General features: G+C 46.1%; 1 long non-coding RNA gene across 1 annotated transcript; it reads left to right on the top strand.

Annotated features, from left to right (window-relative positions):
- Nucleotides 1-12,759: 12,759 nt before the first annotated feature.
- On the top strand, nucleotides 12,760-14,450 carry LOC144580127 (uncharacterized). The gene is made up of 2 exons (XR_013529056.1): nucleotides 12,760-12,861; nucleotides 13,292-14,450. It is a non-coding gene; the product is annotated as an uncharacterized LOC144580127 (long non-coding RNA).
- The last annotated feature ends 57,639 nt before the right edge of the window (nucleotides 14,451-72,089 follow it).

Below are 72,089 nucleotides of genomic sequence, written 5' to 3'. Positions count from 1 at the left end.
CGTTCCACGGCAGACATGACACACATGAGAGGGAGAAAGAAAGAGCTCAATAGATGATGCTCGCCCTCATTTGTGGAATTATCAGTCACCTACAGACAGATGGGCGACTAGACAGAGACGCAAATCAGACACCATTTCTAGGTCCTCTTGGTCAGGATGGTCTCTCACTCGCGCTCTCTCTCTCTCTCTCTCTCTCTCTCTCTGTCAGGATGGTCTCTCACGCGCTCTCGTGCTCTCTCTCTCTCTCTCTCTCCCCCCCCAGCCAGCACAGCATGTGTGTGTGCGCGCGTGCACACACACACACACACACACACACACACTCTTTTCACATCCGTGTCACAAATCACACTAATTTACCCCTTTAGCACTATACATATTGAGTGAACCAATCTCACAACCCCATGGCTGAGGAAACACCGTCTCTATGATATATTAAAAAGATTGGCCGAGCCGGATGAGGCGGCCCATGCCTGTAATTCCGACACGTAGCGGGGGCTGAGCCAGGTGGATCACTTGAGGCCAGGAGTGCAAGACCCGGCTGGCCAACATGGCGAAACCCCGTCTCTACGAAAAAACATAAAAATGTGCCAGGTGTGGTGGCGTACGCTTGTTAGATCAGTAACTCGGTAGGCTGGGGCAGGCCAGTCACTTGAACCAGGGAGTCCGACGTGGCGGTGAGCCGAGATCCACGCCATGGCAATCCAGCCTGGGTAACAGAGTGAGACACTCTCTCTTAAAATAATAATAGTAAGGAAGGAAGTTTCGCTGGGCATGGCGGCAGCTACCTGTTAATCCTAGCTGGGCAATCCTGTGACAAAGAAAGGAGAGAGAGAGAGAGAGAGAGAGAGAGAGAGAGAGAGAGAGAGAGAGAGACGGGGGGGGCGGTGGAGAAAAGAGACGAGGGAGGGAGGGAGAGGGAGGGAGGGAGGGAGGAAGGGAGAGAAACAGAGAGACAGAGAGAGGCTTAAATTCTGCAGCGCAGTGGTGTCATCCTAGCTCACTCACTGCAGTCTGGACACTCCTTGGCTCGACATTCTTCCACCTCAGCCTCCAGAGTACACGTGCCATTGTGCCCAGATTAGTTATTGAGAGACAGGGTTGCACCATGTTGGTCAGGCTGCTCTCAAACTCCCGACCTCGGGTGATCTGCCTGCCTCGGCCTCCCGAGTTGTTGGGATTACAGGTGTTCTCCGGAGAAGAAAAGAAAACGGGATTTATTTACCAAATCCTACACACCTACGCATTGTGTTCCCCTTGTTTGGGTTTGTGTAGTTTTAGTCATCAAGCAGACACGCCTCCCAACACTCTCTCTCTCTCTCTCTCTCTCTCTCTCTCTCTCTCCCCCCCCTCTCTCTCTCTCTCTCCCCCCCTCTTTCTCTCTCTCTCTCTCTCCTCTCTCCTCTCTTTCTCCTCTTTCCTCTCTCTCTCTCTCTCTCTCTCTCCCCCTCCCTCTCTTTCTCTCTCTCTCTCTCTCTCTCTCCTCTCTTTCTCCTCTCTCTCTCTCTCTCTCTCTCTCTCTCTCTCTCTCTCTCTCTCTCTCTCTCTCTCTCTCTCTCTCTCTCTCTCTCTCTCTCTCTTTCTTGTTTTTCACCTGGCCTAAAGAGACACCCATTGAAAGTAAGACAGAGAGAGCTCCTTCCAATTGTTTTATTGATCTAGAGACAGTGTCTCACTCGGTCGCCCTGGCTGGAGTGCAGTGGTGCCATCAGAGCTCACTCACTGCAGTCTAGACACTCCTTGGTTCAAGAGATTCCTCCGCCTCAGCCTCCAGAGTACCTGGGACCACAGGCACATGCCACTGTGATCAGATCATTCATTCATTTTTCTGAGACGGGGTTTCACCAGGTTGGTCTGCAACTCCCGACCTCGGGTGATCCGCCCGCCTCGGCTTCCCAAAGTGCTGTGATGACAGGCGTGAGCCACCGGGCCCGGCCCCTCAGATCAGTTTTTCAATGTTTTCTGGGCCGGGCGCTGTGGCTCACGCCTAGAATTCCAGCACTTTGGGAGGCCGAGGTGGGTGGATCACGAGGTCGAGAGATCGAGACCATCCTGGTCAACCGGGTGAAACCCCGTCTCTACTAAAAATACAGAAATTAGCTGGGCATGGTGCTGCGTGCCTGTAGCCCTGGCTACTCGGGAGGTTGACGCGGGAGAATTGCCTGAACCCAGGAGGCGGAGGTTGCGGTGAGCCGAGATCCTGCCATTGCCCTCCAGCCTGGTGGGTAACAAGAGCGAAGCTCCGTCTCAAAACAAACAAACAAACAAACAAACAAACAAACAGATCAATTGCAACGAACAGGCAGGGTCTCATCACTTCGTTGCAATCCTCCCGACCTGGCGTCTCAAAGTTTTGGGATGATGGATGGGCTCGAGCCACACTGTGCCTGGCCTCCGGGGACTGATTCGCGACCACAACTGACGTGCTAATATTTTCTTCTTTTTTCTCCTTCTTCTTTTTGAGACGGAGCCTCGCTCTGTGCCAGGCGAAGGGAGGCGCATCGCTTCGGAAGCGGCAGCCGAGCCGCCTTTCTAGAGCCCCATTCAAAGGCAGACAGCCCTGTTTCCCTTCTGGAGTCGGAGGTGATGGCTCCCATGGCCTCGGGCTCCACTCCATTCGGCAGGCGCCGCCCCACAAGAAGGCTGGCTGTGGCTGTGGCTGGGGGTGGGGGGACGCGGTGGGGCTGGCTGGAAGAGTCTCCTTTTCTGCTTCGTCCTTCGGTAGCTGGAATGACGGGCGCGCACCACCACGCCCCCCGGCTACTTTTCCTATTTTCAGGAGGGATGGGGTTTCGCCATGTTGGTCAGGCTGGCCTCGAACTCCTGACCTCAAGTGATCCGCCCTCTTGGGCCTCCCAAAGTGCTGGGATGACGGGCGTGAGCCGCCAGCACTTCACCCTTGAAGAGCAAGCGCGCGGGCGGGGAGCGGTGGCTCACGCCCGTCATCCTATAGCACTTTGGGAGGCCCAGGAGGGAGGATCACTTGAGGTCAGGAGTTCGAGCGAGACCAGCGTGGCCAACCTGATGAAACCCCGTCTCTACTAAACGTACAAATGATTAGCCGGGTGTGTGGTGGGGGATGCCTGTGATATCAGCAACCCGGGAGGCTGAGGCAAGCAAGCAGGCAGGCAGGCAGGCAGGCAGGCAGGCAGGCAGGCAGGAGAACCCCTTGAACCTGGGGGGCAGAGGTTGCCCTGGGCTGAGATCACGCCGTTGCACTCCAGCCTGGGCGACAGGGGTGAGACTCTGTCCCGGGGGGGGGGCAAGCTCGCACCCTGCCACCTTTCACTGCGGCCGGCCCTTTTTTAGGCTCTGAACCTATGTCATTTCTGACATAGGTTGACTCCCTCGATCCCCTCTCTCCGTTAGTGACTCGGTAAAGTAACTTGGACATTGTGTCGCCCCATCCCGAAGACGGATGGGTGGAATCCCACTGGGAGGGAGGGGAGAAATGGATCGGGATACCTGGTGACCTGGGCCTGCCTGAGGAGACTGTCACCCTTCGCTGCTCACGAAAAGGTCGGGTAGGGGCAGAGGAAGAGCTCTTTGCCTTTGGCCCTTTGAAGGTTCGCCTGAAACGTCAACTCGTCAGAGACAGATGAATCAGAGAATAGGCCAGACACGTTTCGTTTCTGGGTCCCCTGCAGAACGAAGGCCCCCGGGATGACTTGGGTTCCACAGGGTGTATCTTCTCTGACTCTAGGTCCTGAGACCTTCGGTTCTGGGAGAGGGGGAGGGCCCTGCCTCTTCCACGAAAAGGAAAGAGCGCGTGCTTACAGAGGCCGAGAGGAATCTAGACGGACAGAGGGGCCCTGCTGGGTTTCCCCACTCGGTGTGTAGGATTTGGGGAGGTCGAGGCCAGGCTCCCACTTGGATGAAAGGAGCATGTTTCAGACTTTTCTCCCTGTCACTTGTGGCGTCTATCCTTCTCCTATTTCCCTGACAAACTCCTCAACTCAAAAATAAACGGTTAGGGAAAATCTTACCTAGCGAAGCCAATCGTGGAGGCGCTAAGGAAGAAAGCTCATGACCGCGGCATACATTTCTAGACATAGGACCTATCGCGGTGTGTGCGTGGGAGTGATTTCTAAGGCATGGCCACTGTATCGCTACTGGGCTGGGACGGCCCAGTGATGTTCTCGTGAGGAGACGGTGGGTGGATCGCGAGAGGTCGAGAGTTCGAGACCGGCGCCGGGGCAACGTGGAGAAACCCCGTCTCTACTAAGAATACAACATTCACCCGGCACGGTGGGTGGTACGTGCCTGTCATCCCAAGCTACTCGGGAGCCTGAGGGCAGGAGAATCGCTGGAACCCAGGAGGCGGAGGTTGCCGTGAGCCGAGATCGTGCCACTCACTCCGGGAGTGAGTGTGGATTTCACGGACCTTCGCTTCCCTGTAACGGATATTGACACTCTGAGGTGGTGGGTCTGGAGTCCACTCGGAAACGCTAGGGACTGGACTTCCATCTTAGATAGGCCCCATCTCCACCCCTAGCCTCCGTCCACACGCCCCCGCCCCTGGTCTCCTCTTCCTTCTCTCTAGGGGAATGGAAGTTCCAGATGAACCCACGGGCGGGTGCCTAGGCCGTGTCCCCTGGGGGCTCCGGTCGACTAGTTGCAGGCGGGCATCACCCGAGAGGACTCCCTGGGCCCAGAAACGACCTGATCCGAGAGGGATCGGGGAGAGGCCGGCGACGCGGCGTGCCTGAGCCGCCCCCGCCCCCGCCCCCGCCCCCGCCCCCCAACCTCCACCCCGACCCAGAGCGATCCAGCGTTCCCTTCTTTTTCGTGCTGACGCCTGCAAGCATCGGTGGTCTTTGGGCATCACCTAGCGGCCACTGTAATGGAAAATCGAGGTGGCGCGGAGGGAGCTCTGCCAGCCCGAGGACTTCACAGAGCCTGGGGCAACCGGTTTCTCTTCCGCCCATCTGGAGGCCCCTCCCTCTCTCCCTCGTTGCCTGGGGAACCTCCGCCCCGGTGGGGGCCCTATTGTTCCTTTATCGGTACTTTGTGTTCTTTGTTTGTTGGTGTCTTTCATGCGCATAGACTCTTCTACCTGGGCTTTATGAGGAGTTGGTTTATTTTTTAAGCACCCCCCACCCGCCCCTTTACTCCAACTCGATGAGTTTGTGAGGTGGGTTCCCCCCAACGCCGCGCCTCTCACCACCCTGCGTGGAAACGTTCTGGAGCCAGGCGCGTGGGCCTCCATCCTCTCTCCCCTCCCCCCACCCTTTGCCGGTTGACATTTGCATGGGTGATGGCCAGATCTCACCTCACTCAGTGGCCACTGTTTTTGAAGATGGGGGGTGGGGGTGGGGGTGGGGCACGGTCCCACTTCCCCAGAGGCAGCTGGGGGCGATGGCACAGCCTTTGGTCCTCGTGGGCAAGCGGGTGGGCGGGCTGGACAGTAGTGGTGGGGCTTTTTCACCCCTTCACTCCTCAGCCATCCCTCCCTCCCTCCCTGGGAAAGCTTCATCTTGGCTGGGTCTCTCAATCACCTTTTCTCTTGATGTCTTCTTTTCTCCTTCCCCGGGCCAGCATATATGCAAAATGGGAAGGGCATCGTGGCGCCACGCTGGGCCGTAGTAGTTTGTGCCCAAAATAGAAACGCTGTCTAAAAAGAGATACTTTGCTCCCTTAAGATGACCGGAGGTGATGCCTTGGCACGGAATTCTAGGACGGTGTATCTTTTCCCCAGGACGTGTGTGAGCTGCTGTTTTTCTCCTGCTGTTGACTAGCGCTTTTGTGGATTTCTCGATGTCTAGTGACAGCCGGTTCCTGTAAACTGTACTTCATAATGTGATAACCTGCTTTTTGCCAGTTAAAACTAGCTCTCTCTTTCTCAGACTAAAAGCTGTTCAGGCTTTATGTCAGTTAGCTTCCTGAGCTGGGCAGACTCCATCTTACCTTCTACATTTTAGTGATTTTCCCACCATTCACTATGTCACCAGAGTATGTAGCTGGGGCGGGCTGACGCTGGGAACGCATTTGTTGATAAGAGGCCGAGTTCAGTGGTACCAGCAGAGCTTGGGAATGCGGGCAGGTGCTGTCCGATGCCCAGAGCCCCGGTTACCTATATAAGTTGTGTGTCTTTTGTGACAACTTTACCCCTCGCACCTGGCACTGTTTTATTTCTCATGTTCTAGCTTAAGTTTGAACTTTTTGCTTACTCTCCTTTTGTGAAAAATTTCCTTCAGCTAAGTTCCCCCTCCCTTTTAAAACTAGGGTATAAAAGACCGCCTAATATTTCCTTAGGGGCCGAGAGAATTTTGGGCATCAGCCACCTCTCGGTCGCTGGCATAATAAAGGACTCATAATTCAATCTCAGAGTCTGGTGCATTCTTTCACTCGCTCGGGTACAACAATAAGGTCTTTCTTTCTTTCTTTCTTGTTTTTGTTCTTCTTGTTCCTGTTCTTCTTCTTATTATTATTATTATTATCTTCTTCTTCTTCTTCTTCTCCTCCTCCTCTTCCTCTTCTTCTTCTCCTCCTCCTCCTCCTCTTCTTCTTCTTCTCCTCCTCCTCCTCTTCTTCTTCTCCTCCTCCTCCTCCTCTCCTCCTCTTCCTCCTCCTCCTCCTCCTCCTCCTCCTCCTCCTCCTCCTCCTCCTCTTCCCTTCTTCTTCTTCTTCTTCTTCTTCTTCTTCTTCTTCTTCTTCTTCTTTCTTCTTCTTCCCCAGGCTGGAGTGCAATGGCATGATCTCGGCTCACTGCAACCTCCGCCTCCTGGGTTCAGGCAATTCTCCCGCCTCAGCCTCCCGAGTAGCTGGGATTACAGGCACGCGCCACCATGCCCAGCTAATGTTTTGTATTTTTAGTAGAGACGGGGTTTCGCCATGTTGACCAGGATGGTCTCCATCTCTTGACCTCATGATCCACCCTCCTCAGCCTCCCAAAGTCCTGGGATTACCGGCTTGAGCCACTGCGCTTGGCCTGCAGGATGTATTTCAACGTAGTACCTTCCCTTCATTCCATTCCTGGGGAATCAACATGTGAACACGACGTTTAGGTGGTGAAATTAGGGTACGAATATAAGTGTCAAATAATATCATACTTCCGGTTTACTGGAAAACATGACAGTTGTGACAGTCACACCTAACACTTTGGTTACAGAAAGAGAGAAGACGGACAGAAGTATGCAATGATGTGACAGTTGGGATCATCTATCGGCCTTCTGAGAAACTGCAGATGAAAAAGACGTCGTGAAAATGTCTGTAAAATGGTGGTTGTGGTACATGTGTAGTGACCGTCATTGCATTCACGCACTCAAATAACTGCTGCTTCTGATAACTGAAAACTAGATTCAAAGTCATTGTTCAACGAGCTGATACTACCAATCCCCTATAATAAAAGGTATTTTTATTGTATCTCTCTGAGAGAGAGAGAGAGAGAGAGAGAGAGAGAGAGAGAGAGAGAGAGAGAGAGAGAGAGAGAGAGAAGGCAAAGCATACTGGTTAGTCAATTCCTGTTAGATATAATTGAGGCCACACTACTAGACATACTCAGGTGCACGGCATTCGTAACAATGCGCACTGTGGTGCGGAGTTTGTTCCGATTACCATCTTTTATGTCTGTTGGTCATCGACAGCATACATTTTATGCTCCAAAAGAAATACCTCGATCCAACACAACGGTTACATTGAATGTTCTTTGAAAGAAAGATGAACTAAATTTAAGGAAGCATTGGCTTTTCTTAATATCTCATTTTCAAGTTACTGTTACGAATCTGCCAGAAAGAAACAATTGTGCGTTTTACCTAACATCAAGTAATCTGCAAAGTTCCGGAGACAGATGCATCGCTTGTGCAGTTTCCAAAAGTAAATACAGGCTTTCTGACTGAAAACATTCGCATTCCTAGCTCTCTAAAGAAAACGTTCAAAAGAAAATTACAGAAAATGACCTCTGAGCTTCTGAAGAGTCCACTTAGTTACATAAAGTATTTTCTGTCCCAACACTTTCCCTACTTCAAAAGATATTTACTTCCTCAGTACATGACAAAGTCTTCATTTCAAACCATTCACTCAGTTTCCATGGTAACACTGAGGGATTCCCTGGCTACGGTCAGTGCCACTAGTTAGTTGACTGTGGAATTTCTCAGTCTTCTTTCCATCTTGAGCTTCCTCTCTTTTAGACACCAGACAAACTCGATCATCTCTTACTTGTGTGTTTAACACACAAGTTTCCATCAGAATGCCTGTATTTGAGAACCACACGTGCCTTCACAGGGTCAGCGAGGTAAAGCTTCTCTCTCGGTAGGCAGCGTGGCTGAACTCCTCCCAGGTCTGGCACTGTGCATCGTGGCCTGGAGTGCAAAAGTAAACAGAGGCAAGGCCACAGAACCAGGTTCAGCAAACTACCTAGAGTCGCCAACGGATGCAAAAGTCATAAGGTCTTATTTTCTAGAAATTCATGAGGTCTTCTTCTTCTTCTTCTCCTTCTTCTTCTTCTTCTTCTTCTTCTTTCTTCTTCTTCTTCTTCTTCCTCTTCTCTCTCTCTCTCTCCCCCCTCCCTCCCCCACTTTCTTCCACCCCTCCCTCTTCCTCTCCCTCTTTTTTATTTTAATATAAGCTCAGGTAGATCTAATCCAATCCATTCCCAAGGCCTCAATTCTTTACTTTAGGAATCTCAGATTTGATCTCCATACAGAATCCTGTGCAGAAGTGGCGAGTTTATTTCTGGACTTGGAGACCTCAAAGATGTTACACATTGATAAAGATTCAGGCCTGGCACGGTGGCTCCTGCCTGTCACTGCAGCACTTTGGGAGGCCGAGGTGGGCGGATCACCTGCGGTCAGGAGTTTGAGACCATCCTGGCCAACATGGTGAAACCCCGTCTCTACAGAAAGACAAAAATTAGCCAGGCGCGGGAGCTCACGCCTGTAATCCAAGCACTTTGGAGGCCAAGGCGGGCAGATCACCTGGGGTCGTGAGTTCAAGACCGGCCTGAGCAACATGGTGAAACCCCGTCTTTAGAAGGAAAAAAAGGACAAAAATTAGCCGGGCGTGGTGGTGCGTGCCTGCAATCCCAGGTTCTCGGGAGGCTGAGGCAGGAGATTTAATTGAACCCAGGAGTCGGAGGTTGCAGTGAGTGAGCCGAGATCGCACCACTGGACTCTAGCCTGGTGGACAGAGTGAGACTCCCTCTGAAGGGGCGGGGGGGAGAGAGAGAGAGAGAGAGAGAGAGAGAGAGAGAGAGAGAGAGAGAGAGATAAATCCAACCCTAAAATCTGGGTTTGCTTTCTCCGTTGACTCGGTTGTGACCCAGACTTAGTGTCTCGATAAATCGTGCACCTCTCTGTTCAGCTAGGATGCTGGGAGGGTTTTCTCAGTCTGTATCTCCCCATGTCTTAAATGACCCGTGACCGAGCCCTGTCCGTTCTGTCTCAAATATGGAGCTCCAAACATTCCTCTCCATTTCCACAACTACACACGGCCCCTCGTGAAACCACTGGCTCTCGGGAAAACATCCCAGATGGTGGTTTCAGCTTTTTGGCTATGAAGCCTGAGCCTGCTGACAACATTCCTGTTCAGCTAATACGTTTGTATTGTTAGTGAAGGCGGGGTCCCACTATGTTGGCCTGGCCAGGATGATCTCCATCTTTTGACCTCGTTATCCACCCTCCTCTCTCTTTCTCTCTCTCTCTGTCTCCCCCCCCCCCACCCCCGTGTTAGTGAAAACCTGTCTTTAGTAACAATACTGTCTCTGTGACGGTCTTTCTGGCTGGCTGGCTTTTGCTGCCGCTGCTGCTGTTGTTTCTGTTTTAAAAGTGCACCCGGGCCACCGATTATGGTATCAAAAGCATTATAAGATATGTGTAATTCTCTCTCCATTGAGTACCCCTTTCCTCCTCCTCTCTCTGCTCTCTGTCTCTCTCTCTCTCTCTCTCTCTCTCTCTCTCCCCCCCCATTCCTCCTCTCTCTCTTTTTTTTTTTTTTTTTTTTTTTGCTTTTTTCTCTCATTTGAGACAGAGTGTCGCTGCTGCTACCCAGACTGGAGGGCAATGGCACGATCTCGGCTCACTGCAACCTCCGCCTCCTGGGTTTAAGCAATTCTCCTGCTTCAGCCTCCCGAGTAGCTGGGACTACAGGCACGTGCCACCATGCCCAGCTAATTTTCTTTTTCTTTTTTTTTTTCTTTTTGAGTTGAGACGTGGTTTCGCTGTTTAGACCAGGATGGTCTCGATCTCTTCACCTTGTGATCCACCCATCTCGGCCTCCCTAAGTGCTCGGATTATAGGCGTGAGATGCCATGCCCAGCCTGTGCTACTTTATCTTTTAACTTTTTGCTTACTCTGCTTTTGTGAAAAATTTGCTTCAGCTAGGTTTCCCCCCTCCTGTTTCAAACTAAGGTATAAAGAACCTCCTAACTCTTTTTTTCTTTGGGCCTGAGAGAATTTTGGGCATTAGCCACCTCTCCGTCGCTGGCTAACATAAAGGACTCATAATTCAGTTTCAGATTGCGGTGCATTCTTTATCTCACTCGGATATAACATCTCTCTCTCTCTCTCTCTCTCTCTCTCTCTCTCTCTCTCTCTCTCTGTCTCTCTCTCTCTCTCTCTCTCTGTCTCTCTCTCTCTGTTACTCTCTGTGTCTCTCTCATCTCTCTCTGACTCTGTCTCTCTCGATCGAGTGCGACACGTTGAGTTAAACACCTTCATTGGTTTTCTTTGGTGGTGGTGGTGGTGGTGGTGGTGGTGTGTGTGTGTTTGCTGAGACCGAGTCTTGCTCTGTCTCCCTGGCTGGAGTGCAGTGGCACAATCTCAGCTCACTGCACCCTCTGCCTCCCTGGTTTCAAGTGAGTCTCCTGACTCAGCCTCCCGAGTAGCTGGGACTACAGGCACGTGACACCATGCCCAGCTAATTTTTTTTTCTTTTTTCTTTTTTTGAGTTGAGATGGGGTTTCGCTGTTTAGACCAGGATGGTCTCGATCTCTTCACCTTGTGATCCACTCGTCTCGGCCTCCCTAAGTGCTGGGATTATAGGCGTGATCTGCCATGCCCAGCCTGTACTACTTTATCTTTTAACTTTTTGCTTACTCTGCTTTTGTGAAAAATTTGCTTCAGCTAGGTTTCCCCCCTCCTTTTTCAAACTAGTGTATAAAGAACCCCCTAACTCTTTCTTTCTTTGGGCCTGAGAGAGAATTTTGGGCATTAGCCACCTCTCCGTCGCTGGCTAACATAAAGGACTCATAATTCAGTTTCAGAGTGCGGTGCATTCTTTATGTCACTCGGATATAACATCTCTCTCTCTCTCTCTCTCTCTCTCTCTCTCTCTCTCTCTGTCTCTCTCATCTCTCTCTGTCTCTGTCTGTCTCGATCGAGTGTGACACGTTGGTTTTCTTTGGTGGTGGTGGTGGTGGTGGTGGTGGTGGTGTGTGTGTGTGTGTGTGTGTGTTTTCTGAGACCGAGTCTTGCTCTGTCCCCCTGGCTGGAGCGCAGTGGCACGATCTCAGCTCACTGCACCCTCTGCCTCCCTGGTTTCCAGCGAGTCTCCTGACTCAGCCTCCTGAGTAGCTAGGATTACAGGCACGCGCCACCACGCCCAGCTAACATTTTTGTGTTTTCAGTAGAGGCAGGGGTTTCACTATCTTGGCCAGGCTGGTCTCAAACTCCTGACCTCCTGATACTTCCACCTCGGCCTGGCCTCTCAAAGTGCTGGGATGACAGGCACGAGCCACCGCTCCTGGCCATCTTCCTTGGTTTTAACTGGAGAATCTAGATTCGAGCCACACCTCGTTCTATGTCACGGAAGGACTTCGTTATCCTGCCGACTCGGGAAAGCCAGGCCCCTTGTGACCCGTTTCAAACTGAGAGCCACCTCATGTTTGGGAAATGGATCCGCTCCCAAGTTCAGTGAAGGGATGCGGTGTGTAGGACGAGGGACCCTGTTCCTTCTGATTTGGTCTGCATGGTGGGGCCTGGGGCTGGCCGGAGCTCAGTGTGGACCGATGGCTCCCTCTACCATGGGATCCACTGTCCCCACTTTGGAACACAGGCCTTGGCAGATCCTGGCCCTTCCTGGTATTGAGTCAGGCCGGGTGCGGTGGCTCATGCCGGTAACCCCAACACTTTGGGAGGCAGAGGCAGTAAGATCTCTTGAGCACGGGAGCTCCACCACCAACCTGGGGCTACATGGCCAAACCCCGGGGTCCGTGCCTGTAGTCTCAGCTACTTGGAGGCACTTCACCCTGGGCGACAGACAGAGCGAGACCCTGTCACAAACAGACAGACAGACAACAGCTATATTATGTCCTTCTCAGGGTACAAAGCAAAGCTAACAGAATACAGCATTTAATTTTTTTTAACTTTGTTTATTTATTTATTTTGAGACAGAGTTTCGCTCTTGTTACCCAGGCTGGAGTGCAATGGCGCGATCTCGGCTCACCGCAACCTCCGCCTCCTGGGTTCAGGCAATTCTCTTGCCTCAGCCTCCCGAGTAGCTGGGACTACAGGCCCGGGCGGGTGCGGTGGCTGGCTCACGCGTGTAATCAACCCCAACACTTTGGGAGGTGGGCGGATCACGAGGTCAGGAGATCGAGGCCATTCTTGCTAACATGGTGAAACTCCGTCTCTACTAAAAATGCAAAAGTCATCCGGGCGTGGTGGCACATGCCTGTACTCCCAGCCACTCGGGAGGCTGAGGCAGAAAGAATCACTTGAACCCGGGACGGAGAGGTTGCAGTGAGCCTAGATCGTGCCATTGCCTGCCCTCCGCCCTAGGGGACAGAGCGAGACTGTGTCTCAAAGTAAATAAATAAACTCGTTCATTCGTTCATTCATTCTGAGTAGACATGCAGGATGTCAGCTTCTGGCCTCACGGACTCTGAGCTGACGAGTCCCGTGGTCTGCCTATCGCAGGACTGTACAGGTAAGGAGTTAAAAAAAAAAAAATTTTTTTTTTTTTTTCTTTTAAAGCGTCATGTTTAAAACAACTAATTTTGTTATACGGAAATATACGGATGTACCCCAAACACAGAAACTGCTCTTCCATTTTGAAACAACTCTTTTCAAAATTGTCTTGGGCCTGGTGGGTGTGCCAGTGATCCTTTTAGGTTTCGACCTTGATGGAGAGAATTTCCAGTCGGTCTCTTCTCTCTGGAAGGAAGTTTCACATAATCCGATGGGTGGGGACTTAGGCTGTGTCTCCCTAAGGCGCTGGTCGATTGCTTGTGGCAACTGCCTGGGAGGGCACGGCGGCCCCACTGTGCTGTGGTGGGGGGAGGGCTCCATTCTTCCCCTCTCCCGCTCCCGTTCCTGGCGATCCCAGTTCATTCCTGGTTGACACTCTCTGTTGGCAGGCAGACTTCGGGCATCCCCTAGCGGCCACCGTTACTCTGAAAACCGAGGCCTCACGGAGGAAGAAAGAAGGCACTCTGAAAACCGAGGCCTCATGGAGGAAGAACACTCAGGCCGCCTGCGCACAGCCCGGGGCAACTGTGACTTGTCCGCTGCCCCCGCCCCCGCCCCCATCTTCGCGTTCCTCCCTCCCTTGTTGCCTAGGGAATCGCCATTCTGACCCCCGGGTCTCATTGTTCTTTGATCAGATAAAAAGAATATCCTCCTAAATGAACAGAAAGGCTAAACTTTGTCTTGCTGGAGATTGGATTGATTTTGAGCTACTCAACCTGAGAGTTACAGTGTTACCATAGAGATTGACTGTTTTTGGTGAAGCCAGTTTAGTTTTCATCAGTTTTTAGAGTGTGAGAAATCAGATTTTATTCTGTCCATTTTTTTTTTTTTTAATTTTTTATTGGATTTTAGGTTTTGGGGTACATGAGCAGAGCATGCAAGACAGTTGCGTAGGTACACACATGGCAGTGTGCTTTGCTTTTCTTCTCCCCTTCACCCACATTTGGCATTTCTCCCCAGGCTATCCCTCCCCACCTCCCCCTCTGTCAATTTCTCTTAATAGAGTTTTCTAAAATGGTCACTTTTGCAACCTGACTCATAAAGTATTCTTGACCGTGTTGGCTATTTTTGCCATAGAGAACAAAATTAATATTCTGTTTCTATTACTGTGTGGGTTTTGTCCCTTTAAATTAATTTTTACTTCAAAGGACCCTTTCTCGGACTTTTCCCTAACCCTTCAGGTTATAGTATGCAGTTGAAAAATCCATGGGGCAAGCTTCATAACACTTCATATGTTATTGAAAGTACTGAAGAAAATGGACCTGAGGAACCTAGCTAGCCCTACCTGGAGTTCATGTCATTTTTGTCATTTGTTTTGTTTTCCAGTTTTTAATGCACAAAATAGCAGTAACAATACCCGGCAAGAATTAAAGGATAATTGTAAGACTCGTAAATCATTTTGATAAGGATCTTCTGTTCAGTATGCATTTCTGAATTTTTAGTCATAGAAAGATAGTGCTAGGTATAATTTCAGGTGTCTAGCGTGGACATATTATGATCTAAAGTAATTGCTGTCTTGATGTGAAATAAAAGTGCTTTATCATCCAAGGACAGTTCTATACAATTATGTAACTATTGCTATTTTAGGAGTGTTATCAGGGTATTAGTAATATTAATAAAATAATTAGAAAGCTTAAGCAACTAGCCTTCTGGAAAGTTAAGGATAAAAGAATAAATAGGCCAGGCGTGGTGGTGGCTCAAGCCTGCCTGGGAGGTTGTGGCGGGTGGATCAGAGGTCAGGAGGTCGAGACCAGCATGGTCAACATAGTGAAACCCTTGCCTCTACTGGAAATACAGAAAAGTTAGGGGGCCGTGGTGGCACGTGCCTGTAGTGTAGTCCCAGCTGCTCACTCACTCGGGAGGCTGAGGTAGGAGAATTGCTTGAACCCACAGGGGGCGGAGGTTGCACTGAGCCTGGGTGACAGAGAAAGACTGCTTCTCCAAAATATTAGAATAAGGCCGGGCGCGGTGGCTCACGCCTGTCATCCTAGCACTTTGAAAGGCCGAGGTGGGTGGATCACCTGAGGTCAGGAGTTCAAGACCAGCCTGGCCATCTTTAGAAAAAAGAAACCCCATATTTAGAAAACAGAAAAAAGCCACACACACACACACACACACACACACACACACACACACACACACACGCTAGAATAGAATAGAATAGAATGGAACAGAATAAAATAGAATTGAACGAACGAACGAATGAATGAATGAATGAATGAATGAATGAGCAATTTTTCAGGAACAAAGAAAACCCATGGTGACACAAACCTATGCTTCTCGCCTTTTGAGGCAGCAATGACGCTACAAATTATGTGTGATTTCTTGTTTTTCTACATTTAATTTAACGTCGTTATTATTATTATACTTCTTGCTATTGTTCTTATTTGAGACGGAGTCTTCCTCTGTCGCCCAGCCTGGAGTGCGGTGGCGTGATCGCGGCTCTCTTCAACCTCCGACTCCCGAGTCAAAGCGATTCTTCCGCCTCGGCCTCCCGAGTGAGTAGCTGGGACTACAGGTGCGTGCCACCGCACCCGGCTAACTTTTGTGTATGTAGTAGAGACGGGGTTTTGCCCTGGTCAGCAGGCTAGTCTCGAACCCCTGACTTCAAGTGATCCACCCGTCGTCTCAGCCTCCCAAAGTGCTGGGATTATGCTCGGTGCGTTATGAGCGGCTCGGCTAACATGGTTAACTTTATGGCCCCGTGGTTGGGCCTTTGGTTTACAGCCAGAGGCTACCTGACAGAGCCCTGTCCCTCGAAAGAAGGGTGGTTATCTGCAGATAGCAGCAGGGTCTTGCTCTGAAATCCTCAAAGCCTCTGCTGTGATTCAGAATGGTGGTGTCTGTCTCAAACGGATGGTCCTGTTGATCTGCTCTGGTATTTAGAAATGAATGCTCCCCTACTAAAATCTGTCACAGACACCTCCGGGACGGATGAATGTGGTGGGTGCAAGTTTGGAGGTGAGGCAGGTGCTTCGCTAGAGCTGAGGAGTTGAAGACCAGCCCGGGAAACAGGCTGCGGTGCATTTGTCTGGCCAAGGCCCATGGCAGCCTCCACTTCCCGACCTCAAGCAATCCTCCCACCTCCGGCTCCAAAACAGCTAGAACTATACAGGTGCCTGCCATCACGATGCCCGGCTAACTTTTTAATTGTTTTGATTTTTTAGTACAAACGGGGGCTCGCTGTGTTGCCAGGGCTGGTCTCAAACTCCTGGGCTCAAGCGATTCTTCCACCTGAGTCTCCCAAAGTGTTGGGATTATAGGCGTGAGCCATGGTGCGCTGCCCTCTTTTTATTTCTTTTCTCCTCCTCCTCCTCCTCCTCCTCCTCCTCCTCCTCCTCCTCCTCCTCCACCTTTTCCTCTTTCTTCTCCTTCTTCTCCTTCTCTCTCTCTCTCTCTTCCTCCCCTCCCCCCTTTCTTCCTTTGCTTTTATTTATTTATTTATTTATTGAAAAAAAAAAAAAAAAGATGGGGTTTCACCATGTTGGTCAGGCTGGTCTTGAACTCCCGACCTCAGGTGATCTGCACGCCTTGGCCTCCAAAGTACTTGAATTACAGGCATGAGCCACCACACCCGGCCTCATTCTTTTTCTTTTTTCTCTTCCTTCCTCCCTACTTGATGGATGGATGGATGGATGGATGGATGGATGGATGAGTGAGTGAATGAATGGACGGACGAGTCGGTTTCCGGAAATATTTACAGGCGAGGTCGGGTGCCGCAGATGACGGCAGGGCCTTGCTCTGAAATCCTCGAGGCCTCCGCCGTGATTCGGAACGGTGGCTACCTCAAGCGGATGGTCCTGTTTGTGTGCTCTGGTCTTTTTTATTTTTTTGAGACGGAGTTTCGCTCTCGTTACCCAGGCTGGAGTGCGATGGCGCGATCTCGGCTCACCGCAACCTCCGCCTCCTGGGTTCAGGCAATTCTCCTGCCTCAGCCTCCCGAGTAGCTGGGATTATAGGCACGTGCCACCGTGCCCAGCTAATTTATTTATTTGTCTATTTTCCGGTATGTTTAGCAGAGACGGGGTTTCACCCCGTTGACCAGGTTGGTCTCGATCTCTCGAGCTCGTGATCCACCCGCCTCGGCCTCCCAAAGTGCTGGGACGACAGGCTTGAGCCACCGCACCCGGCTGTGCTCTGGTCTTCAGGAACGAGCGGAGCCTTCCCGTGCTCCGCCACCTCCTTGTATGTCTTCTACGACCATCCACGCTTCCATGTACTTTTTTAGAGATGGGGTCTCCCTGTGTCGCCCAGGTCGATCGTAGGTCACTGTGACCTTGAACTGACTGGTGGGCTTAGAGAGATGCTCCCCTGACTCAGCCCCTGAGGAGCTGGGCCTACCGGCCCGGGCGGGTGCCAGGACGCAGCACGACACAAAACGGCTGGCTGATTATCTATCTATCTTCCTTCTTTTTAATTGTTTTCTTCTGCGACAGAGGTTCCGCTCGCTCTGTCGCCCGGGCTGGAGTGCAATTGCTCCCGGACCCAGCGGGAGGGTCGGATCGGGTCGGGCTGCTTATTCTTACGGCCTGATGATGAGCTGAAGACGAATTGGGAAAGGAGGGAGTTTTCATTTCTGTGACTGCTTACGGGGAAACGGAAGGCCTGGAAAATATCGCCAGACCGACTCAAAACCACAGAGGAGGTCAGAGCCTGTGTACCTTCCGAGCTCTCTGTGTACGTGTCACGGTGCGTGGTCACCTAAAGAGGGAAGCGAATCCCCCCCACCACCCCCCCCCCGCCCCCGGAGTCTCGCTCTGTCGCCCAGGCTGAAGTGCGGTCGGTGGTGAGATCTTGGCTCACTGCGACCTCCACCTCCCGAGTTCCAGCGATTCTCCTGCCCCTGCCCGGCCTTTCGAGGGCCTGGAGGCGGGGGTTTCGCCATGTTGACGGGGATGGTTCGAAACTCCTGACCCCGGGTGACCCGCCCGCCTCTGCCTCTGACTACCGGAGTGCTGGGGTGAGGGGCGTGGGCCGCCGGGCCTCGGCCTGCTTTTTCTTTTGTTACTAGAGAAGAAAATGGCGTGGGCCCTCTCGCTATCACGGTATACACTCTGCTATTCTGTGGGATACGCCGTGCGTGTGAGTGCGTGCGTGGGTACGTCCGTGCGTGCGTGCGTGCGTGCGTACGTACGTACCTACGCACGTACGTAGGTGCGTGTGTTTCTGCGCGTATTGCCGAGTCACGGTGCTTCCTTCCCCCTCAGGGTCTCCGCTCCATTAGTTGTGGGGGAAATGCCTGGGAGGGTGCCGGGCTGACACTTGCATATGTTGTCATCGGGCGTCACCTAGCGGTCACCGGTTCTCCGAAGTCTAGGCGGCGTGACGGGACGCTCTGGCCGCCCGCCCACCGTCAGGAGAGATTGTGGCTTCTCTCTGCCACCCGCCCCGCACCCCCCACGCCCCGAGCCTCACCTCCCCCCCACCTCCCCCCACTTAGAGGCCCGCCCTCCCTTAGTCCATTCGTCCCCCACCCCCACCCCCACCCCCGACTCCCTCGTTGCCCAGACGACCCCTGGAGACCCTGGCCGGGCCCGATTGTTCTTCTCTTTGATCCGTTGTTTCCCTTTCTTTCTTGGTGTCTTTCTTAACCCATATGGACCCTTCTGCCTGGGTTTTGTGGATGACAGCTCCACTTTAGGCCTTGTCGTTAGTGGGGACTTTCCCGATTCTCCCCAGATGTAGCGAAAGCAGGTAGATGTCCAGAGTGTGCTCGTAAATGGCGTTTCCCTGAAATCATCGAATGAGTGTGGAGGAAGAAACATGCGGTGCCCCCCTTTCAAGGCAGCGATGCCAGCAATCATGAATTAGGTGTCATTGCTGGAGTCGGCTTGTTTCCTGAGTTGCCCTCCGTGCCCACCCCCACCCCAGTCTTGAATACATTTTAGAATAACCTACTGTGCCTCCGTCCCTTCCCCTTCCTCTTTGTGTCCCCTCCTGCTCCCCTTGGTTTCTCTCCTTCCACTCAGTCATATCCCCCCTTCTTTCTTTCTTTCTTTCTTTCTTTCTTTCTTTCTTTCTTTCTCTCTCTCTCTCTCTCTCTCTCCCCCCCCCCACCCGCCACCCCTCCCTCCCTCCCTTCCTCCCTCCCTAGGTAAACTCACTCAACCACCCTGGCCCAGGCCCTCATAGTCATTTTTCTTCTTTTTTTTGGAAACAGAGTTTCACTCTGTCACCCAGGCTGGAGTTCAAGGGCACGATCTCGGCTCGCGGCGACCTCTGCCTCCGGGGTTAAGGCGATTCTCCTGCCTCAGCCTCCTGAGTGGCTGGGGGTTACAGGCATGCACCGCCACGCCTGGAGAAGTTCTTTCTTTCTTTCTTTTTTTCTTTCTTTCTTAGATTAAAATTAAAGAAGTTTATTTGTATTGTTAGCAGAGATGGGGTTTCACCATGTTGGCCAGCCTGTTGTTGGACTCCTGACCTCAGGTGGCCCACCCCCCTCAGCCCCCCAGAATGCTGGGATGACAGGCCTGAGCCACCGCGCCCGGCTCATAGTCACGTTTAACGGTTACGTTACGCGTGGTATTTTTAATTTCCTGGCCAACCATATTCGTAATGTGGAAGGTGTGTCGCAGTTCCTCCCTGGGCCTTACTATGCTGTTAGAGGATCTTTCGAAAAGAAATTTGTCTATCCTTTCTCCTTTGTTTCTCTCTTCCTAATTGCCTTTTCCGGTTCTTTCTTTCTTGTTTGTTTCTTTTGACGTTTTTGGGTTTCGTTCGTTGTTCATGTGTTTCTTTTGATGTTTCTGTGTTTCTTGTGTGGTCTTTCTTTCTATTTTTTTTCTTTTCTTTTTTCTTTTTTATTTCTTTTTTCTTTTGAGACAGGGTCTCAGTTTGTCACCCAGGCTGGAGTGCGATGGTGGGATCTCAGCTCACGGTGACCTCCGCCTCCGGGGTTCAAGCGATTCTCCTGCCTCAGCCTCCTGAGTGGCTGGGATTTCATACGTACGCACATGTCCATGTCATATAGGCATGTACGTTGTGTACGTGAGTACGTAATAAGCAGAAAACCAATACGTATAAACCATGTAAAGACCTGGGTGAACTCCCCCTTTTGTCACCAAAGTAATGTCTATTTAATATGCAACAAAGTATATCCAAGAATTTATTCATCATATGTACATAAATTGGAATAAGAAGAAATATATAATAAAGGTACAGTCTGTACAATTAGTCTGGTGTACGTATGTTTACAAAATACAAATGTACAATAAATGTGCATAATCTGTTTAATATGTATATTATATTTACATATAGTGTGCAAAACAGTTATGTACATTATGTGTACAACATGTCCATTGATTGTAATATCACAATGATATCATTTAATCACAACAGCTTATGAAATCACATTGCACATATAATAAATAATATTAATATCAGTGTAGACATTAAAAACATTACGTACATTTACATTTGTTGTAATATTACGATATGTACACATGAACAACATGTACACATTATGTTCACATGTACACCATGTACCCAGTACGTCCGCATGTACATCATATATTCATTATGTAAACAGGTACACTTTGTACCCATTATGCACGGATGTACAATATATGCACGTGTATATATGTGTGAAAAGTATGTACGTCGCTACACTATGTATGCATATGTTCATATATGGTAGACATATACTTTCTGTACACATGCTAGTGCATAATATTCACTGTATGTCCATGTATAAAATATGTAGACACATGCGTGTACACCCACATTGGTAATTGAAGGGATTTCTATCTAACAAGCTAAGAGTAATATTCCAGAATGTACTCATAATTTGTACATTTATTGGCATATTTCAATAAAGGTATAACCTTAACCTGAAACCTACCTCTAACCCTACACTAACCCTAAACTTAAACACTAACCCTAACCCTTACCATAATTCTAAATTCTAAACCTACACATAAACCTATACCTAATCGAAAGCCTAACCCTAAATCCCACCCTAACCCCAACCCTAACACTAACCCTAAGATGAATAAAAGGTACATCTATTATCATATCCAGAGGATACCATATCACAACAGCTTATGTAATTACGATAAACCTGTAATGCATAATATCAATATAATATTATGTATTTCCAACATTATGTTCATTTACATATATTGTTAAATGATAATATGCATTAATGTACCTCATGTACCCATTACATACAGATGAGCAATATATGCCCGTGTACATATGTGTGCACATTATGTACATATGTACGCACACGTACATATTATATAGACATGTACATTATGTAAATGAGTACATAATATGCACAATATGTAAACATAGGATCCATGTACACACCCGGGTGAACTCCCACTTTTGTCACCAAAGTAATTTCTATTTAATATGCAAAAAGTGATATCCCAGAATGTACTCATCATATATACATTTATTGGCACATTACAAGAAATGTATAAAAGAGGTAGAGACTACAATTTCTCTGGTGTACATGTGTTTACCAAATACAGATGTACAATAAATGTAAATAATTGTTGCAATATGTATATTATATGTTCATAATGTGTGCACATTAGTTATGTACATAATGTGTACAATATGATTATGTATTGTAATGTCACAATGATGTTATATATTCACAACAGTAGATAAAATCACAATGCATACGTAACACCTTATATCAATATAGATGAACAGACTGCAAACATTATGTACATTTACATTTATTGTAATATTATGATATATACACATGAACATCATGTACACATTATGTTCACATGTACACCACGTAACCAGTATGTCCACATGTACATCGTGTACCCATTGGGCATGGTTTCCCATGTTGGTCGGGCGGGTCAGGAACAGGCATCCTCGAAATTTTTCTTGTGTTGGTCTTCAAAGCGCCTAAATGACAGCTTCCTGTGAGCCACCGTACCTGGCAGGCCGAGTTTCATGTTAGCGCTGAGGCCTTTTCAGGGTCCTATGTAGAGTCCCAATTTCAGTGTACGTGCTGCCGAAGCGAGCACATGCCGTGCCCGGCTCAGCTTTATTATTATTTCTTTTGGTTTTTAATTTGTTTATAGCACGCGGGTAGTGCTGCGTCGGTCGAGGCCAGTCTCGAATTTGGGATCTCACTCTCCGCCCGGCTCGACGTTCCACTTTCATGGGATTACAGGTGTGATGCACCGAGCGTAACCCAAGTTTTGTCTTCGTTCTGAAGACGAACATTTCCCACGTTGTTTGGGCGGGTTACAAACAGGCATTCTCGAAATTTTTTTTGCGTTGGTCTTCAAAGTGCCTAAATGACAGGTTCTTGTGAGCCACCGTACCTGCCAGGCCGAGTTTCATGTTAGCGCTAAGGCTATTTCGGGCTTCTATGTAGAGTCCCAGTTTCAGTGTACGTGCTGCAGAAGCGAGCACATGTTGTGCCCGACTATGCTTTATTATTATTTCTTTCGGTTTTTATGTTGTTTATTGGCAGCGGGTAATGCTGTGTCGGTCGAGGCCAGTCTCGAATTTGGGATCTCACTGTCCGTCCGGCTGAACATTCCGCTGTCATGGGATGACAGGTGTGATGTGCCGAGACTAACCAAAGTTTTATTTCCGTTCTGAAGACAGATATTTCCCACGTTTGTCAGGCGGATCACAAACAGGCATCTTCGAAATTTTTTGTGCGTTGGTCTTCAAAGCGCCTAAATGACAGCTTCCTGTGAGCCACCATACCTGGCAGGCAGAGTTTCATGTTAGCGCTGAGGCCTTTTTGGGCTCCTATGTAGAGTCCGAATTTCAGTATACGTGCTGTCGAAGTGAGCACATGCCATGCTTGGCTCAGCTTTATTATTATTTCTTTCGATTTTTATGTTGTTTATAGCAAGCGGGTAGTGCTGTGTCGGTCGAGGCAAGTCTCGAATTTGGGATCTCACTGTCTGCCAGCTCGATGTTCCACTTTCATGGGATTACAGGTGTGATGCGCTGAGCCTAACCCAAGTTTTGTTTTCGTTCTAAATACGGAAATTTCCCACGTTGGTCAGGCGGGTCACGAATAGGCATCCTTGAAATGTTTCTTGCGTTGGTCATCAAAGCGCCTAAATTACAGGTTCCTGTGAGCCACTGTACATGGCAGGCCAAGTTTTATGTTAGCACTGAGGCCTTTTCAGGCTCCTATGTAGAGTTCGAATTTCAGTGGATGTGCTGCTGAAGTGAGCACATGCCGTGCACGGCTCAGCTTTATTATTATTTCTTTAGGTTTTCATGTTGTTTATACCAAGCGGGTAGTGCTGTGTCGGTCGAGGCAAGTCTCGTATTTTGGATCTTACTGTCCACCCCGCTCGACATTCTGCTGTCATGGCATTACAGGTGTGATGCACCGAGTCTAACCCAAGTTTTGTATTCGTTCTGAAGACGGACATTTCCCAAGTTGGTCGGGCGGGTCACAAACAGGCATACTCGAAATTTTTTTTGGGTTGGTTTTCAAAGCGCCTAAATGGCAGGTTCCTGTGAGCCATCGTACCTGGCAAGGCGAGTTTCATGTTAGCACTGAGGTCTTTTCGAGCTCCTATGTAGAGTCCCAATTTCAGTGTATGTGCTGCCGAAGCGAGCACATGCCGTGCCCGGCTCAGCTTCTTTCTTTCGTTTGGTTATTGCTTTGGTCTTTGAAGCACCTAAATGACAGGTTACTGTTAGCCACCGTACCTGGCAGGCCGAGATTCATGTTAGCGCTGAGGCCTTTGTGGGCTTCTATGTAAAGTCACAATTTTAGTGTATGTGCTGCCGAAGTGAGCACATGCCATGCCTGGCTCAGCTTTTTTTTATCTTTTTGTTATTGCGTTGGTCTTCGGAGAGCCTAAATGACAGGTTCCTGTGAGCCATCGTACCTAGCAGGCCAAGTTTCATGTTAGCGCTGAGGTCTTTTTGAGCTTCTATGTAGAGTCCCAATTTTAGTGTATGTGCTGCCGAAGCGAGCACATGCCATGCCCGGCTCAGCTTTTTAATTTCTCTCTGTCCCGACCCACGGGACAAGCAACGCGGACCCTAGGGAGGAAGTGGGGATTATGGGAGAGACAGGAGACACGAAGAATGGAGACAAGTCAAGGGATCTGATCAAGTCTCGTTTATTAGGTACAAAACAGCAGCTTATAAGCAAGCAAAGGTGGGAAACCTTGGAGTATTTACGTCAGAGGACAACCATGGAGATGAGGCGTAGGTGGGTCTCGTGATTACCTCGTGATTAAGAAGAATGTGGAAAATAGATAAGGGAAGCGGGATCTTGAGTAACAAGGCCACAAGGTTGCTTATCACAGCATTCAAGATAGCCAGATGGACACTGCTTCCTACAGGTCCCCCTTTTTTATTTTATTTAAATGGCTGAATACTTGTGGGGGCCATGCCTGTCTTAGGTCATGAGACACACCTACAGTGATGCCTTTTACCCTTACCCATTATAGGGTGAGCGGGAATCATGTTCCGACCCCCTGTCTTAGGTGGGAGCATCTTACTGTTAGGCTCTCAGGTTGTCCGTCATTGGCTAACTGGCCCATCTCACCAAGCAATATTAGAGGTGGTTGGCACTACCATAACCTAGATCCATCTCTAACTCTCGATCAGCCATTTCCAGCTTATGGTAATGGATCTGTAGGGGCTGCATTTTTAACGCATCAATTTGTTGTTTAACAAAAGCCATGACCTTGTTAAATATGAGGGACCCCACAGCTAGAAGCAGAAGAAACCCAATAAAAGGGCCGAGGAGGGGAAAGAGATAAGGAAGGATCCCATTCAACCCTCCCCACAGTGGATTGTCAAGGAGTGCCTTTCTTCTTGCGGCCAAATCTTCTTGAAGGGTTTTTATTTTATCTCTGTCAGCCATAGGTATGGGTGTTAAGATTATCACTAGTAAGAGCCACATGATTGTCTGAAAAGGAAAGGGGAAAAAGAGATAATCCTCAGGGTCTAGGTTATTCCCTGGGATGGGTTATTTTTCTCCCGTTCTGTCGTTCCTTTACAGTCTATTTGCTTCACTAGTCTTTCAGGTAGCCATGTGGCAGAATCTGCTTCTTTAGCATACACACAAACAGATCTCCTGCCCCAAATTAATACAGGGTCAGGGCCGTGCCAGGAGCCTGTCATAGGGTCCTTCCACATTACGGATGCAAATTTAGTTTGAGTTTCTGATTGCCAATGGCGTTCTGCAGCGGAGTGTCCATCTTTATCTAAAGTTAAAAAATTGAGTATAAATAGTGAATGTGCTATGAGGTTTCTGGGGGACCCCTTGATGGGATACCATTCCCCCTTTTTAATTTTCTGGAGAGTCAGTTTTAAGGTAAGATGAGTTCCTTCAACTATTCCTTGGCCTTGAGGATTATAGGGGATGCCAGTTACATGCTGTATGTTTAATTTAGAACAAAATCGGGCAAAGGCTAAACTAGTATATCCTGGCCCGTTATCGGTCTTGATTTTTTGTGGGCAGCCAAGGGTGGCAAAAGCAGACAGTAAGTGTCCAATGACCTGTTTAGTGGCTTCTCCTTTTGGAGTGTAGCAAACACATATCCACTACAGGTATCAACGCACACATGAACATATTTAAGATTACCAAATTCTGGGATATGGGTTACATCCATCTGCCAGAGTGCATTGGGGATTAGGCCCCTAGGATTGACACCTAAATGGGCCACAGGTAAATGAGTGGCACATTGTGTGCATTCCTTAACTATTTGTCTAGCTTGTTCCCTAGTAATGTGGTGTAGTAGCCTGAGAGTGAGCATTAAGGTGGTGCAGGCTGTGCGTATGTTGAGCTTGAGATAATGGAGTTTCAGTTTCAATGGCATAAGTATGGAGGTTGCGGGTGGCCAGGTCGGCTTGTTGATTGCCTTGTGATAGTGGTCCAGGCAATCCCGAGTGAGCCCGCAAGTGTCCAATAAAGAAAGGATGAGTTCTGCTGATAATGGACTGTTGCAATTGTTTGAATAATTTTGCAGCTGAGGAGGTATGTTTGATAATGGGAGCTGTCTCTAAGTTAGGTATAGACTGAGCAATGTATGCACTGTCAGTATAGATATTTAAAGATTGATTGGGGAAAGCAGAAAACACTGCTGCAACTGCTTGTAGCTCAGTAAGTTGAGCAGAAGATGATTGAGTCTGAAATTGTACAGTGCAGCCTTGAGTGACATAAGCAGTTATACCTGTAGACAAACCGTCAGTAAATACGACGAGTCCATCAGGTATAGGTTCAAGTTTTGTAATTTTAGGGAAGATAAACTCATGTCTATTGGCAAAGGTAATCAATTTGTAAGGAGGATAGTGATTGTCTAATTGTCCTGAAAAAGAAGCTAATGCTATAGGCCAAGCTTCAGTAGTTTGCATGAGCCACTGTACTTGTTCTTTATTATAAGGCTGGACAATTAAGGAAGGTTCAGAACCAAAATATTCCTTGCCCATTGTTCGACCTTGGATAATTAGACTCGCTACCATAAGGTAATATGGTTCAAGGACTCTCTTAGGCGTGTTAGGAAGGCGTACCCACATGAGTGGAGCAGTTTGCCAAAACACAGCGGTGGGAGACAAAGATGTCTGGCAAATGATAAATTGAAGTGGCTTGCTATAGTCTATGAAGGTGATGGTTTGGTGATTAATGGCATGCTCTACAGTTTGAATAGCCTGAATGCCTTCAGAGGTTAACTCACGAGGCGAGGTGGGGTTTGGGTCCCCATTTAGAATATCATAAAGCGGTTTGAGATCTGCTTTGCATAGTTTTAAATGAGGTAGTAGGCAATTGATATCTCCCAATAATTTCTGAAAGTCATTGAGTGTCCTCAGTTTATCTAGCCTAAGCTGCACCTTTTGTGTGGCAATTTGTCTCCCTTTCAGCTGGAAGCCTAAATATGTGTAAGGGTCTGTGAGCTGCACCTTTTCAGGAGCTACTAACAGACTATGTTGAATTAGAGATGTTTGCAAAGCCTTAAAACAGGACAAAACATCCTGTCCAACTTTTCCTGCTGAAAGAATATCATCCATATAATGGATAATATAAATCTCTTTCCAGGTGTCTCTAACAGGTTGAATGGCTAAAGCAACAAAAGATTGGCACAAGGTTGGACTATTAGCCATGCCCTGAGGTAGTACTTTCCAGTGATATCTTTTCATAGGCTCCTTAAAATTGGTAGAGGGCACACTAAAAGCAAAACGCTTTTGATCATCTGGATGTAATGGAATAGTAAAAAAACAGTCTTTTAGGTCAATAACAATTTTATAATAGTCCAGGGGTATGGCAACAGGGGAAGGGAGTCCGGGCTGAAGGGCCCCCATGAGGACCATGGACTTATTGACTTCCCTAAGGTCCTGTAATAATCGCCATTTTCCTGACTTCTTTATGACAAAAATTGGTGTGTTCCAGGAAGAATTGCTAGGTTCTATATGCCCCGCTTGCAACTGTTCCTGTACCAGTTGTTGTGCGGCAGCTAATTTCTCTGAAGAGAGGGGCCATTGGTCAACCCATATGGGGTTATCTGACAACCAAGTAATTTTGTCTGCATGGGCTACAGGACAGACCGCGGCCCCTACTGAAAATACCCTATCCCTTTCCTATCTGTTTTTAATTTGGCCTCTATAGGACTCAAAATTCCAGTTTGGTTTTTTCCCAGCCCAGTACCTGGCACGTATTCATGTTTGAGCATCTGGGCGGTGACAATCTCATTGGGGCTGCCTATGACCATGCCTATTTGTGCTAGCAAGTCTCTTCCCCAAAGGTTAAAAGGCAGGCCTGCAACAATATAGGGCTGGATTTGGCCTTGATTTCCCTTTTTGTCTTCCCATTTAAGCATTTTTGTACTTTTTTCTGGATTTTTACTCTGTCCAATACCAGTGAGATGAGTAATAATAGCGCTCACCGGCCATGTGGCAGGCCATTGTTTTTTACTAATTATAGTCACATCGGCTCCGGTATCCACCAACCCTGTGAACTCCTTTCCATCTAACCACAATGTCATCATGGGCTTTTTTGGAGATATCACTTTTGCCCAGTAGACATCAGAGGAACCAAAGCCTGAGTCACCTCTATTGTTTTTGAAAATATTATTATTAGTTTTACACAGAGGCAACAGTAACAGTTGAGCAAATCTCTGTCCAGGGGAGATAGTACTTATGACTTTAGGAGAAGCTGCCATAACTTTAATTTCTCCCGTGTAATCATTATCTATTATTCCAGGGAGAACTTGCAAACCTTGTAGTGTGAGGCCGCTTCGCCCTAGAATAAGTCCAAAGGAACCTTCAAGCAGAGGTCCAAAGATGCCTGTAGGCAATGCCTGAACCCCCATTTCAGGTGTTAGTACTGTATGGGAGGTGGAACAGAGGTCCAATCCTGCGCTTCCTGCTGTGGCTCGGCATAGGCTTGAAACGGATTGTTGGCTGGAGGAACGGAACTGACTGCCCCAAAGATCTGTCTTTGTTTGGGGGCCTGGGGCTGGCCCCTCACCCCGTTTCCCTGGTGCGGGGAGAGTGGCTGTCCTTGGGCATCCCTTTTTGATTTACATTCATTAGCCCAGTGTTTCCCTCTTTTGCATCGTGGGCACAAGCCAGGAACCTTAGCATTAAGAGAGGGTTTTTTATCAGACTTGCAATCTTTGGCAAAATGGCCATTAGCACCGCATTGAACACATTTGTTCTTTGATTGATTAGATAAAAACTGTTTCACAGTGTATCCCTGTAGGGCTGCAGCCATGGCTAGTCCCTGTTGATAAGCTGAGCCTATGTCTGAGCACAGGCGTATATACCCTGAGAGGCCTGGTTTCTTTTTGTAAGGGCGGATGGCCGCTTGGCAGGCGGCATTGGCGTTTTCAAATGCTAGCTGTCTAACAAAATCTGTTCCCGCGTCTGCACTGCCAAAAATTCTGCCAGCAGCTGTAAGAAGGCGGTGCACAAATTCTGAAAAGGGCTCATCTGGTCCTTGTTTTATGCCGGTGAGGGAAGCACCGACGTCTCCTTTAGTGGGCAACTTCCGCCAGGCTCTTGTACCTGCAGCTTGAATTTGGGCATAAAGACCTGCATCATACTGCATTTTTGCGTCGCTGGTAGCGTAATTGCCTTCACCAGCTAGCATGTCAAAATTCCAATTATTATTAGCCTGCGCGTTACGGTGGGCAGTTTCCTTACAGCATTCATAATACTCAGATTTCCACAATAAATAATCACCTCCCGAGAGGGTGGCTCGGGCTATCGACTGCCAATCCCTGGGGGTCAGCCAATTTTCAGCCACAGACTCTAAGATAGCAGTAGCTCCATATTGTGCTACCGCAGTTTTCAATTCCTTAATTATTTTGAAATCGAGACCAGCATGGTGTCTCCAAGCAACTCCCCTATCATCAGTGGTTTCTGTTACGGGAAATGCTTTCGGATCATCAAGATCTAGCAAAGAATTATTTTGGAAGGGTTGCCTCGGTGCCGCTCCTCGTCGGGGAGGGGCAGTGTTTTGAGCGTTTTGAGGCTTAGCCTCATTTCTGGCTTTACCTATCTTTATTTTCTCAAGCTGTTCAATTAGTTCTTGATGTTCTACTTCAAGCCTTATTTGTTCTTTTAGGGAATTGATTTTTTCTTGTAATTCTTTTTGGGGGTCAACAACAGGACACGCTATTGGAGGTGCCGAGGGTCTCGTTCTGTAAGGTGGAGGCTGCGGCCCATAGGTGGACCAGTCCTGGTTATTATATCGGGTTGCCTCGTCCTCCAAGTCACCCCAGTCTATATTTGACCCAGAAGTCTCCTTATCTATTGTCCAGTCAATTACCTTAGTCTGGTTTGAGGGTTCAATTTTAGACTTATCAGGCTTGCCAGGCCTTTGAGTCTGTTTTCTAGTTCCCTTTTTGATTTTTTCTAAAGGTGGATTCTGGCTCTCGGAGGGGCACTGAGTCCCTCCGGGTGGTCGTTTCTCAGAGTCACTATCAAAGGACATCAAATCCTCATCTTTGTCAACTTGTGGCAATTGTGTTTATTTATAGGCAGCGGCCTAGAGTTGTTAGGGTCGTTTGTACTGCCGGAGTTGCTCTTATCAAGTCCTTCTTTCAGGAGAGACTCTCCCTGAGAAATTACATTAGCAATGAGGGGATCGCGGTGTTTTTGAGTTAAAATCTCGTCTATCAAATTCCAATAAGAAAAGGCTGTAACCGGGACCTTTTTGGGCCCGAAAGTACTGTAATAATCTTTCAAAGCATCTCCTACCCTTTTCCATCGTTTTTGATCTATAGTTCCTTCCTGAGGGAACCAAGGGCAGACATCCTGAATATAATCAAAATATTTACACAATTATTTTATTTTCACCTTTACTCCTCGCGCCTTTATAGCCTTACTTAAACTCTCTATAAACAACTCATGCTGGCTGATTTCCTGTCCCATATTCGCCGTCCACTTACCGGAGCGTGAGTCCATGGCAGGCTCCCACGACGCTCTTTCCTCCAGGTTTCTTAGTTCTCCTGTGCCGGCCGATCCTGACGGCGTCCCTCACAGTATTCCTCGTACTCGAGCTCTCACGTTGGGCGCCAGTTTGTCCCGACCCGCGGGACGAGCAACGCGGACACTAGGGAGGAAGTGGGGATTATGGGAGAGACAGGAGACGCGAAGAATGGAGACAAGTCAAGGGATCTGATCAAGTCTCGTTTATTAGGTACAAAACAACAGCTTATAAGCAAGCAAAGGCGGGAAACCTTGGAGTATTTACGTCAGAGGACAACCATGGAGATGAGGCGTAGGTGGGTCTCGTGATTACCTCGTGATTAAGAAGAATGTGGAAAATAGATAAGGGAAGCGGGATCTTGAGTAACAAGGCCACAAGGTTGCTTATCACAGCATTCAAGATAGCCAGATGGACACTGCTTCCTACATCTCTCGGTTTTATTTTTTTTATAGCAAGCGGGTAGTGCTGTGTCAGTCGAGGCCAGTCTCGAATTTGTGATCTCACTGTTCGCCCAGCTCGACATTCCACTGTCATGAGATGACAGGTATGATGCGTCGAGCCTAACCCATGTTTATTTTTTTCCTGAAGACGGATGATGGTCGGGTGGGTCTTGAACACGAATCCTCAAAATTTTTTGTGCATTGGTCTTCCAAACGCCTAAATGACAGATTACTGTGAGACATCGTACCTGGCAGGCCAAGTTTCATGTTAGCGTGCAGGCCTTTTCGGGCTTCTATGTAGAGTCCCAATTTTAGTGTACATGCTGCCGAAGCAAGCACATGCCGTGCCCGGCTCAGCTTTTTTGTTTTTTTTCGGTTTTTATGCTTTTTATAGCAACCGGGTAGCGCTGTGTCAGTCGAGGCCAGTCTCGAATTTGTGATCTCACTGTTCGCCCAGCTCGACATTTCACTGTCATGGGATGACAGGTGTGATGCGCCGAGCCTAACCCAAGTTTTGTTTACGTTCTAGAGACGGACATGTCCCATGTTGGTTGGGCAAGACTCGAACACACATCCTCAAAATTTTTTGCGTTGGTCTTCAAAGCACCTAAATGACAGGTTCCTGTGAGCCACTGTACCTGGCAGGCCGAGTTTCATGTTAGCGCTGAGGCCTTTTAGGGCTCCATTGTAGACTTCCAATTTCAGTGTATGTGCTGCCGAAGCAAGAACATGCCATGCCCGGTTCAGCTTTATTATTTTATTCGGTATTTATGTGGTTTATAGCAAGCGGGTAGCGCTGTGTCGGTCGAGGCCAGTCTCGAATTTGGGACCTCACTGTACAGCCAGCTCGACATTTTGCTGTCATGGGATTACAGGTATAATTTGCCGAGCCTAACCCAAGTTTTTTTTTAATTCCGAAGAGGGACATTTCCCACGTTGGTCGGGCGGGTCACAAACAGGCATCCTCGAAATATTTTTTGCGTTGGTCTTCCAAGCGCCTAAATGGCAGGTTCCTGTGAGCTACCGTACCTGGCAGGCCGAGTTTCATGTTAGCGCTGAGGCCTTTTCAAGCTCCTATGTAGAGTCCCAATTTCAGTGTACATGCTGCTGAAGTGAGCACATGCCATGTCCGGCTCAGCTTTATTATTTCCTTCGGTTTTCATGTTCTTTATAGCACGTGGGTAGTGCTGTGTCGGTCGACGCCAGTCTCGAATTTGGGATCTCACTGTCCGCCCGGCTCAACATTCTGCTGTCATGGGATTACAGGTGTGATGCACTGAGCCTGACCCAAGTTTTGTTTTCGTTCTGAAGATGGACATTTCCCACGTTGGTCGGGTGGGTCTCGAACAAGCATCCTTGAAGTATTTTTTGTGTCAGTCTTCAAAGCGCCTAAATGACAGCTTTCTGTTAGCCATTGTACCTGGCAGGCCGAGTTTCATGTTAGCGCTCAGGCCTTTTCGGGCTCCTATGTAGAGTCCCAATTCCAGTGTTTGTGCTGCCAAAGCAAGCACATGCCATGCACGGTTCAGCTTTATTATTTCTTTCGGTTTTTATGTTGTTTATAGCAAGCGAGTAGTGCTGTGTCGGTCGAGGCCAGTCTAGAATTTGGGATTTCACTATGCGCCCAGCTCGACATTTTGCTGTCATGGGATTACAGGTGTGATGCGCCAAGCCTAACCGAAGTTTTGTTTTTGTTCTGAAGACGGACATGTCCCACGTTGGTCTGGCGGGTCACGAACAGGCATCCTCGATATATTTTTTGCGTTGGTCTTCCAAGCGCCTAATTGACAGGTTCCTGTGAGCCACTGAACTTTGCTGGCCGAGTTTCATGTTAGCGCTGAGGTTTTTTCGGACTCCTATGTAGAGTCATAATTTCAGTGTACGTGCTGCCGAAGCGAGCACATGCCGTGCACGGCTCAGCTTTATTATTTCTTTCGGTTTTTATGTGGTTTATGGCAAGCAGGTAGCGCTGTGTTGTTCGAGGCCAGTCTCGAATTTGGGATCTCACTGTCTGAACGGCTCGATATTTTACTGTCATGGGATTATAGGTGTGATGCACCGAGCCTAACCCAAGTTTTGTTTCCGTTCTGAAGATGGACATTTTTCACATTGGTCATGCGGGTCAGGAAGAGGAATCCTTGAAATTTTTTTTGCATTGGTGTTCAAAGCGCCTAAATGACAGGTTCCTGTGAGCCACCATACCTGGCAGGCCGAGTTTCATTTTAGTGCTGAGGCCTTTTTGGGCTCCTATTTTGAGTCCCAATTTCAGTGTAGGTGCTGCCGAAGCGAGCACATGCAGTGCCGGCTCAGCTTTATTATTATTTCTTTCGGTTTTTATGTTAGTTATAGCAAGCGGGTAACGCTGTGTTGGTCGAGGCCAGTCTCGAATTTGGGATCTCACTTTCCAAACAGCTCGACATTCCACTGTCATGGGATTACAGGTGTGATGCACCGAGCCAAAACCTAGTTTTGTTTCCGTTTGAAAACGAACATTTTTCACGTTGGTCGGGCGGGTCACGGACAGGCATTTTCGAAATATTTTTTGCATTGGTCTTCAAAGCACCTAAATGACAGGTTTTTGTGAGCCATTCTACCTGGCTTGCCGAGTTTAATGTTAGTGCATAGGCCTTTTCTGGCTCCTATGTAGAGTCCAGATTTCAGTGTACATGCTGCCGAAGCGAGCAGATGCCCTGCCAGGCTCAGCTTTATTATTATTTCTTTCGGTGTTTATGTTGTTTATAGCAAGGAGGTAGCATTGTGTCGGTCGAGGCCAGTCTCGAATTTGGGATCTCACTGTCCACCCGGGTCAACGTTCTGCCATCATGGGATTACAGGTGTGATGCGCCGAGCCTAACCCAAGTTGTTTCCGTTTTGAAGACAGACATTTCCCACGTTGGTCGCACGAGTCATGAACAGGCATCCTCGAAATTTTTTTTGTGTTGGTCTTCAAAGTGCCTTAATGACAGGTTCCTGTGAGCCACTGTGCCTAGTAGGCCAAGTTTTATGTTAGTGCTGAGGCCTTTTCGGGCTCCTATGTAGAGTCCCAATTTTAGTGTACATGCGGCCGAAGCGAGCACATGCCGTGCCTGGCTCAGCTTTATTATTATTTCTTTCGGTTTTTATGTGGTTTATAGCAAGCGGGTAGTGCTGTGTCAGTCGAGGCCTGTCTCGAATTTCCGACCTCACTGGCCGCCCGGCACAACATTCCGCTGTCGTGGGATTTCAGGTGTGATGCGCCGAGCCTAACCCAAGTTTTTTTTTGTTCTTAAGACCAACATTTCCCACGTTGTTCGGGCGGGTCACGAACAGGCATCCTCAAAATTTTTTTGCGTTGGTCTTCAAAGTGCCTAAATTACAGGTTCCTGGGAGCCACCCTACCTGGCAGACCGAGTTTCATGTTAGTGTTGAGGCCTTTTCGGGCTCCTATGTAGAATCCCAATTTCAGTGTACGTGCTGCCGAAACGAGCACATGCCGTGCCCGGCTCCGCTTTATTATAATTTCTTTTGGTTTTGATGTTGTTTATAGCAAGCGGGTAGCACTGTGTCGGTCGAGGCCAGTCTCGAATTTGGGATCTCACTGTTTGCCAGCTCGACATTCCACTGTCGATTACAGGTGTGATGCGCCGAGCCTAACCAAAGTTTTGTTTCCGTTCTGAAGACAAACATTTCCTACGTTGGTCGGGCGGGTCACGAACAGCCATCCTCGAAATATTTTTGCGTTTGTCTTCAAAGCGCCTAAATGACAGGTTCCTGTGAGCCACCGTACCTGGCAGGCCAAGTTTCATGTAAGCGCTGAGGCCTTTTCTGGCTTTTTTATTTTTTTGGGGGGGTTGGAGGAAGGCAGGAAGGGAGGGAAGAAGGACGGTAGGGAGGAAGGAAGGGAAGAAGGAAGGAAGGGAGGAAGCGGGGGGGGGAGGGAGGGAGGGAGGGAGGGAGGGAAGGGAAGGAAGGAAATCAAGCAAAGAGAGAGACATTGCCGACCTGGATCTAGAGGTTTACAAGTTGATTTCTTTTTTTTTTGAGAGAAGGAAAGAAAAAAAAAATAAGTAAAGGAGAGGAAGAAAGAGGAAGAGAAAGAGGGAGAGTAAATGGAAATATTGCTTTATTTTGAAAAAAATTGGGTATTAATAATGGCCAATCAATGTTTCATTTAAACTTATGGGTAGGTGTGATGTGGTATTGACAAGGATGTATATTTTGTGTATTTGAAGTGGAGAGCTCTATAAATATTTATTAAGTTTACTTGTTCCAGATCTGAGTTCGAGTCCTTGATATCCTTATTAATTTTCTGTCTCATTGAATCTAAATCTCGTATCTGGGTGTTAGGATCGTCAGCTCTTGTTGTTGCATTGATCCTTTTACCACTATATCTTTGTTGCTTTAAAATCTATTTTCTCCAATACGAGAATTGCAACTCCTGCTTTTTATTTATTTATTATTTATGTTTGCTCTCCATTTGGTTGGTAAATCTTTCTCCATTCCTTTGTTTTGAGTCTTTGTGTATCCTTGCATGTGAAACAGGTCTGGATGTAACATGCCATTGGGTTTTGGCTGTGTCTTTTGATTGGGGGATTTAGTCAATTTAAATTCAGGGTTACTGCCATTTGATGTTAACTGGCTGTTTTATCCATTCGTTGGTGTAAATTCTTCTTTATGTTGGTGCTCTTTACTTTTTGGTGTATTTTTAGAAAGGCTAATACTGGTTGTTTCTTTCTGTGTGTAATGCTTCTTTCAGAAGCTCTTGTAAAGCAGGCCTGGTGGTAATAAAATCTCTGAGTTCTTGCTTGTTCATAAAAGATTTTATTTTTCCTTCAGTTGTGAAGCTTAGTTTGGCTGGATATGAAATTCTGGGCTGAAGGTTCTGTTATTTGAGAATGTTGAATATTGGCCCCCACTCTCTTCTGGCTTGTAGAGTTTCTGCTGAGAGATCTGCTGTAAGTCTGATAAGCTTGCTTTTGTGGGTAACCTGACCTTTCTCTCTGGCTGCCCTTAGTATTTTCTCCTTCGTTTCAACCCTGGTGAATATAACGATTATGTGCCTTGGGGTTGCTCTTCTTGAGGAATATCTTTGTGGTGTTCTCTGTATTACCTGGGGTTGAATGTTGACCTGCTTTGCTAGTTTAGGAAAATTTTCCTAAATAATATCCTGAAGGGTATTTTCCAGCTTGGATTCATTCTCTCCGTCGCATTCAGGTACACCTATCAAACGTAAATTTGGTCTTTTCACATAGTTCCACATTTCTTGGAGACTTTGCTCATTCCTTTTTATCCTTTTTTCTCTAATCTTTTCTTCACGTTTTATTTCATTAAGTTGGACTTTGACCTCTGATATCCCTTCTTCTGCTTGAACAATTCGAGTGTTTAAACCTGTGCATACTTCTCGGAGTTCCTGTATTGTATTCTTTAGTTCCATTAATTCACTCATACTCCTCTCTAAGTTGTCTATTCTCAATAGGATTTCATCAAACCTTTTTTCAAAGTTCCTAGTTTCTTTACGTTGGGCTACAACATGGTCTTTTAACTCACCGAAGTTTCTTATTATCCATTCCTTGAAGAGTGATTCTGTCATCAGGATGCGCTCGTTCTCCATCAAGCCTTGTTCCATTGTTGATGTGGAACTGTGATCATCTTTAGAGGGAGAGGCGTTCTGACTTTGAGTATTCTCAGCTTTTTTACACTGGTTTCTTCCCGTCATTGTAAATTTATCCTCCTGTCGTCTTTGAAATTACCAACTTTCAGATTAGGTCTATTGAGTGGATGTCAAGGTTGTTAGTTCCCAGGGCCAGAGCAGTGACGTTAAGACTGATGGTGCTTTTCTGCCCAGGATTCTCCTGTCTGGCTTCCTTCTTGTGTCCGTAGTAGGCGACTCTGCCTTCCCGGGGCTCCAAACCTCGGTCAGAAGGGAAACCGGTCCTGTTTACTCTGCGCCGAGTGCTGCTGCGCCGAGGTGCCGTCACAGCGGCTGCGCCGGGCTCTGGTGTCCTGCTGGGGACCCGTGCGGGTCCTCTGAACCTGTTTACTTTGCTCCGAGAGCTGCTGCACCAAGGTGCCGGTGGAACCGCTGCGCTGGCCATGAGAGTCGTGCTGACCACCCGTGTGTTTCCTCCACTGGGGGATCTTCTGCTCCGTGAGCGACCAGAATTTGTCTGAAAGTGTGGTGTCCTCTAGTTCTCCGCACTTTCCCTGAGAGCTGCAATCCTGGGATGTTAGCGATCGGCCATCTTGGATCGTTCCTCCTTTTCTGGCTTTTATGTAGAGTTGCAATTTCAGTGTACATGCTGCCGAAGTGAGCACATTCTGTGCCCGGCTCAGATTTATTATTATTTATTTTGGTTTTTATGTTGTTTAAGGCAAGCGGGTAGCGCTTTGTCAATCGAGGCCAGTCTCGAATTTGAGATCTCAGTGTCTGCCCGGCTCGACATTCTGCTGTCATGGGATTACAGGTGTGATGCGCCGAGCCTAACCCAAGTTATGTTTCCATTCTGAAGACAGATATTTCCCACATTGGTCGGGCGGGTCAGGAACAGGCATCCTCGAAATGTTTTATGCGTTGGTCTCCAAAGCGCCTAAATGACAGGTTCCTGTGAGCCACCGTACCTGACAGGCCGAGTTTCATGTTAGCGCTGAAGTCTCTCCAGGCTCCTATGTAGAGTCCCGATTTCAGTGTATGTGGTGCTGAAGCGAGCACAAGTCATGCCCAGCTCAGCTTTATTATTATTTCTTCTGGTTTTTATGTTGTTTATAGCAAGCGGGTCGCGCTGTGTCAGTCGAGACCAGTCTCGAATTTGAAATCTCACTGTTTGCCCGGCTCTACATTCTGCTGTCATGGGATTACAGGTGTGATGCGCCGAGCCTAACCCAAGTTTTGTTTCCGTTCTGAAGACAGAAATTTCCCACATTGGTCGGGAGGGTCACGAAGAGGAATCCTCAAAATTTTTTGCGTTGGTCTTCAAAGCGCCTAAATGACAGGTTCCTGTGAGCCACCGTACCTGCCAGGCCGAGATTTATGTTAGCACTGAGGCCATTTTAGGCTCCTATTTAGAGTCCGGATTTCAGTGTACATGCTCCCGAAGCGAGCACATGTTGTGCCCAGCTCAGGTTTATTATTATTTCTTTCGGTTTTCATGTTGTTTATACCAAACAGGTAGCGCTGTGTCGGTCGTGGCAAGGCTCGAATTTTGGATTTTACTGTCCGCCCAGCTCGACATTTCACTGTCATGGCATTACAGGTTTGATGCACCGAGCCTAACCCAAGTTTTGTATCCGTTCTGAAGACGAACATTTCTTATGTTGGTCACGCGGGTCACGAACAGGCATATTCGAAATTTCTTTTGGGTTGGTTTTCCAAGTGCTTAAATGACAGGTTCCTGTGAGCCAATGTACCAGGCAAGCCGAGTTTCATGTTAGCACTGAGGCCTTTTCGAGCTCCGATGTAGAGTCCCAATTTCAGTGTACGTGCTGCCAAAGCGAGCACATGCCATGCCCGGTGCAGCTTTATTATTCCTTTCAGTTTTTATGTTGTTAACAGCAAGTGGGTAGCGCTGTGTCGGTCGAGGCCAGTCTCGAATTTGGGATCTCACTGTCTGCCCGGCTCGACATTCTGGTGTCATGGGATTACAGGTATGATGCGCTGAGCCTAACCCAAGTTTGTTTCCGTCCTGAAGACAGACATTTCCCACATTGGTCGGGAGGGTCACCAACAGTCAACCTTGACATTTCTTTTGCGTTGATCTTCAAAGTGCCTAAATGACAGGTTCCTGTGAGCCACCGTACCTGGCAGGCCGAGTTTCATGTTAGCGCTGAGGCCTTTGTGGGGTCCTATGTAGAGTCCCAATTTCAGTGTAAGTGCTGCCGAAGCGAGCACTTGCCGTGCCCGGCTCAGCTTTATTATTTCTTTCGTTTTTTATGTTGCTTAGAGCAATCGGATAGCACTGTGTCAGTCGAGGCCAGTCTCGAATTTGGGAACTCACTGTCCTCCCAGCTCGACATTCCGCTGTTATGGGATTACAGGTGTGATGCGCTGAGCCTAACCCAAGTTTTGTTTGAGTTCTGAAGACGGACACATCCCAGGTTGGTCTGGCGGGTCACAAACAGGCATCCTCGAAATTTTTTTTGCGTTGGTCTTCAAAGCGCCCTAATGGCAGATTCCTGTTAGCCACCACACCTGGCAGGCCGAGTTTCATGTTAGCGCTGAGGCCCTTTATGGCTCCTATGTAGAGTCCCAATTTCAGGGTACGTGCTGCCGAATTGAGCACATGCCATGCCCGGCTCAACTTTATTATTTCTTTTGGTTCTTATGTGGTTTATAGCAAGCGGGTAGCACTGTGTTGGTCGAGGCCAGTATCGAATTTGTGATCTCACTGTCTGCCCGGTTCGACATTCTGCTGACATGGAATTACAGGTGTGATGCGTCGAGCTCAATCCAAGTTTTTTTTCGTTCTGAAGACGGACATTTCCCACGTTGGTCGGGCGAATCACGAACAGGCATCCTCGAAATTTTTCTTGCGTTGGTTTTTAAAGCACGTAAATGGCAGGTTTCTGTGAGCCAGCGTACATAGCAGGCCGAGTTTCATGTTAGCGCTGATGCCTTTTCGGGCTCCTATGTAGAGTCCCAATTTCAGTGTACGTGCTGCTGAAGCAAGCACATGCCGTGCCCGCCTCAGCTTTATTATTTCTCTCGGTTTTTATGTTGATTATAGCAAGCGGGTAGCGCTGTGTCGGTTGAGGCTCTACATTCCACTGTCATGAAATTACAGGTGTGGTGTGCCGAGCCTAACCCAAGTTTTGTTTTCATACTGAAGACGGACATTTCTCTCGTTGGTCGGGCGGGTCACAAACAGGCATCCTCGCAATATTTTTGCATTGGTCTTCTAAGCGCCTAAATGACAGGTTCCTGTGAGCCACCATACCTGGCAGTCCGAGTTTCATGTTAGCGGGTAGCGCTGTGTCGGTCGAGGCCAGTCTCGAATTTGGGATCTCACTGTCCACCCGGCTCGACATTTCACTGTCATGAAATTACAGGTGTCATGCGCCGAGCCTAACCCAAGTTTTGTTTCCGTTCTGAAGACGGAAATTTCCCACGTTGGATGGGCGGGACACGAAAAGGCATCCTTGAAATTCTTTAGTGTTGGTCTTCAAAGCGCCTAAATGACAGGTTCCTGTTAGCCACCGTACATAGCACGCTGAATTTCATGTTAGTGCTGAGGCATTTTCGGGCTGCTATGTAGAGACCCAATTTCAGTGTACGTGCTGCCGAAGCGAGCACATGCCGTGCCCGGCTCAGCTTTATTATTTCTTTCAGTTTTTAGGTTGTTTATAGCAAGTGGGTAGCGCTGGGTCAGGTGAGGCCAGTCTCGAATTTGGTATCTCACTGTCCGCCCAACTCAACATTCCACTGTCATGGGATTACAGGTGTGATGCGCTGGCCTAACCCAAGTGTTATTTCCGTTCTGAAGACGGAAATTTCCCACGTTGGTTGGGCGGGTCATGAACAGAAATCTTCAAAATTTTTTATGCGTTGGTCTTCAAAGCGCCTAAATGACGGGTTCCTGGGAGCCATCGTACCCAACAGGCCGAGTTTCAGGTTAGCGCTGAGGCCTTCTCGGGCTTATATGTAGAGTCCCAATTTCAATGTAGGTGCTGACAAAGTGAGCACATGCCGTGCCCGGCACAGCTTTATTATTTCTTTCGGTTTTTATGTTGTTTATAACAAGTGGGTAGCACTGTGTCGGTCGAGGCCAGTCTCGAATTTGAGATCTCACTGTCCGCCCGGCTTGACATTCCACTGTCATGGGATTACAGGTGTGGTGCACGAGCCTAACCCAAGTTCTGTTTTCATTCTGAAGACGGAAATTTCCCACGTTGGTCGGGCGGGTCATGAACAGGCATCCTTGAAATTTTTCTTGCGTTGGGCGTCAAAGTGCCTAAATGACGTGTTTCTGTGAGCCACCGTACCCAGCAGGCCGAGTTTCATGTTAGCGCTGAGGCCTATTCGGGCTTCTATGTAGAATTCCAATTTCAGTGTACATGCTGCTGAAACAAGCACATACCATGCCTGGCTCAGCTTTATTATTTCTTTCTGTTTCTATGTTGTTTATAGCAAGCGGGTGGCACTGTGTCTGTTGAGAACAGTCTTGAATTTGGAATCTCACTGTCCACCCGGCTTGACATTCCAATGTCATGAGATTACAGGTCTGATGCGCTGAGCCTAATTAAAGTTTTGTTTCTGTTCTGAAGATGGAAATTTCCCACGTTGGTCGGGCAAGTCACAAACAGGCATCCTCGAAATTATTTTGCGATGGTCTTCCAAGCATCTAAATGACAGATTCCTTTGAGCTATTGTACCCGGCAGGCCGAGCTTCATGTTTGCGCTGAGGCCTTTTCGGGCTTCTATGTTGAGTCCCATTTCAATGTGGGAAATGTCCATCTTCAGAATGGAAAGAAAACTTGGGTTAGGCTCAGCGCATCACACCTGTAATCCCATGACAGCGAAATGTCGAGCCGGGCGGACTGTGAGATCCCAAATTCGAGACTGACTGACCGACACAGCACTTCCCGCTTGCTATGAACAACATAAAAACCGAAAGAAATAATAATAAAGCTGAGCCTGGCATGGCATGTGCTCAGTCAGCAGCACGTACACTGAAATTGGGACTCTACATAGGAGTGCGAAAAGGCCTCAGCGCTAACATGAAACTCGGCCTGCCAGGTATGGTGGTTCACAGGAACCTGTCTTAGGTGCTTTGAAGACCAACGCAGAAAAAATTTTGAGGATGCCTGTTCGTGACCAGCTTGACCAATGTGGGAAATATCTGTCTACAGAACAAAAACAAAACTTGTGTTAGGCTCGGCCCATCACACCTGTAATCCCATGACAGCAGAATGTCGAGCTGGGTGGCCAGTGAGATCCCCAATACGAGACTGTCCTCGACCAACACAGCACTACCCGCTTGCTATAAACAGCATAAAAACCAAAAGAAACAATAATAAAGCTGAGCTGGGCATGGCATGTGCTCGCTTTGGCAGCACATACACTGAAATTTGGACTCTACATAGGAGCCCGAAAAGGCCTCAGCGCTAACATGAAACTCGGCCTGCCAGGTACGGTGGCTCACAGCAACCTGTCATCTAGGCGCTTTGAAGAACAACGCAAAAATATTTTGAAAATGCCTGTTCGTGACCAGCCTGACCATCATGGGAAATGTCCGTCTTCAGAACAAAAACAAAACTTGGGTTAGGCTGGGCGCATCACACCTGTAATTCCATGACAGTGGAATGTCCAGCTGGGTGGACAGTGAGATCCCAAATTCGAGACTGGCCTCGACTGACACAGCACTACCCGTTTTCTATAAACAACATAAAAACCGAAAGAAATAATAAAACTGAGCTGGGCATGGCCTATGCTTGCTTCGGCAGCACATACACTGAAATTGGGACTCTACATATGAGCCCGAAAAGGCCTCAGCGCTGACATGAAACTCGGCCTGCCAGGTACGGTGTCTCACAGAAACCTGCCATTTAGGCGCTTTGAAGAACGACGCAAGAAAAATTTCGAAAATGCCTGTTCGTGTCCCTCCCGAACAACGTGGGAAATGTTCATCTTCAGAACGGAAACTAAACCGGGTTTTATCTCGGCGCATCACACCTCTAATTTCATGACAGCAGAATGTTGAGCCGGGCGGACAGTGAGATTTCAAATTCGAGACTGGCCTCGTCCAACACAGCACTATTCGCTTGCTATAAACCACATGAAAACCAAAAGAAATAATAAAGCTGAGCCGGGCATGGCATGTGCTTGTTCGGCAGCACATACACTAAAATTGGGACTCTACATAGGAGCCCGAATGGGCCTAAGTGCTAACATGAACCTCGGCCTGCCATGTACGGTGGCTTACAGGAATCTTTCATTTAGGCCCTTTGAAGACCAATGCAAAAAATATTTCGAGGATGACTGTTCGTGACCCGCCCGACCAACGTGAGAAATGTCCGTCTTCAGAACAAAAACAAAACTTGGGTTAGGCTGGGCGCATCACACCTGTAATTCCATGACAGCGGAATGTCCAGCTGGGTGGACAGTGAGATCCCAAATTCGAAAATTGCCTTTACTGACACAGCGCTACCCGTTTGCTATAAACCACAGAAAAACCGAAAGTAATAATGAAGCTGAGCCAGGCACGGCATGTGCTTGCTTCGGCAGCACGTACACTTAAATTGGGTACACTTTACATAGGAGCATGAAAAAACCTCAGCGCTAACATGAATGTCGGCCTGCCAGGTATGGTGGCTCACAGGAACCTGCCATTTTGGGGCTTGGAAGATCAATGCAAAAAATGTTGAGGATTACTTTTCGTGACCCGCTTGACCAACGTGGGCAATGTCTGTCATCAGAACAAATACAAAACTTGGGTTAGGCTCGGCGCATCACATCTGTAATTTCATGACAGTGGAGTGTCGCACCGGGCGTAGAGTGAGATCCCAAATTCAAGACTGGCCTCGACCGACACAGCGCTACCTGCTTGCTATAAATCACATAAAAACCGAAAGAAATAATAAAGCTGAGTTGGGCACGGCATGTGCTCGCTTCGTCAGCATGTACACTCAGGGACTCTACATAGGAGCCCGAAAAGGCCTTAGCGCTAATCTGAAACTCGGCCTGCCAGGTACGTACAGTGGCTCACAGAAAGCTGTCATTTAGGCGCTTAGAAGACCAACGCAAAAAAAATTTCGAGGATGGCTCTTTGTGACCTGCTTGACCAACATGAGAAATGTCCGTCTTCAGAACGGAAACAAAACTTGGGTTAGACTCGGTGCATCACACCTGTAATCCCATGACAGCAAAATGTCGAGAAGAACAGACAGTGATATCCCAAATTCGAGACTGGCCTTGACCCACATGGCGCTACCCGCTTGCAATAAACAACATAAAAACCGAAAAAAATAATAAAGCTGAGCCGTACACAGCATGTGCTCGCTTTGGCAGTGCATACACTGAAATCGAAACTCTACATAGGAGCCCGAAAACATCTCAGTGCTAACATGAAACTCGACCTGCCAGGTACGGTGGCTCACAGAAACCTGCCATTTAGGCGCTTTGAAGACCAACGCAGAAAAAATTTCGAGGATGCCTGTTCATGACCTGCCCGACCAACGTGGGACATGTCCGTCTTCAGAACAAAAACAAAACTTCGGTTAGGCTCAGCGCATCACACCTGTAATCCCATGACAGCAAAATGTCGAGCTGGGCGCATAGTGAGATTCCAAATTCTAGACTGGCCTCGACCGACACAGCACTACTCGCTTGCTATAAACAACATAAAAATCAAAAGAAATAATAAAGCTGAACCGGGCATGGCATGTGCTTGCTTTGGCAGCACAAACACTGGAATTGGGACTCTACATAGGAGCCTGAAAAGGCCTGAGCGCTAACATGAAACTCGGCCTGCCAGGTACAATGGCTAACAGAAAGCTGTCATTTAGACGCTTTGAAGACCGACGCAAAAAATACTTCGAGGATGCTTGTTCGAGACCTGCCCGACCAACGTGGGAAATGTCCATCTTCAGAACGAAAACAAAACTTGGGTCAGGCTCAGTGCATCACACCTGTAATCCCATGACAGCAGAATGTCGAGCCGGGCGGACAGTGGGATCCCAGATTCGAGACTGGCCTCGATTGACACAGCACTATCCGCTTGCTATAAACAACATAAAAACCGAAAGAAATAATAATAAAACTTAGCCGGTCACGGCATGTGCTCGCTTCGGCAGCATGTACACTGAAATCAGGACTCTACATAGGAGCTCGAAAAGGCCTCAGCGCTAACATGAAACTCGGCCTGCCAGGTACGGTGGCTCACAGGAACCTGCCATTTAGGCGCTTTGAAGACCAACGCAAAAAATATTTCGAGGATGCCTGTTTGTGACCCACCCGACCAATGTGAAAATTGTCCGTCTTCAGAACGGAAACAAAACTTGGGTTAGGCTCAGCACATCACAACTGTAATCCCATGACAGCGGAATGTCAAGCCAGGAGGAAATTTAGATCCCAAATTCGAGTCTGGCCTCGACTGACAAAGCGCTACCTGCTTGCTATAGACAAGATAAAAACCGAAAGAAATAATAAAGCTGAGCCAGGCATGCCATGTGCTAGCTTCGGCAGCACGTATACTGAAATTGGGACTCTAGATAGGAGCCTGAAAAAGCCTCAGCACTAAGATGAAACTCGGCCTTCTAGGTACGGTGGCTCACAGGAACCTGTCATTTAGGCGCTTTGAAGACCAACCCAAAAAATATTTCGAGGATGCTTGTTCGTTACTCGCCCCACCAACGTGGGAAATGTTCGTATTCAGAACGAAAACAAAGCTTCTGTTAGGCTCGTCACATCACACCTGTAGTCCCATGACAACAAAATGTCGAGCCGGGCAAAGAGTGAGATCCCAAATTCGAGACAGGCCTCGACTGACACAGCGCTAACCGCTTGCAATGAACAACATAAAAACCGAAAGAAATAATAAAGGTGAGCCAGGCACGGCATGTGCTCGCTTTGGCACTATGTACACTGAAATTGAGACTCGACAGAGGAGCCCAGAAAAACCTCAGCAGTAACATGAAACTCAGCCTGCAAGGTACGGTGGCTCACAGAAACCTGTCATTTAGGCGCTTTGAAGACGAATGCAAAGAAAATTTCGAGAATGCCTTTTCGAGACCTGCCCGACAAACGTGGGAAATGTCCGACTTCAGAACTAAAACAGAACTTGGTTTAGGCTCGGCGCATCACACCTGTAATTCCATGACAGCAGAATGTCGAGCCGGGTGGACAGTGAGATCTCAAATTCGAGACAGGCCTCGACTGATACAGTGCTAATCCGCTTGCAATGAACAACATAAAAACCAAAAGAAATAATAAAGCTGAGCCAGGCACGGCATGTGCCCGCTTCGTCAGCATGTACACTGAAATTGGGACTCTGCATAAGAGCCCGAAAAGGCCTCAGCGCTAACAGGAAACTCGGCCTGCCAGGTATGGTGGCTCATCGGAACCTGTCATTTAGGCCTTTGAAGACAACCGTAAAAAAATTTTGAGGATGCCTGTTCGTGACCCGCCCTACCAACGTGAGAAATGTCTGTCTTCAGAACGGAAACAAAACATGGGTTAGGCTCGGTGCATCACACCTGTAGTCCCATGACAGCGGAATGTTGAGACGGGCAGACAGTGAGATCCCAAATTCGAGACTGGCCTCTACCGACACAGCGCTACCCGCTTGCTATAAACAACATAAATACCGATAGAAATAATGAAGCTGAGCCGGACACGACATGTGCTCACTTCGGCAACACGTACACTGAAATTGGGATGCTACGTAGGACCCGAAAAGGCCTCAGCGCCAACAGGAAACTCGGCCTGCCAGGTACGGTGGCTCACAGGAACCTGCCATTTAGGTGCTTTAAGACCAACGCAGAAAAAATTTCAAGGATGCCTGTTCGTGACCCACCCCACCAACGTGGGAAATGTCCATCTTCAGAGCAAAAACTAAACTTGGGTTAGGCTCGGCGCATGAAACTTGTAGTCCCATGAAAGAGGATTGTCGAGCTGGGCGGACATTGAGATCCCACATTCGAGACCAGCCTCGACCGACACAGCGCTACCCGCTTGCTATAAACCACATAGAAACTGAAAGAAATAATAAAGCTGAGCTGGGCACGGCATGTGCTTGCTTTGGCACCACGTACACTGAAATTGGGACTCAACATAGGAGCCTGAAAATCCTCAGTGCTTACATGAAACTCGGCCTGCCAGGTACAGTGTCTCACAGAAACCTATCATTATGCGCTTTGAAGACAAACGCAAAAAATATTTCGAGGATGCCTGTTCATAACCCGCCCGACCACCGTGGGATATGTCCGTCTTCAGAACGGAAACAAAACTTGGGTTAAGCTCAGCGCATCAAACCTGTAATCCCATAACAGTGGAATGTCGAGCCGAGCGGACAGTGAGATCCCAAATTCGAGACAGGCCTCGATTGACTGAGCGCTACCCGCTTGCTATAAACAACATAAAAACTGAAAGAAATCATAAAGCTGAGCCGGGCATGGCATGTGCTCGCTGTGGCAACACGTACACTGAAATTGGGACTCTACATAGGAGCACGAAAAGGCATCAGCGCTAACAGGAAACTCGGCTTGCCAGGTATGGTGGCTCACAGGAACCTGTCATTTAGGCGCTTTGAAGACCAATGCAACAAAAATTTTGAGGATGCGTGTTCATGACCTGCCCGACTAATGTGGAAAATATCCGTCTTCAGAACAAAAACAAAACTTGGGTTAGGCACGGTGCACCACACCCGTAATCCCATGACAGCAAAATGTCGAGCCGGGCAGACAGTGAGATCCCAAATTCGAGACTGGCCTTGACCGACACGGCACTACCCGCTTGCTATAAAAAACATAAAAACCGAAAGAAATAATAAAGCTGAGCCGGGCATGGCATGTACTCGCTTCGGCAGCACTTACACTGAATTTGGGACTCTACATGAAAGCTTGAAAAGGCCTCTGCGTTAACATGAAACTTGGCCTACCAGGTACGATGAATAACAGGAACCTGTCATTTAGGCCCTTTGAAGATCAATGCAATAAAAATTTGGAAAATACCTGTTCGCGACCCGCCTGACCAACGTGGAAAATGTCCGTCTTCAGAACGGAAACAAAACTTGGGTTAGGCTCGGGGCATCACACCTGTAATCCCATGACAGCAGAATGTCAAGCCGGGCAGACAGTGAAATCCCAAATTCGAGACTGGCCTCAACCGACACAGCACTACCCGCTTGCTATAAACAACATGAAAACCGAAAGAAATAAAGCTGAGCCGGGCACGGCATGTGCTCGCTTCGGCAGCACGTACACTGAAATTGGGACTCTACATAGAAGCCCGAATAGGCCTCAGTGCTAACATGAAACTCGGCCTGCCAAGTACGGTGTCTCACAGGAATCTGTCACTTAGGCACTTTGAAGACCAACGCAAAAAAATTTTTGAGGATGACTCTTCATGACCCGCCTGACCAACGTGGGAAATGTCCGTCTTCAGAACGGAAGCAAAACTGGGGTGAGGCTCCGCACATCACACCTGTAATCCCATGACGGCAGAATGTCGAGCTGGGCGGACAGTGAGATCCCAAATTCGAGACTGGCCTCAACCGGCACAGAGCTTCCCACTTGCTATAAACAAAATAAAAACCGAAAATAATAATAAAGCTGAGCCAAGCAAGGCATGTGCTAGCTTCGGCAGCATGTGCACTGAAATTGGGACTCTACATAGAAGCCCGAATTGGCCCAAGCGCTAACATGAAACTCAGCCTGCCAGGCGCGATGGCTCACAGAAACCTGTCCTTTAGGCACTTCGAAGACCAATGCAAAAATAACTTTGAGGATGCCTGTTGGTGACCCGCCGACCAACTTGGAACATGTCCGTTTTCAGAACAAAAACGAAACTTGGGTTAGGCTCGGCGCATCATACCTGTAATCCCATGACAGCGGAATGTCAAGCCGGCCGGACAGTGAGATCCCAAATTCGAGACTGGCCTCTACCGACACAATGCAACCCGCTTGCTATAAACAACATCAAAACCGAAAAACATAATAAAGCTTAGCTGGGCACAGCATGTGCTTGCTTCAACAGCACATACACTGAAATTGGAACCCTACATAGGAGCCTGAAAAGGCCTCAGCGCTAACATAAAACTCGGCCTGCCACGTACGGTGGCTCACAGGAACCTGTCATTTAGGCACTTTGAAGACCAACACAACAAAAATTTTGAGAATGCCTGTTTGTGACCTGCCCGACCAACGTGGGAAATGTCCATCTTTAGAACGAAAACAAAACTTGGGTTAGGCTTGGCGCATCACACCTGTAATCCCATGACAGTGGAATGTCGAGCAAGGCAGACAGTGAGATTCCAAATTCTAGACTGGCCTCAACCGACACAGCCCTACCTGCTTGCTATAAACAACATAAAAACCGAAAGAAATAATAAACCTGAGCCGCACATGGCATGTGCTCATTTCGGCAGCATGTACACTGAAATTGGGACTCCACATAGAAGCCAGAACACGCCTCAGTGCTAGCAGGAAACTTGTCCTGCCTGGTACGGTGGCTCACAAGAACCTGTTATTTAGGCACTTCGAAGAACAATGCAAAAAAGTTTCAAGGATGCATGTTTGAGACCCGCCCGACCAACATGGAAAATTTCCATCTTCAGAACGGAAACAAAACTTGGGTTAGGCTCGGCTCATCACACCTGCAATCCCATGACAGTGGAAGGTCGAGCCGGGCGGACAGTGAGATCACAAATTCGAGACTGGCCTCGACCGACACAGCGCTACCCGCTTGCTATTAACAATATAAAAACCAAAAGAAATAATAAAGCTGAGCCGGGCATGGCATGTGCTCGCTTCTGCAGCACGTACACTGAAATTGGGTCTCTACATAGAAGCTTAAAAAGGCCTCAGCCCTAACATGAAACTCGGCATGTTAGGTACGGTGGCTCACAGAAACCTGTCATTTAGGCGTTTCAAAGACAAACGCAAAAAAGTTTCGAGGATGCGTGTTCGAGACTTGCCCGACCAACATAAGAAATTTCCGTCTTCAGAACGGAAACAAAACTTGGGTTAGGCTTGGCACATCACACCTGTAATCCCATGACAGTGGAATGTCGAGCCGGGCGGACAGTGAGATCACAAATTCGAGACTGGCGTCGACTGACACAGTGCTACCCGCTTGCTATAAACAACACAAAAACGGAAAAAAATACAAGAGCTGAGCCGGGCATGGCATGTGCTCAATTCAGCAGCATGTAGACTGAAATTGGGACTCTACATAGAAGCCTGAAAAGGCCTCAGTGCTAGCATAAATCTCGGCCTGCCAGGTATGGTGGCTCACAGGAACCTTTCATTTAGGCGCTTCGAAGAGGAACGCAAAAAATTTCGAGGATGCGTGTTCAAGACTCGCCCGACCAACATGGGAAATTTTTGTCTCCAGAACCAAAACAAAACTTGGATTAGGCTCGGGGCATCACACCTGTCATCCCATGACAGTGGAATGTTGAGCTGGGCGGACAGTGAGATCACCAATTTGAGACTGGCCTCGACCAACACACCGCTACCCGCTTGCTACAAACAACATAAATCGAGAGAAATATAAAAGCTGAGCCGGGCACGGCATGTGCTCGTTTCGGCAGCACATACACTGAAATCGGGACTCTACATAGAAGCCCGAGAATGCCTCAGCGTTAGCATGAAACTCTGCCTGCCAGGTATGGTGGCTCACAGAAGCCTGTCATTTAGGCGCTTTGAAGACCAACGCAAAAAATATTTTGATAATGCGTGTTCGAGATCCGCCCGACCAACATGGAAAATTTCCGTCTTCAGAACGGAAACAAAGCTGCGGTCAGGCTCGGTGCATCACACCTGTCATCCCATGACATTGGAATGTTGAGCAGAACGCACAGTTAGGTCAGAAATTGGAGACTGGCCTCGACCGACACAGCGCTACTCGCTTGCTATAAACAACATAAGAACAGAAAGAAATAAAAAAGCTGAGCCAGCCACGGCATGTGCTCGCTTAGGCAGCACGTACACTGAAATTGGGACTCTACATAGAAGCTTCAAAAGGCCTCAGTGCTAACATGAAACTCGGCCTGCAAGATATGGTTGCTCACAGGAAACTTTCATTTAGATGCTTCCAAGACCAACGCAAGAAATATTTCGAGAATGCGTGTTTGAGACCCGCCCCACCAACATAAGCAATTTCCGTCTTCAGAACGGAAAAAAAACTTGGGTTAGGTTCGGGGCATCAAACCTATAATCCCATGACATTGGAATGTCGAGCCGGGCGGAAAGTGAGATCACAAATTCGAAACTGTCCTTGACCGAAAGAGCACTACCCACTTGCTATAACAACATAAAAACCGACAGTAATATATAAGCTGAGCCGGGCACGGCATGTGCTCGCTTCAGCAGCACATACACTGAAATTGAAACTCTACATAGAAGCCCGACAAAACCTCAGTGCTTACATGAAACTCGTTCTGCCAGGTACGGTGGATCACAGGAACCTGTCATTTAGGCGCTTCGAAGACCAACGCAGAAAAATTTCGAGGATGCGTGTTCGAGACCCGCCTGACCAACATGGGAAATTTACATCTTCAGAACGGAAACAAAACTTGGGTTAGGCTCGGCGCATCACACCTGTCATCCCATGACAGTGGAATGTCGAGCCGGGCCGACAGTAAGATCCCAAATTCGAGACTGGCCTTGACCGACAAAGCGCTACCCGCTTGCTATAAACAACATTAAAACCAAAAGAAATAAAAAAGCTGAGCCAGGCATGACATGTGCTTGCTTCGGCAGCATGTACACTGAAATTGGGAATCTACATAGAAGCCCGAAAAGGCCTCAGTGCGAGCATGAAACTCGGCCTGCCAGGTACGGTGGCTCACAGGAACATTTCATTTAGGCGCTTCAAAAACCAACGTAATAAAAATTTCGAGAACGCGTGTTTGAGACCCGCCCGACCAACATGGGAAATTTCCGTCTTCAGAGCAAAAACAAAACTTGGGTTAGGCTCGGCGCATCACACCTGAAATCCCATGACAGTGGAATGTCGAGCTACGTGGACAGTGAGATCAGAAATTCGAGACTGGCCTCGACCAACACAGCGTTACCCGCTTGCTATAAACGACATAAATCGAGAGAAATAATAAAGCTGAGCTGGGCACGGCATGTGCTCGCTTCTGCCGCACGTACATTGAAATTTGGACTGTACATGGAAGCCCTATAAGGCCTCAGCACAAGCATGAATCTCAGCCAGCCAGGAACGTTGGCTCACAGGAACCTGTCATTTAGGCGCTTCAAAGACCAACGCAGATAAATTTCGAGGATGCGTGTTCGAGACAGGCTTGACCAACATGGGAAATTTTTGTCTTCAGAACAAAAACAAAACTTGGGTAAGTCTCAGCGCATCGCACCAGTTCCCATTGTGTGTAACCATTATGAAGTGTACAGTTCCCATTGTGTGGTAACCGCTGTGAAGTGTACAGTTCCCATTGTGTGTAACCATTGTAAAATGCACCATTCCCATTGTGTGGTAACAATTGTGAAGGGTATAGTTCCCATTGTGTGGTAACTATTGTGAAGTGTACAGTTCTCCTTGTGTGGTAACAATTTTGAAGTGTACAGTTCCCATTGTGTGTAACCATTGTGAAGTGTATGGTTCCCATTGTGTGGTAACCATGGTGAAGTGTACAGTTCCCATTGTGTTTAATCATTTTGAAGTGTACAGTTTTTATAGTGTTGTAACCATTCTGAAGTGTACAGAACCCCTCGTGTGTAACCACTGTGATGTGTACAGTTACCATTGTGTGGTAACCGCTGTGAAGTGTACAGTTTCCATTGAGTGGTAACCATTGTGAAGTGTAAAGTTCTCATACTGTGTGTGTAATCATTGTGAAGGGTACAGTAACCATTGTGTAGCAACCAGGGCAAAGTGTACAGATCCCATTGTGTGGTAACCATTGTAAAGTGTACAGTTACCATTGTGTTTAACCATTGTGAAGTGTACAGTTTCCATTGGTTTGTAACCAACCTGAAATGTAAAGTTTCCCTTGTGTAAAACCACTGTAATGTGTACAGTTACCATTGTGTGGTAACCGCTGTGAATTGTACAGTTACCATTTTGTGTTAACCATTGTGAAGTGTTCAGTTTTTCTAGTGTGTAACCATTATGAAGTGTACAGTTACCATTGTGTGGTAACCGCTGCAAAGTGTACAGATCCCATTGTGTAATAGACATTGTGAAGTGTACAGTTACCTTTGTGTGCTAACCGTGGCAAAGTGTACAGTTCCCAATGTGTGGTAAATGTTGTGAAGTGTACAGTTATCATTGTGTGGTAACCATTGTGAAGTGTACAGTTCCCATTGTGTGGTAACAATTGTGAAGTGTACAGTTTTCATTTTGTGGTAAAAATTTTGAAGTGTACAGTTCTTATTGTGTGGTAATCGCTGTGAAGTGCAGAGTTTCCATTGTGTGGGAACCATTGCAAAGTGTACAGTTCCCATTCTGTGGGAACCACTGCGAAGTGTACAGTTATCATTGGGTGGTAACCATTGTGAAGGGTATGCTTATTATTGTTTGATAACGATTGTGAAGTGTACAGTTTCCATTGTGTAGTAACCATTGTGAAGTGTACAGTTTCCATTGTGTAGTAAGCATTGTGAAGTGTAGAGTTTCCATTGTGTGGTAAACGCTGTGAAGTGTACAGTTTTCATTGTGTGGTAATCGATATGAAGTGTGCAGTTCCCATTGTGTGGTAACCTTTGCAAACAGTACAGTTTCCATTCCGTGGTAAGTATTGAGAAATGTACAGTTTCCATTGTGTGTAACCATTGTGAAATGTACAGTTCTCTTAGTGTTTAACTATTGTGAAGTGTGTGGTTCCTATTGTGTGGTAACTGCTGTGGAGTGTACAGTTACAATTGTGTGTAACCATTGTGAAGTGTACAGTTACCATTGTGTGGTACCCAATGTGAAGTGTACAGTTCCCATTGTGTGTAACCATTGTGAAGTGTACAGTTATCATTGTGTGTAACCATTGTGAAGTGGAGAGTTCCCATTGTGTGGTAACTGCTGTGAAGTGTACAGTTCCCATTGTGTTTAACCATTGGAAAGTGTACAGGTCCCATTGTGTGGTAACAATTGTGAAGTGCACAGTTCCCATTGTGTGTAACCATTGTGTGGTACAGTTTCCATTGGGTGCTAACCATTGTGAAGTGTACAGTTACCATTGTGTAATAACCGCTGTGAAGCTTACAGTAACCCTTGTGTGTAACCACTGTGAAGTGTACAGTTCTGATTGTGTGGGAACCATTGTGAAGTGTCCAGTCCTCATTGTTTAGGAACCATTGTGAAGGGTACAGTTTTCATTTTGTGGTAAAAATTTTGAAGTGTACAATTCTTACTGTGTGGTAACGATTGTGAAATGTACAGTTACCACTGTGTGACAACCATTGTGAAGTGTACAGTTCCAATTGTGTGGTAACCATTGTAAGGTGCACAGGTTAAATTGTGTGGTAACTACTGTGAAGTGTACAGTTATTACTGTGTGGTAACCATTGTGAAATGCCCAGTTTCTATGGTGTGGTAACTGCTGTAAAGTGTACAGTTCCCACTGTGTGGTAACCATAGTGAAGTGTACAGTTCCGATTATGTGGGAACTATTGTGAAGTGTAGAGCTCTTATTGTGTGTAACCATTGTGAAGTGTACAGTTACGACTGTGTGGTAACTGCTGTGGTGTGCACAGTTCCCATTATGTGGGAACAATTGTGAAGTGTAGAGCTGTCATTGTGTGTAACCATTGTGACGTGCACAGTTCCCATTGTGTGGTAACCATTGTGAAGTGTAGAGTTACCATTGTGTGGTAACCACTGTGAAGTGTACAGTTCCCATTGTGTGGTAACCATTGTGAGGTGTAGAGTTTCCATTGAGAGGTAACCACTGTGAAGTGTACAGTTACCATTGTGTGGTAACCATTTTTAAGTGTACAATCAGCATCGTGTGTAACCATTGTAAAGTTTACGGTTCTCATTGTGTGGTAACAACTGTAAAGTGTACGGTTTCCATTGTGTGGTAAATGCTGCGAAGTGTAGAGTTCTTATTGTGTGGTATCCATTGCGAAGTGTACAGTTTCCATTGTGTGGTAACCATTGTGAAGTGTAGAGTTTACATTGTGTGTAACCATTGTGAAGTGTACAGTTACCATTGTGTTGTAACCACTGTGAAGTGTACAGTTACCATTGTGTGGGAAGCATTGCGAAGTGTACAGTTCCCATTGTGTGGTATCCATTGCGAAGTGTACAGTTCCCATTCTGTGGTAACCATTGTGAAGTGTACAGTTCCCATTGTGAGGTAACAGTTTAGAAGTGTACAGTTCCCATTGTGTGGTAACCGCTGCAAAGTGTGCAGTTACCATAGTGTGGTAACCATTGTGAAGCGTACAGTTCCCATTGTGTGGGAACCATTGCGAAGTGCACAGTTCTCATTCTGTGGTGACCATTGCGAAGGGTAAAGTTGCGATTGTGTGGTAATCATAGTGAAGTGTACAGTTACCATTGTGTGGTCAACGTTGTGAAGTGTACAGTTCCCATTGTGTGGTAACATTATGAAGGGTACAGTTACCATTGTGTGCTAACCATTGAGAAGTGTAAAGTTTCCATTGTGTTGTAACACCTGTGAAGTGTGCAGTTCCCATTGTGCGATAACCATTGCGAAGTGGACAGTTCCCATTGTGTGGTGACCATTTTGAAATGCACAGTTACTATTGTGTGGTAACCATTGTGACGTGTAAAGTTCTCATTGTGTGGTAACCACTGCATAGTGTACACGTACAATTGTGTCATAACCATTATGAAGTGTACAGTTCCCATTGTGTGGTAACCAATGAGAAGTGTAAAGTTCCCATTGTGTGGTGACCATTTTGAAGTGTACAGTTACCATTGTGTGGTAACCATTGTGAAGTGTACAATTCCCATTGTGTGGTAGTAACCGTTGTAAAGTGTACAGTTACCATTGAGTTGGAACCATTGTGAAGTGTACAGTTCCCATTGTGTGGTAACCATGATGAAGTGTACAGTTATCATTGTATGGGAACCATTGTGAAGGGTACAGTTCCCATTGTGTGGTAACCATTGGAAAGTGTACAGTTCCCATTATGTGTAACCATTGTGAAGTGTTCAGTTTTTATTGTGTGGTAACCATTGTGAAGTGTAGAGTTACCATTGTGTGGTAAAGACTCCGAAGTGTACAGTTTCCGTTGTATGGTTACCATTGTAGAGTGTACAGTTACCATTGTGTGGTAACCACTGTGAAGAGTGCAGTTACCATTGTGTGGTAACCATTGTGAAGTGTACAGTTATTATTGTGTGGTAACCATTGTGAAGGGTACAGTTACCATTGTGTGGTAACCATTGTCAATTTTAGAGTTTCCATTTTTAGTAACCATTGTCAAGTGTACAGTTACCATCGTCAAGTAACCATTGTGATGTGTACAGTTCCCATTGTGTGGTAAGCATTGTGAAGTGTACATTTACCATTTTGTGGAAACCATTGTAAAGTGTACAGTTCCCATTGCGTGGTAACCATTGTGAAGTGTACAGTTATTATTGTTTGGAAACCATTGTAAGGTTTACAGTTCCGATTGTGTGGTAACGATGGTGAAGTGTACAGTTTCCATTGTGTGTAAGCATTGTGAAGCGTACAGTTTTTATTGTGTGGTAACTATTGTGACGTGTACAGTTACCATTGTGTGGTAACCGCTGTGAAGTGTACAGTTCCCATTGTGTGGTAACCGCTGTGAAGTGTAGAGTTCCAACTGTGTGGTAACCATTGTGAAGTGTACCATTCCCATTGTGTGGTAACCATTGTCAAGTGTACAGTTCCCATGATGTGGTAAAAATTGTGAATTGTACATTTCCCATTGTGTGGTAACAATTGTGAAGTGTACAGTTCCATTTGTGTGTAATCATTGTGAAGTGTACAGTTCCTGTTTTGTGGTAACCATTCTGAAGTGTGCAGTTTCGTTTTCAGGGTGACCGCGGAGAAATGTAGATTTAACATTGTGTGTAACCATTGTGAAGTGTACAGTTCCCATTGTGTTTAACCATAGTGAAGTGTCCAGATTTCATTGTGTTGTAACCATTCTGAAGTGTAGAGCTCCCCTTGTGTGTAACCATTGTGATGTGTACAGTCACCATTGTGTGGTACCCATTGTAAAGTGTACAGTTCCCATAGTGTGTAACCATTGTGAAAAGTAAAGTTACCATTGTGTGGTGACTGCTGCAAAGTGTACAGATCCCTTTGTGTGGTAACCATTGTGAAGTGTAGAGTTTCCATTGTGAGCTAACCACTGCACAGTGTACAGTTTCCATTGTGTGGTAACCGTTGTGAAGTGTACAGTTATCATTGTGTTTTAACCATTGTGAAGTGTACAGTTTCCTTTGTTTGTAACCATTGTGAAGTGTAAAGTTCCAATTGTGTGGTAACCATCGTGAAGTGCACTTTTGCCATTGTCCGTAACCATTGTAAACTGTACATTTACCATTGTGTGGGAACCATTGTGAAGTGTAAAGTTTCCATTGTGTCATAAGCATTGTGAAGTGTAAAGTTTTCATTGTGTGGTAACCATTGTGAAGCCTACAGTTCTCATAGTGTGTAACCATTGTGAAGTGTACAGTTTTCATTGTGTGGTAACTATTGTGAAGGGTACAGTTTCCATTGTCTGATAACCATTGTGAAGTGTACAGTTATTACTGTGTGGTAACCATTGTGAAATGCCCAGTTTCTATGGTGTGGTAACTGCTGTAAAGTGTACAGTTCCCACTGTGTGGTAACCATAGTGAAGTGTACAGTTCCGATTATGTGGGAACTATTGTGAAGTGTAGAGCTCTTATTGTGTGTAACCATTGTGAAGTGTACAGTTACGACTGTGTGGTAACTGCTGTGGTGTGCACAGTTCCCATTATGTGGGAACAATTGTGAAGTGTAGAGCTGTCATTGTGTGTAACCATTGTGACGTGCACAGTTCCCATTGTGTGGTAACCATTGTGAAGTGTAGAGTTACCATTGTGTGGTAACCACTGTGAAGTGTACAGTTCCCATTGTGTGGTAACCATTGTGAGGTGTAGAGTTTCCATTGAGAGGTAACCACTGTGAAGTGTACAGTTACCATTGTGTGGTAACCATTTTTAAGTGTACAATCAGCATCGTGTGTAACCATTGTAAAGTTTACGGTTCTCATTGTGTGGTAACAACTGTAAAGTGTACGGTTTCCATTGTGTGGTAAATGCTGCGAAGTGTAGAGTTCTTATTGTGTGGTATCCATTGCGAAGTGTACAGTTTCCATTGTGTGGTAACCATTGTGAAGTGTAGAGTTTACATTGTGTGTAACCATTGTGAAGTGTACAGTTACCATTGTGTTGTAACCACTGTGAAGTGTACAGTTACCATTGTGTGGGAAGCATTGCGAAGTGTACAGTTCCCATTGTGTGGTATCCATTGCGAAGTGTACAGTTCCCATTCTGTGGTAACCATTGTGAAGTGTACAGTTCCCATTGTGAGGTAACAGTTTAGAAGTGTACAGTTCCCATTGTGTGGTAACCGCTGCAAAGTGTGCAGTTACCATAGTGTGGTAACCATTGTGAAGCGTACAGTTCCCATTGTGTGGGAACCATTGCGAAGTGCACAGTTCTCATTCTGTGGTGACCATTGCGAAGGGTAAAGTTGCGATTGTGTGGTAATCATAGTGAAGTGTACAGTTACCATTGTGTGGTCAACGTTGTGAAGTGTACAGTTCCCATTGTGTGGTAACATTATGAAGGGTACAGTTACCATTGTGTGCTAACCATTGAGAAGTGTAAAGTTTCCATTGTGTTGTAACACCTGTGAAGTGTGCAGTTCCCATTGTGCGATAACCATTGCGAAGTGGACAGTTCCCATTGTGTGGTGACCATTTTGAAATGCACAGTTACTATTGTGTGGTAACCATTGTGACGTGTAAAGTTCTCATTGTGTGGTAACCACTGCATAGTGTACACGTACAATTGTGTCATAACCATTATGAAGTGTACAGTTCCCATTGTGTGGTAACCAATGAGAAGTGTAAAGTTCCCATTGTGTGGTGACCATTTTGAAGTGTACAGTTACCATTGTGTGGTAACCATTGTGAAGTGTACAATTCCCATTGTGTGGTAGTAACCGTTGTAAAGTGTACAGTTACCATTGTGTGGTAACCATTGTGAAGTGTACAATTCCCATTGTGTGATAGTAACCGTTGTAAAGTGTACAGTTACCATTGAGTTGGAACCATTGTGAGGTGTACAGTTCCCATTGTGTGGTAACCATGATGAAGTGTACAGCTATCATTGTATGGGAACCATTGTGAAGGGTACAGTTCCCATTGTGTGGTAACCATTGGAAAGTGTACAGTTCCCATTATGTGTAACCATTGTGAAGTGTTCAGTTTTTATTGTGTGGTAACCATTGTGAAGTGTAGAGTTACCATTGTGTGGTAAAGACTCCGAAGTGTACAGTTTCCGTTGTATGGTTACCATTGTAAAGTGTACAGTTACCATTGTGTGGTAACCACTGTGAAGAGTGCAGTTACCATTGTGTGGTAACCATTGTGAAGTGTACAGTTATTATTGTGTGGTAACCATTGTGAAGGGTACAGTTACCATTGTGTGGTAACCATTGTCAATTTTAGAGTTTCCATTTTTAGTAACCATTGTCAAGTGTACAGTTACCATCGTCAAGTAACCATTGTGATGTGTGCAGTTCCCATTGTGTGGTAAGCATTGTGAAGTGTACATTTACCATTTTGTGGAAACCATTGTAAAGTGTACAGTTCCCATTGCGTGGTAACCATTGTGAAGTGTACAGTTATTATTGTTTGGAAACCATTGTAAGGTTTACAGTTCCGATTGTGTGGTAACGATGGTGAAGTGTACAGTTTCCATTGTGTGTAAGCATTGTGAAGCGTACAACTTTTATTGTGTGGTAACTATTGTGATGTGTACAGTTCCCATTGTGTGGTAACCGCTGTGAAGTGTACAGTTCCCATTGTGTGGTAACCGCTGTGAAGTGTAGAGTTCCAACGGTGTGGTAACCATTGTGAAGTGTACCATTCCCATTGTGTGGTAACCATTGTCAAGTGTACAGTTCCCATGATGTGGTAAAAATTGTGAATTGTACATTTCCCATTGTGTGGTAACAATTGTGAAGTGTACAGTTCCATTTGTGTGTAATCATTGTGAAGTGTACAGTTCCTGTTTTGTGGTAACCACGGTGAAGTGTGCAGTTTCGTTTTTGGGGTGACCGCGGAGAAATGTAGATTTACCATTGTGTGTAACCATTGTGAAGTGTACAGTTCCCATTGTGTTTAACCATAGTGAAGTGTCCAGATTTCATTGTGTTGTAACCATTCTGAAGTGTAGAGCTCCCCTTGTGTGTAACCATTGTGATGTGTACAGTCACCATTGTGTGGTACCCATTGTAAAGTGTACAGTTCCCATAGTGTGTAACCATTGTGAAAAGTAAAGTTACCATTGTGTGGTGACCGCTGCAAAGTGTACAGATCCCATTGTGTGGTAACCATTGTGAAGTGTAGAGTTTCCATTGTGAGCTAACCACTGCAAAGTGTACAGTTTCCATTGTGTGGTAACCGTTGTGAAGTGTACAGTTATCATTGTGTTTTAACCATTGTGAAGTGTACAGTTTCCTTTGTTTGTAACCATTGTGAAGTGTAAAGTTCCAATTGTGTGGTAACCATCGTGAAGTGCACTTTTGCCATTGTCTGTAACCATTGTAAACTGTACATTTACCATTGTGTGGGAACCATTGTGAAGTGTAAAGTTTCCATTGTGTCATAAGCATTGTGAAGTGTAAAGTTCCCATTGTGTGGTAACCATTGTGAAGCCTACAGTTCTCATAGTGTGTAACCATTGTGAAGTGTACAGTTTTCATTGTGTGGTAACTATGGTGAAGGGTACAGTTTCCATTGTCTGATAACCATTGTGAAGTGTACAGTTATTACTGTGTGGTAACCATTGTGAAATGCCCAGTTTCTATGGTGTGGTAACTGCTGTAAAGTGTACAGTTCCCACCGTGTGGTAACCATAGTGAAGTGTACAGTTCCGATTATGTGGGAACTATTGTGAAGTTTAGAGCTCTTATTGTGTGTAACCATTGTGAAGTGTACAGTTACGACTGTGTGGTAACTGCTGTGGTGTGCACAGTTCCCATTATGTGGGAACAATTGTGAAGTGTAGAGCTGTCATTGTGTGTAACCATTGTGACGTGCACAGTTCCCATTGTGTGGTAACCATTGTGAAGTGTAGAGTTACCATTGTGTGGTAACCACTGTGAAGTGTACAGTTCCCATTGTGTGGTAACCATTGTGAGGTGTAGAGTTTCCATTGAGAGGTAACCACTGTGAAGTGTACAGTTACCATTGTGTGGTAACCATTTTTAAGTGTACAATCAGCATCGTGTGTAACCATTGTAAAGTTTACGGTTCTCATTGTGTGGTAACAACTGTAAAGTGTACGGTTTCCATTGTGTGGTAAATGCTGCGAAGTGTAGAGTTCTTATTGTGTGGTATCCATTGCGAAGTGTACAGTTTCCATTGTGTGGTAACCATTGTGAAGTGTAGAGTTTACATTGTGTGTAACCATTGTGAAGTGTACAGTTACCATTGTGTTGTAACCACTGTGAAGTGTACAGTTACCATTGTGTGGGAAGCATTGCGAAGTGTACAGTTCCCATTGTGTGGTATCCATTGCGAAGTGTACAGTTCCCATTCTGTGGTAACCATTGTGAAGTGTACAGTTCCCATTGTGAGGTAACAGTTTAGAAGTGTACAGTTCCCATTGTGTGGTAACCGCTGCAAAGTGTGCAGTTACCATAGTGTGGTAACCATTGTGAAGCGTACAGTTCCCATTGTGTGGGAACCATTGCGAAGTGCACAGTTCTCATTCTGTGGTGACCATTGCGAAGGGTAAAGTTGCGATTGTGTGGTAATCATAGTGAAGTGTACAGTTACCATTGTGTGGTCAACGTTGTGAAGTGTACAGTTCCCATTGTGTGGTAACATTATGAAGGGTACAGTTACCATTGTGTGCTAACCATTGAGAAGTGTAAAGTTTCCATTGTGTTGTAACACCTGTGAAGTGTGCAGTTCCCATTGTGCGATAACCATTGCGAAGTGGACAGTTCCCATTGTGTGGTGACCATTTTGAAATGCACAGTTACTATTGTGTGGTAACCATTGTGACGTGTAAAGTTCTCATTGTGTGGTAACCACTGCATAGTGTACACGTACAATTGTGTCATAACCATTATGAAGTGTACAGTTCCCATTGTGTGGTAACCAATGAGAAGTGTAAAGTTCCCATTGTGTGGTGACCATTTTGAAGTGTACAGTTACCATTGTGTGGTAACCATTGTGAAGTGTACAATTCCCATTGTGTGGTAGTAACCGTTGTAAAGTGTACAGTTACCATTGAGTTGGAACCATTGTGAGGTGTACAGTTCCCATTGTGTGGTAACCATGATGAAGTGTACAGTTATCATTGTATGGGAACCATTGTGAAGGGTACAGTTCCCATTGTGTGGTAACCATTGGAAAGTGTACAGTTCCCATTATGTGTAACCATTGTGAAGTGTTCAGTTTTTATTGTGTGGTAACCATTGTGAAGTGTAGAGTTACCATTGTGTGGTAAAGACTCCGAAGTGTACAGTTTTCCTTGTATGGTTACCATTGTAGAGTGTACAGTTACCATTGTGTGGTAACCACTGTGAAGAGTGCAGTTACCATTGTGTGGTAACCATTGTGAAGTGTACAGTTATTATTGTGTGGTAACCATTGTGAAGGGTACAGTTACCATTGTGTGGTAACCATTGTCAATTTTAGAGTTTCCATTTTTAGTAACCATTGTCAAGTGTACAGTTACCATCGTCAAGTAACCATTGTGATGTGTACAGTTCCCATTGTGTGGTAAGCATTGTGAAGTGTACATTTACCATTTTGTGGAAACCATTGTAAAGTGTACAGTTCCCATTGCGTGGTAACCATTGTGAAGTGTACAGTTATTATTGTTTGGAAACCATTGTAAGGTTTACAGTTCCGATTGTGTGGTAACGATGGTGAAGTGTACAGTTTCCATTGTGTGTAAGCATTGTGAAGCGTACAATTTTTATTGTGTGGTAACTATTGTGACGTGTACAGTTCCCATTGTGTGGTAACCGCTGTGAAGTGTACAGTTCCCATTGTGTGGTAACCGCTGTGAAGTGTAGAGTTCCAACGGTGTGGTAACCATTGTGAAGTGTACCATTCCCATCGTGTGGTAACCATTGTCAAGTTTACAGTTCCCATGATGTGGTAAAAATTGTGAATTGTACATTTCCCATTGTGTGGTAACAATTGTGAAGTGTACAGTTCCATTTGTGTGTAATCATTGTGAAGTGTACAGTTCCTGTTTTGTGGTAACCACGGTGAAGTGTGCAGTTTCGTTTTTGGGGTGACCGCTGAGAAATGTAGATTTACCATTGTGTGTAACCATTGTGAAGTGTACAGTTCCCATTGTGTTTAACCATAGTGAAGTGTCCAGATTTCATTGTGTTGTAACCATTCTGAAGTGTAGAGCTCCCCTTGTGTGTAACCATTGTGATGTGTACAGTCACCATTGTGTGGTACCCATTGTAAAGTGTACAGTTCCCATAGTGTGTAACCATTGTGAAAAGTAAAGTTACCATTGTGTGGTGACCGCTGCAAAGTGTACAGATCTCATTGTGTGGTAACCATTGTGAAGTGTAGAGTTTCCATTGTGAGCTAACCACTGCAAAGTGTACAGTTTCCATTGTGTGGTAACCGTTGTGAAGTGTACAGTTATCATTGTGTTTTAACCATTGTGAAGTGTACAGTTTCCTTTGTTTGTAACCATTGTGAAGTGTAAAGTTCCAATTGTGTGGTAACCATCGTGAAGTGCACCTTTGCCATTGTCTGTAACCATTGTAAACTGTACATTTACCATTGTGTGGGAACCATTGTGAAGTGTAAAGTTTCCATTGTGTCATAAGCATTGTGAAGTGTAAAGTTCCCATTGTGTGGTAACCATTGTGAAGCCTACAGTTCTCATAGTGTGTAACCATTGTGAAGTGTACAGTTTTCATTGTGTGGTAACTATTGTGAAGGGTACAGTTTCCATTGTCTGATAACCATTGTGAAGTGTACAGTTATTACTGTGTGGTAACCATTGTGAAATGCCCAGTTTCTATGGTGTGGTAACTGCTGTAAAGTGTACAGTTCCCACTGTGTGGTAACCATAGTGAAGTGTACAGTTCCGATTATATGGGAACTATTGTGAAGTGTAGAGCTCTTATTGTGTGTAACCATTGTGAAGTGTACAGTTACGACTGTGTGGTAACTGCTGTGGTGTGCACAGTTCCCATTATGCGGGAACAATTGTGAAGTGTAGAGCTCTCATTGTGTGTAACCATTGTGACGTGCACAGTTCCCATTGTGTGGTAACCATTGTGAAGTGTAGAGTTACCATTGTGTGGTAACCACTGTGAAGTGTACAGTTCCCATTGTGTGGTAACCATTGTGAGGTGTAGAGTTTCCATTGAGAGGTAACCACTGTGAAGTGTACAGTTACCATTGTGTGGTAACCATTTTTAAGTGTACAATCACCATTGTGTGTAACCATTGTAAAGTTTACGGTTCTCATTGTGTGGTAACAACTGTAAAGTGTACGGTTTCCATTGTGTGGTAAATGCTGCGAAGTGTAGAATTTTTATTGTGTGGTATCCATTGCGAAGTGTACAGTTTCCATTGTGTGGTAACCATTGTGAAGTGTAGAGTTTACATTGTGTGTAACCATTGTGAAGTGTACAGTTACCATTGTGTTGTCAACACTGTGAAGTGTACAGTTACCATTGTGTGGGAAGCATTGCGAAGTGTACAGTTCCCATTGTGTGGTATCCATTGCGAAGTGTACAGTTCCCATTGTGTGGTAACCATTGTGAAGTGTAGAGTTTCTATTGTGAGCCAACCACTGCAAAGTGTACAGTTTCCATTGTGTGGTAACCGTTGTGAAGTGTACAGTTATCATTGTGTTTTAACCATTGTGAAGTGTACAGTTTCCTTTGTTTGTAACCATTGTGAAGTGTAAAGATCCAATTGTGTGGTAACCATCGTGAAGTGCACTTTTCCCATTGTCTGTAACCATTGTAAACTGTACATTTACCATTGTGTGGGAACCATTGTGAAGTGTAAAGTTTCCATTGTGTCATAAGCATTGTGAAGTGTAAATTTCCCATTGTGTGGTAACCAGTGTGAAGCCTACAGTTCTCATAGTGTGTAACCATTGTGAAGTGTACAGTTTTCATTGTGTGGTAACTATTGTGAAGGGTACAGTTTCCATTGTCTGATAACCATTGTGAAGTGTACAGTTATTACTGTGTGGTAACCATTGTGAAATGCCCAGTTTCTATGGTGTGGTAACTGCTGTAAAGTGTACAATTCCCACAGTGGGGTAACCATAGTGAAGTGTACAGTTCCGATTATGTGGGAACTATTGTGAAGTGTGGAGCTCTTATTGTGTGTATTCATTGTGAAGTGTACAGTTCCCATTGTCTGGTCACCATGGTGAAGTGTACAGTTTTTATTGTGTGGTAATCATTGCGAAGTGTACAATTTTTATTGTGTGGTAAACATTTTAAAGTGTACAGTTACCGTTTTTTGGTAACCACTGTGAAGTGTACAGTTCCCATTATGTGGTAATCATTTTTAAATGTACTATTCCCATTGTGTGTAACAATTGTGAAGTGTACAGTTTCCATTGTGTAGTAACTGCTGTGAAGTGTACAGTTACAATTGTGTGTAACCATTGTGAAGTGTAAAGTTTTCTTTTTATGTAACCATTGTGAACTGTAGTTTCCATTGTGTGGTAACAATTTTGAAGTGTACAGTTCCCATTGTGTGGTAACCGCTGTTAAGTTTACAGTCTCCATTGTGTGGTAATTATGGTAAAGTACCAAAAAACGGGTACTGTACAATTCACAATGGTTACCACACAATAGTAACTGTACATTTCACAATGGTTACCACACAATGGTACTTGTACAGTGCGCAATTCTTACCACAAAGGGAAACTGTACACTTGACAGCAATTACCACACAATGGAAACTGTACACTTCACCATGGTTACCACACAATTGAAACTGTACAATTCACAATTGTTACCACACAATGGGAACTCTATATTTCACAATGGTTAGACCCAGTGGGAACTCTGCACTTCACAGTGGTTCCAACACAATGGAAACTGAACACTTCACAATGGTAACCACAGAATGGGAACTGTACACTTCACAATCATTGCACACAATAAAAACTGTACACTTCACAATTGTTTTCACACAATGGGAATTGAACCCTTCACAATGGTTTCCACACAATGAAAACTGTACACTTCGAAGATGGCACTGAGAACAACCCAGGATTGGAGCTTGCGTTTTGCCCGCGGAGAGGTGAGTCTGAGCTGCATTTCCAGACTGATCTTTGTTGCCCATGGAACGGGGAAATTCCCAAGTGAAGTGGAGACGCGGGATACCAGGCAGAACCTCCGCCTGGCGAAGCCGGCAGCCGGGGTGGTGGTGGCCGGCCCTGCCCAGTGCTCCCTACAGGGCGCGCTTGTCCGGGTGCCCTGTTGTACTGGCAACCTTAGACGTGAGAGGGCTGGACTTGAGACTGAGCTAGACTTGGACAGTGGGCCAGCCCAGGGGATTGCCGAGACAGAGCGTTAGGGGTGGCCTAGTGGGACGAACAAAACCGCGATCTCAAACAAGCCCCATGCAGACGGCCCGAGACTCTCTGTGGGGGAGGGGCGGCCACCATTACCGAGGCAACCCGCCCTAACTGAAATACACGCCCACTGCTGACACAGCCTGCCGTTGCTGAGGCAACCCGCTACAACAGAGAGTCTCCGCCGGAGAACGTGGCAGAGAACACAGCAGAACAGCGGAGCCAGGGCGAGTCTCACGACAGAAGGGCGGAACCTCGGCAGGCAAACAGTGGCTAGTCTGTGTCCTAGCCGGGCAGGACCTCAACGGACATCCAAAAATAAAGCCCAAACCCCTCAACACAGAGAAAAAAAAAGGGTTTTTTTAATGAACTCTGTTGCAGCAGAATCAAACATAGCATCCTAACAGCCCTGAATGAACAACAGAGCTCACAGCTCAGCAATTAAGCCCCTATAAAGTACAAACTGTCTCCTCAAGCAGCTCCCTGACCCCTCTATATCCAAAAGACTGACATTAGGCAGGCATCATCCTGGGACAAAGATAGCAGAAAAAGAAACTGGTAGCATCCCTCGCTGTGCCACAGCAGCTAGAGGTGCACCGCAGACAAGCAGGGTCTGGAGTGAACCTCAGCAGTCGTACAGCGAAGGGGCTAGATTGGTAGAAGGAAAACCAAGCAACAGAAATACTTCATCATCAACATTCTGGGTGTCCACTCAGAGACTCAATCGAAAAGTCAGCAACTACGCAGACGACCAGCGGACAAATCCACAAAGATGGGAAGAAACCAGCGCAAAAAGGAGGAAAACACCCGAAACCAGAACACCTCACCTCCTAGAAAGGACCAAAACTCCTCCCCAACAAGGGAACAAAACTGGACAGAGAATGACTGTGACGAAATGACGGAATTAGACTTCAGAAGATGGATAATGAGAAACTTTTGTGAGCTAAAAGATCATGTATTAAATCAATGCAAAGAAACTAAGAACCTTGAAAAAAGATTCGAGGAAATGATAACAAGAATGGATAACTTAGAGAGGAATATGAATGAATTAAAGGAGCTGAAAAACACAATACGAGAACTTCGCGAAGCATGCACAAGTTTCAATAGCCGAATCGACCAAGCAGAAGAAAGAATATCTGAAGTCGAAGACCAACTCAATGAAATAAAACGAGAAACCAAGATTAGAGAAAAAATCGCAAAAAGGAATGAACAAAGTCTCCAAGAAATGTGGGACTATGTGAAGAGACCTAACCTACGTTTGATAGGTGTACCAGAAGGGGATGAAGAGAATGAATCCAAGCTGGAAAATACTCTTCAGGACATCATCCAGGAAAACTTCCCCCACCTAGCAAGACAGGCCAACACTCAATTGCAGGAAATACAGAGAACACCACAAAGATATTCTGCAAGAAGAGCAACCCCAAGGCACATAATCGTTAGATTCAACAGGGTTGAAATAAAGGAGAGAATACTAAGGGCAGCCAGAGAGAAAGGTCGGGTCACCCACAAAGGGAAGCCCATCAGACTCACAGCAGATCTCTCGGCAGAAACACTACAAGCCAGAAGAGAGTGGAAGCCAATATTCAACATTCTTAAAGAAAAGAACTTTCATCAACATAATGAAGAATCTACAACAACGAACAGGCAAAACAGCCACTTAGCATCAAAATGGCAGTATCAAATTAACACATAACAATATTAACCCTAAATGTAAATGGACTAAATGCACCAATCAAAAGACACAGACTGGCAAATTGGATAAAAATCCAAAACCCATCAGTGTGCTGTATACAGGAAACCCATCTCACATGCAAGGATACACAAAGGCTCAAAATAAAGGGATGGAGAAAGATTTACCAAGCAAACGGAAAGCAAAAAAAAGCAGGAGTTGCAATTCTTATCTCTGATAGAATAGACTTTAAAGCAACAAAAATCAAAAGAGACAAAGAAGGCCATTACATAATGGTAAAAGGATCGATACAACAAGAAGAGCTAACGATCCTAAACATATATGGACCCAATGCAGGAGCACCCAGATGCATAAGGCAAGTTCTTAACGACTTACAAAAGGACTTAGACTCCCACACAATAATAGTGGGAGACTTTAACACTCCACTGTCAATACTAGACAGATCAACCAGACAGAAAATCAACAAGGATATTCAGGGCTTGAACTCAGACCTGGAACAAGCAAACCTGATAGACATTTACAGAACTCTCCACCCCAAATCCACAGAATACACATTCTTCTCAGCACCACATCACACCTACTCTAAAATTGACCACATAATTGGAAGTAAAGCACTGCTCAACAAATTCAAAACAACTGAAATCATTACAAACAGCCTCTCAGACCATAGTGCAATCAAGTTAGAACTCAGAATTCAGAAACCAACCCAGAACCGCACAGCTTCATGGAAACTGAACAACTGGCTCTTGAATGTTGACTGGGTAAACAATGAAATGAAGTCAGAAATGACGAAGTTCTTCGAAACCAATGAGAACGAAGACACAACGTGCCAGAACCTCTGGGACACATTTAAAGCAATCTCTAGAGGAAAGTATATAGCAATAAGTACCCATATGAGGAGAATGGAGAGATCCAAATTGACACCCTATCGTCAAAATTGAAAGAGCTAGAGGAGCAAGATCAAAAAAACTCAAAACCCAGCAGAAGACAAGAAATAACTAAGATCAGAGCTGAGCTGCAGGAGATTGAGACACGAAAAACCCTTCAAAAAATCAATAAATCCAAGAGCTGGTTTTTTGAAAAGATCAACAAAATAGACAGACCACTAGCCAGATTGATTAAAAATAAAAGAGAGAACAACCAAATAGATGCAATAAAAAATGATAAACGGGAAATCACCACAGATTCCACAGAAATTCAAACCATCATCAGAGAATATTACAAACAACTCTATGCACATAAACTAGTAAACCTGGAAGAAATGGATAAATTCCTGGACTCCTGTGTCCTCCCAAGCCTAAACCAGGAGGAAGCTGAAACTATGAACAGACCAATAACAAGGTCATAAGTTGAGGCAGCAATTAAGAGCTTACCACACAAAAAAAGCCCAGGTCCAGACGGGTTCACAGCCAAATTCTACCAGACACACAAGGAGGAGCTGGTACCATTCCTTCTAAAACTATTTCAAACAATCCAAAAAGAGGGAATTCTTCCGAAATCATTTTATGAGACCAACATCATTCTGATACCAAAACCCGGCAGAGACCCAACAAGAAAAGAAAATTTCAGGCCAATATCCATGATGAACATAGATGCAAAAATCTTCAATAAAATATTGGCAAGCCGATTGCAACAGCAAATCAAAAAACTTATTCATCATGATCAAGTAGGATTCATCTCGGGGATGCAAGGCTGGTTCAACATACGCAAGTCTATCAACGTAATTCACCACATAAACAGAACCAAAAACAAAAACCACATGATTATCTCAATTGATGCAGAGGAGGCATTTGACAAAATTCAACAGCCCTTTATGCTAAAACCCTCAATAAACTCGGTATTGATGGAACACATCTCAAAGTAATCAAAGCTATTTACAACAAACCAACAGCCAATATCATACTGAATGGGCAAAAACTGGAAGCATTCCCTTTGAAATCCGGCACTAGACAAGGATGCCCTCTGTCACCACTCCTATTCAATATAGTACTGGAAGTTCTATCCAGAGCAATCAAGCAAGAAAAAGAAATAAAGGGTATTCAAATAGGAAAGGTAGAAGCCAAATTGTCTCTATTTGCAGATGATATGATAGTATACCTAGAAGACCTCATCACCTCAGCCCAAAAACTCCTGAAACTGATAAGCAACTTCAGCAAAGTCTCAGGATATAAAATCAATGTGCAAAAATCACAAGCATTCGTCTACACCAATAACAGACTTAAAGAAAGCCAAATCAAGAACGAACTGCCATTCGCAATTGCTACAAAAAGAATAAAATACCTTGGAATAAAACTCACAAGGAACGTAAGAGACCTCTTCAAGGAAAACTACAAACCACTGCTCAATGAAATCAGAGAGGACACAAACAGATGGAGAAACATTCCATGTTCATGGTTAGGAAGAATTAATATCGTGAAAATGGCTATACTGCCCAAAGTAATTTACAGAATCAACGCTATCCCCATCAAGCTACCATTGACTTTCTTCACAGAACTGGAAAAAACCACCATGAACTTCATATGGAACCAAAAGAGAGCCCGCATAGCCAAGTCAATTCTAAGCAAAAAGTACACAGCGGGGGGCATCACACTACCGGATTTCAAACTATACTACAAGGCTACAGTAATCAAAACAGCATGGTACTGGTACCAAAACAGAGATATAGACCAATGGAACAAAACAGAGGCACCGGAGGCAACACAACATACATACAACTATACAATCTTTGATAAACCTGACAAAAACAAGCAATGGGGCAAGGATTCCATGTTTAACAAATGGTGTTCGGAAAACTGGCTAGCCATGTGCAGAAAGCAGAAACTGGACCCCTTCCTGACACCTTACATTAAAATTAACTCCAAATGGATTAAAGACTTAAACATAAGACCTAGCACCATAAAAACCCTAGAAGGAAATCTAGGCAAAACTATCCAGGACATAGGAGTAGGCAAGGACTTCATGAACAAAACACCAAAAGCATTGGCAACAAAAGCCAAAATAGACAAATGGGACCTAATGAAACTCCACAGCTTCTGCACGGCAAAAGAAACAGTCACTAGAGTGGATCGGCAACCAACAGAATGGGAAAAATTTTCGCAGTCTACCCATCTGACAAAGGGCTGATATCCGGAATTTACAAAGAACTCAAACAGATTTACAGGAAAAAAACAAACAAGCCCATTCAAAAGTGGGCAAAGGATATGAACAGATACTTTATGAAAGAAGACATATATGAGGCCAACAATCATATGAAAAAATGCTCATCGTCACTGGTCATCAGAGAGATGCAAATCAAAACCACATTGAGATACCATCTCACGCCAGTTAGAATGGCGATCATTAAAAAATCTGGAGACAACAGATGCTGGAGAGGATGTGGAGAAAAAGGAACAGTTCTACACTGTTGGTGGGAGTGTAAATTAGTTCAACCATTGTGGAAGACAGTGTGGCGATTCCTCAAGGCCTTAGAAATAGAAATTCCATTTGACCCAGCAATCCCATTACTGGGTATATATCCAAAAGACTATAAATCGTTCTACTATAAGGACACATGTACACGAATGTTCATTGCAGCACTGTTTACAATAGCAAGGACCTGGAATCAACCCAAATGCCCATTGATAATAGACTGGATTGGAAAAATGTGGCACATATACACCATGGAATATCATGCAGCAATCAGAAATGATGAGTTTGTGTCGTTTGTAGGGACATAGATGAATCTGGAGAACGTCATCCTCAGCAAACTGACACAAGAACAGAAAATGAAACACCGCATATTCTCACTCACAGGTGGGTGATGAAAAATGAGAACACATGGACACAGAAAGTGGAGTAATAAACACTGGGGTCTATTGGGGGGAAAAGGGGAGGGCCAGAGGTAGGGGGAGGTGGGGAGGGATAGCCTGGGGAGAAATGCCAAATACGGTGAAGGGGAGAAGAAAAGCAAAGCACACTGCCATGTGTGTACCTACGCAACTGTCTTGCATGCTCTGCTCATGTACCCCAAAACCTAAAATCCAATAAAAAATTAAAAAAAAAAAGAAAACTGTACACTTCACAGCAGTTACCACACAATGAAAACTGTACACTACACCATGGTTACCACACAATGGTTACAGTACACTTCACAATGGTTTCCACACAATAGTAACTGTACAATTCAAAATGGTTACCACACAATGGGAACTGTACACTTTAAAATGGTTACCACACAATAAAAACTCTACACTTCTCAATGGTTCCCACACAGTGGAGA

This window comes from Callithrix jacchus, chromosome 18 (assembly GCF_049354715.1).
Source record: "Callithrix jacchus isolate 240 chromosome 18, calJac240_pri, whole genome shotgun sequence".
Classification (NCBI taxonomy): Eukaryota; Metazoa; Chordata; class Mammalia; order Primates; family Cebidae; genus Callithrix; species Callithrix jacchus.
This window is presented reverse-complemented; position numbering and strand designations above follow the sequence as displayed.